Source organism: Cetorhinus maximus, chromosome 25 (assembly GCF_964194155.1).
Source record: "Cetorhinus maximus chromosome 25, sCetMax3.hap1.1, whole genome shotgun sequence".
NCBI lineage: Eukaryota > Metazoa > Chordata > Chondrichthyes > Lamniformes > Cetorhinidae > Cetorhinus > Cetorhinus maximus.
Genome location: NC_135903.1, coordinates 15,297,214 through 15,369,302, shown reverse-complemented (window position 1 = coordinate 15,369,302; position 72,089 = coordinate 15,297,214). Strand labels below are relative to the sequence as shown.

The 72,089-nt window shown below is 44.1% G+C and overlaps 1 protein-coding gene across 1 annotated transcript; it reads right to left on the bottom strand.

Annotated features, from left to right (window-relative positions):
• Positions 1–25,970: 25,970 nt before the first annotated feature.
• Positions 25,971–26,357, bottom strand: LOC144667693 (histone H2B type 1-A-like). Its single transcript, XM_078529146.1, has one exon. It carries the CDS (start codon positions 26,355–26,357, stop codon positions 25,971–25,973), a length of 387 nt encoding a protein of 128 aa, XP_078385272.1.
• Positions 26,358–72,089: the final 45,732 nt, after the last annotated feature.

Here is a 72,089-nt window from a genome sequence, read left to right as displayed (position 1 = left end):
AGCTCCAGATAATTCATTATGTTGCAATCCTTTCTACAGTCACAATGATAAGCACCAAACTTTGTGTTTGAAGCTGCAGGTACAATGTGCCTGAGGAACCCTGTCTGTTCACCAGGAAACCATATTGGGTAAGGGACAGTCTAACAGAAGATCATCCCATTTCAAATCAGGATTCTGCACTTCATCTTAAAGCTGAGACTATCTTGGATAAATGTGAGCAATTTGATGTAGTTACATACATTCTGTGTGAAATCCCTTGTTTTGCTGAACTGCCAATCATTGCTGAACCCAAAACTGGACAGCGGGAGTGATGCTTACAAAAGTGACAACATTGGAGATTAATTGGCACACCCTGGAAGCAGACACAAATCATGGTTTAGATTCAAGGGGCATTTGACTATTGGTGCTTTGGCTCTGTGGCATCTTACCAGAAACTCATGGGATAGATTGTTATCTTCATTGTGTTATGCTCTTTGGGCAGACCCGGGGTCATGGGGGAAGATCTGGTTTGGGACCAATAACGTTTTGATTAAAGTAGGCCAAGGTTTGAGATTTAAGATAGTTGCTAATGGAATAAAGCTACGACATTCCATGGGTTTGGAACAAACAAAAAATAAACTTTACTATACAAGTTCAGAAAGACAAAACAATTTACAATATCTAACCTATACTCTAATATTCTGGGTAGGTATAAGGTACATGTGAATGAACAGGCTGTGGTTGATACCCCCACACTACAGAATAAATGCCAACTGTGACCAAACCCAATTCTGTGGATTTCTCATCAACCCACCCAGACGTTTGTCACATTGTGAGCCAAACAATCTCACTGAACCTTTGTCTTTCTCACGAAGGTTTTCAGTCTTCACCTTCGAAGATCTCACCTTGGAATTCTCTCGAAAACTTGCTCCAACTCAGGCGGCTTCAATGACAGCCTACCTCACAAGGTTTCATTCTCGCATCCAAGATTACATTCCCCTGGATTCCCAAGTGTACATTCAAACACCAGCTCACAAGCACAATTCCAGCTCTTCATCCATGCCAAGCAGAGCACAACTGCTCCAAAGGGGTACTTCTGCCCCAACAGCCCACAGCACAGAGTCACAAACCTTCGGCCGCCTTCATGGATCTTCCGGGCTTCTGTTGAGCCCACTTCACCTGAAGTTTGCTAACTGTAGCCCTTTTCATGCTTTTTAACTTAACTGGCCCTCTTCCTGTCCCTGTATTTGACCCTTACCTTTGGGACATTTCCTGGCTGACTATAAAACTGACTCAAATTGACTGTTCGAGAAGAGCTGTTCACTGACCCTTAAACTGATCGGATGACCTATCAAAACACTCCAAGAGGGTTCCACCTTGTTACTAGGCAGGAACAAATATAACAAGCATTAAGTGTTGCAATATCCACAGACTGCTAACTTACATAACACACAGAGTGAATGGATTTCATAATAACTGGATGGACTTAGAGTGGAGAGCATACCCTTTGCTGAACCCAAACCAATTTCTGCAGGAGTGCCTAAAGCTGGAGTTAGGCCTTTCATTTATGAGACCCAATGCTTGTTCTCGGTGGCCACTCAGGAGGACCAATAATATAGGCAAAAATTAGGTCTGGGCTGTTGTGTGCCAATATTGTCCAACATTGTCCTGATTTCAATTGAATAATAAACAGAATAATAAAGGGTTGGGATCATCCCCATCAGATTACCAGCCAAGCAGTGAAAACAAAAATCTACCTCACAACGTCTGAACTTCACAACCACCAGCCCTCCCACCCCACCACTCTTCTTACAGTATGCTGATGATTCCTATTGGATGGCCAATAGGTAGAGGACTGCACTATTTGCAACTCTTTAATGCACAAAGATGGGTCAAAGTCATGGAGTTCACCTCATTTATATTATACTGTCTGTGTCTTAGGGACCATGTAATATCAAAATAAAAAATGCCTATAGATCCATTCAAACTGTAAATGTATTGGTTTCACACCACATTTAAAGTGCAGTTATAGTGTAAATGGGCCTTGAATCTGGAATCAGCTGTTGCTAGAGTGGAGGAACGAGTCTCTCTCGAGGATATAGCCTCACTCTAAGTTAACACCTTGACACCGAATTTGCACAGCACAAATTTAATAGGGGCATGGAGCAGAAACAGCTTCACTCCAGCAAAGTACTGGTTAAGAAAAGGAAACTTACATGCACAAGGCTGGACTGAATGTACCTCAGTGTTTTTGATCTGCACATGCTAGAATGGTAACATGCTCAAGGCACTTTTTCCTGTGAACAAAAGCCATTGTCTACTTTTGTTATCAAGATTACTGGCGGTAAATTCCAAAATTAGACAATCAATTATAAACCAGGCAACTGGCCATCCCATTTTGCAATGCATTTGCAGCAGACTTACATGGAATTTGAACTCCATTTCCACTCCAACATATAAATGAAACTGTAGCTGTCACTATCTCAAGTATACTCAATGCACACAAATGAATCGCGAGAACAAGGGAGCATATAGCTCTACTGCAACATTGCCCTGATATCTGCATGGATGTTGGATAATTTGAGCAGAGTAGAATCTATGTAGGTGTGAATGCCCCCTCATGTAATACCTTCATTCACTCCATAGAGTCCCAGTGTATTTGTCAAAGATTAGTCTGCAGACTTCCAGTGTTTTGGATCCAGAATAAATGCCTCATTTGATGAGAACACTTGTAGAATTCTTTTTTCAGTTCATAGAGTTCCTCGCACAGTGACTTGACACAAAGCCATAAACTTTCTGTGTGAAGTTCTGCTAAGTTCATGGGCTGAGTATACATGTACAGGAAACACTGGTACATTCCTTGTGTCAAGATATCTTCGCTGGGTGTAAACACTCTGTCATTTTTATTGCACCAAGTTGATGTGGGGAGAAAAATCCACAGCAACATCTGTAACATATGTAAACACTCGAGACACTTCAGACACTGTATACACAGTATCTGTGTGTTGCATCTACCAACTTGAAATCTGTACTTCCGTCAGTTGCCTTGACAGGAACCTGAATAGAGGACATGTAATCCATTAACTTCTGCAAAAAAAGATGCATCAATGTCATTTATTTTGTATAGTCTCCAGCTAGATCTGCACTCCAGATATATAAGAAGGTCCATAAGGGCTGCACATCTGTGCAGTACTGAGGGAGCGCTGCATTGTCAGAGGTGGCATTTTTCAGCTGAGATGTTAAACCGAGGTCCTGTCTGCTCTCTTCATTCAAAGAAAAGCAAGGGAGTTCTTCCTGGTGTCCGGGCCAATATCCCTCAATCTACATTCCTAAAACAAAATACCTGGTCATTGGACTCCCCACTGTGAGTAAAAATGGTTGACACATTTCTATAAATTTCAACACTGTAAAAGTACTTCATTGGCTGTAAACAACTTTTGGGGCTTCATGAGGTTATGCAAGGTGCTTTATCAATGCAACTTCTTTCTTTATTCTTTATTAATCTTACATTAATAAAGTTATTCTTAACATCTCTGACAATATAATGCTAACTGACTCATGGCAATGATGCAACTATCCGCAAAATGAGGTTCAGGGCCATTTGAGCTGACTCACACATCCCATCCATGCTTACATCCATTACAGCCTTTAATTAGGATCATGCATAGGTCACTTCTCAAATGATTGTCTTGATGCCTTTTGGATTTTGTATATTTCTGGAAATTCAGGCATGAGTCTACCTCTGCTGTCCTGGACAGTTCAAAGCTTCTGCCCCCTGAGGAAGGATGTCCCAGAAGCGATCGCCACTGCTGGGACTACAGCTGGTCCCCGAGTAGGAAGGCCGCTGGAGGCCGGAATTCAAGGTATGTGGGGCAGCCTTGCTCAGGTCAGTAAGCCAGGCCCCAGTGAGAGGTTTAGGGGGGCTGATCAGGAGGCCTAGGGGGTTGAACGTGGTGGGGTGGGGTTGTTCAAGCTGGGGCGGCCCTTTCTGGGGCACAAGTTACCTGCACACCTGCACAGGAAGAACTGCACCCAACCAAGTCCACAGTCAGGCTGCCAGAGAATGGTGTGAGCACCCCCTGTCACTGGTATTTTACCAGCAATGGCAGGAGAACGTCCTTAAGTGGCCATTAATTGTCCAGTTAAGGGTTTCAATTGGTCCAATGGCAGGTAGGCCACCGACTCCTGCCGTGACCAGCAGGTTAGCTAGGCAATAGGCACAGCACATGCCCCCCACCATCCCACCCCAATTTTATGCCCACTTATTGTCATCCCACTCCCAGGGGCATACAATTCTGGCCACACAAACACACATACAATGACAATCACAGGTTTGTTGCAGTGTAATTACTGCCAGATTCCCTGCAGCCAGTGCAAACACTAGAGTAAGTTGACTAGATTGACTAAACCAGGCACCAGGTACACCCCAATAAAAACTCATGAACCAGTGCCCCAACCCTTATCCCTGAAGCCAATATAAAAGCACTACAGGACTCATGAGAAATAGCATGATTTTCCATAATGTCTGAAAAACATGCTGACTTAAAAATGTCGGTTCTTGTAAATTAAACTATATTTCATTTATTTTTCACTTTTCACCCTAGGACCATAATAAGGGGAAATGTAATATTGCTTAGTGATTGACAATTAATCAGATAAGATATAATTATAGCATTGCTGGAATTCCCTTTAACTGCTGTGAGGGGCTCAGGTGACCTCCTAAACTACAAAAGTATTCCTCCAGCAGTTTGCAATGATAAACCCCTGCGATCCAGTCAAATCTCATCTATTTCCAGCGAGACTCAATCACATTAACCCATTTCCATGTGTTTCTATTGTAAAAGATAAACCCAGCCCCACTCATTCCAATGGTGTTTCAATCAGTCTCATTGCGTTTTGACAAAATCTGGGCCTGAGTCAGTGACTGTGTGCAATTGCATGCTGTCACTCAGCATTATGTGCTATTCATAATATGCAACAACTTGCGAGATATTTTATATCATTCTACTCATCATCAAAAGGCTTGCATTCTGCTGTTTTTTTTCCCTATTGAATTAAGCAAATGTAAGTTACCAATCCTGGGACATGTTCTGAGGCCATTGATTATTGATCATTTAACTGGCAGGGAACTATAACATATCATTATGTACTAAGACTTCAAGCTCCTATCATCTCGTGGAAAGCAAATGTATTTTCCTCTAATTTTCTCTCTTTCTTTCATGAGGGCATTGATGGGGTGTTTCACAAACTCCAGCAATCCTCTGGTGGGCTATACAAGCCTAGGTGGGTTACTTGATGGTGGAGGAATCCCAGTTTTGTGCGATCAAGACCTCACCAAATGTCTGCTCATCTGACAACAACAACTTGCATTTATAGAGCACATTGAACATAGCAAAAACATCCCAAGACACTTTACAGGATTCTCCCTCGGAGGGTTGTGAGTCTTTGGAACTTGCTCCCTCAAAGGGCAGTGAAAGTAGAAAGTAGAAAGTAAGGCAGAGCTCGATAGATTCTTGATAAGCAAGGGGGTGAAAGATTATTGGGAGTTGGTGGGAACGTGGGGTTGAGGTTACAATCAGATCAGGCATGATCTGAATGAATGGTGGAGCAGGCTCGAGGGGCCAAGTGGCCTGCTTGTGCTCCTAATTCATATGTTTGTATGATCATCATCAAACAAGCTTTAATGCCGAGCCACACAAAAAGGTATTTGGACATGTGACCAAAATCTTGGTCAGGGAGGTACATCTTAAGGAGTGTCTTAAAGGTGGATGTGGTAAAGTGAGGTACCCTGTCCCTTTAAGAGAATGCACGTGTACTGACCATGTGACAGCACTGATGAATCACTGTACAGCGTGGGCAACTGGGAACTGTAAGTCTAGTTCTGGAGGTTTCTGAGTGAGCATGTATGATCTGGTGCTCTGCCCTATGTCTCAATAAACCATCACAGTTTATTCTTACATCAGTCTCTGCCCGTTATTGAATGCAAGCAGCAATTGATGAGAACATAGGAAGGCGTGCAGTTAGACTGCGGTTGACCAACAAACTCATTTACCCAAGACATAAAAGTGGAGAAAGAGGCTGGTAAGCAGAGAGGTTTAAGGAGAGAATTCCAGGGCTTATAGGATCTAGAGAGCTGAAGGTACAAATGGCATTAGTGGGCTACAGAAATCAGGGATGTTCAAAAGACCAAAATTAGAGGAGAGCAGAGTTCTCAGAGGGGTGTGGGGCTGGAAGAGGTTACAGAGTTAGGAAGGGATTAGGCCCTGGAAGGATTTGAAAACAAGAATGAGAATTTTAAAACTCAGGTATTGCCATAGCACAAGCCAATGCAGGTCAGAAACACAGAGGTGATGGGTGAATGGGACTTCATTTGAATTAGGATATGGGCAGCAGAGTCTTAGATGAGCCAAAGTTTATGGAGGGTGCAAGACGGGAAGCTGGAACAGTTGAGTCTGGGCATGAAGAGCATGAACAAGGGTTTCAGCAGCAGAGATAGGGGTGAAGGTGAGCAATATTATGGAGGCAGAAATAGGTGATTCTGCTGATGGAGAGGATAAGAAGTCAGCAGCTCAACTCAGGGTCAAGTAAGATGCCGGGATTGCAAACAGTCAGGTTCAGCCTTATACAATGGCCAGGGAGGAGGATGCGATTGATAGCAGGGAACAGAGTTTGGCTGGGGGATTGAAGACAATGCCTTTATATATTTTCCAGCTGGGACCACTGGACCGAGGACCGGGAATCTTGGATGATTTCTCCCCCATCGCTTTCTAGACCAGGGAAGATGAAGCCAGTCAAAGCACTCAATCCCATCGAGCTCACCCAAGACCAGCTGACCCATAGGAAACCTCTGGAGTAGTTTTGTGACTTAAGCTTCTCAACTCACCTCAGCACTTTCAGCAAGAAGAGGGAACAATTTATTCTAAATGAGTACATACTATTCCCCAAGTAATTCATCTGTCTAATGATGGTTAAAAAATCATAGAGACCAGGAAGGTTCAATTATTAGTCTATGCTGACTGATCTTAACCTGGCCAATGGCACAGATGCTACAATGAGCCTCAGTCCCTTTAGATCAAGTAGAAGAAAATAGTGCAGTGTCCTACTCCTGATTACAACTCAAAAGCCTGGTTGGAACTGTGTAGTAACTAGATATAATGTCCCTCCCTCCTGTCAATCACTCACCATGTGATGCAATTACAGGGGGGCTTTGACCAATAAGCTTATTGTATGGATAATCCTGTGGGTGGGGCTTCCGATAGAGAGACCGTGTCTGATGTGCAATCACCTCTACGTGTTTCCTAAATAAAGTTTAGCCTTTTCTTCACCAAGGCTGTTGCTCCATCAAGTTATTACAAACTGTGCACATGCATGATTATGGGATGGGGGCTGTGGTGTTATTGGCTCTTAACACAACATACCAAACACTATTATTGATTGGTAATCTAAACAAAGGATTCTTAATTAGAGAACAGGATTACCTGCTGATCAATACTGCTCCAACTCTACACACATGTTAACTTGCATCACTTCCTGTGATGACATGTACCAAACTATTTCCATATTCAACAGTATGTTAAACTACATGCACTATAAAGCAATATATCCAAACTCTTTCGAGTTATCAACAGTCACAGATTGCAACTCTTGAGAGTACAATCACAGTTCTTGGTTTTTCCAGGAGTGGGACATGAACCCACAACCCTCTGATTCAAAGGCAAGGGTGCTATGAACTGAGCCACAGCTGACACCTCACAGGAACAGGAAGTGGCCTGGCTATAACACTCTCCCATCCCTCACAGTTAAACAGAATGGTGACACTCAGGCCACTCAGGCTGGGCAGTAAATTAATTCATAGTCCCTGGGTTTGTGAGGGGAAGGAGGTGATGCATCCTGGGTGGGATCCCATTCCAACAGATCTCTGCCCCTTTCGCTCAACAGAGAGAAATTCTGCCAACACCCACCAGAATTCCTGCCAGTCTGACCATCTCCTCTCCCTCATGGAATGTATCCTTACGTAGTACAGATGCACCTGGCAGAGGTGAGGCCTACTAATTATAGTTAATCACAAAGTGATGGATTGGCAGCAGAAAAGTGGCAATTTTAAGATGGACACATTTTCGAATCAAGTTCTGAATAGATCCAGAAGGCCGGTCATGACAAATGGCCAGAGATCTTTTTCTCCTAAATCTGAGGTTCCAGAGCAAAACTTGAGGAATTTCAATCCTGATCTGAACTGAAGAGGACTGAATAGGCGAGACTTTAGCTTTTACCTGAGGCTTTTACCTTTACCTTTTAGCTGAGGCCGAAAATCCAACTCTGACTGACATTTCCAAAGGAGAAGCAATAGTGAGACCTGAATCCATGTGTAGCGGGGAAATCTGAGGAAACAGGTTTTATTGGCTTTTGAGAAACAAGGCCTATTTGAAAAAAGCAAGGGAATCCGACACCAAAAAAGTACCATCTTTCAGGCATATTACAAAATGACTTTCATATAGTTTGCAATGATTCAAACTTTAAAAAGTAGAGGTAGAAATTACTGCAAAGGTGAAGTTAAAGCATCAAATGCTGGATTTGCACATGCAACCTTCGAAAGAAAGACAGATTTAAATTTCAAATATGGTCTTTCAACTTTAGAATGGGCCTTTGAGAAAGAAAATGATTCAGAGACAGAGCTCCAACCATCATATATTAATAGATAAAATATATTTTTAAAAACCTCAATATATAATAGTTATATGTACTTCAATGAGCGGGATATAGGACAGCCTGATAGATGCTAACTTGTGTCAGTATGATTTGTTCTCATCAAACATAATTTTGCTTTATATCCTTAGCTTGGGCTACAGACGTAATTACTGATCCTGTTATTATAAATCAGGCTTTTGGAATGACTTTGATTACTAACACTGGATTCATGATTTGTATTCAAATTAGTGTTATCAATTTTGTGGCCATCATATTGAGCACTAAGCAGGGCCTCTGGCTGCTGACTATCCACTGCAGCAATGAGTCGCAACTCAGTACAAGAGACATTTATCTACAAAAGAACAGCTTAGGGGAAGAAATTGAAATGTTCACCCGATCAACATTTTTATTCCAAATTTCTCCAGCATCCCTCTTTCTTCTCTCAGTCGCCTCCGCTCTCTGCTTCGTGTGTTTTAACCCCCTTAAAGTTTGTTTCAGTGCGATAACCCGTCCACACGACTTGAGTGACAAAAATGATCTCAGACCCCTGGCTCTTGCACAACTGGGCAGTAAATTAATTCAAATTCACCAGAAAGGTATTTTCTTCCCCCCCCACCCACCCCCAACTCCCCCCAGTCATTTGGTTTCGCCCGGATCCCTTGAGTAATAGAATTTTTTTGCAGTTCAAAAGCTGAGGTGAGTCAATGGATTGAGACAGTCACAAACAGTATGAAATTAGATTTTCAACATCAAGAGTGGGGGAAATGTGGCTATTAATATTCAATGAATTTCAAATACAATCCATGACCGCAGTGTATTTGTGTCTGGTTGCGGCTTCTCATTCAGTTTGAAACTATTTGCTTTTTTTAACAGTACATGTTTAAATTCAGCAGGTTGTGGGGTGTGGCGGTGGTGGGGGCAGGGAAGGGGTGGTGGTGGGTGCGTGTATTATGGGAGGAAATCCATAGTTTTCTCCTCTCTGCTCCTGTGCATTATTCACAGGATGACAACAGCTCTCTGGTACCTCCCTCAAGTAGCCGTTCTCTTTGGCTTAGCCTGGAGAAAGGGGCAATTTTCAGCTTCTTTTGCCTTTGCCCTGATCTGGTGGGGCAAATATATTTCAATTCATCCATGGGATGTGAGCGTCACTAACTAGGCCAGGTTTTGTTACCCATCCTTATTCCCTTGAGAAGGTGGTGGTGAACTGCCTTCTTGAACTGCTGCTGCGCATGTGGTGTGGGTACACCCACAGGGCTGTCAGGAAGGGAGTTACAGAACTTTGACCCAATGACAGTGAAGGAATGGCGACATGATTCCAATTCAAAATGGTGTGTGGTTTGGAAGGGAACTTGCAGTCGCTGGTGTTTTCATGCAACTGTGCCCTTGTCTTTCTAAATGGCAGAGGTCATGAGTTTGGAAGATTTTGTCGAAGGAGCCTCAGTGAATTGCTGCAGTGCATCTTGTATATGGTACATACTGCTGCCATTGTGTGATGGTGATAGAGAGAGTGATGTTTAATGTAGTGGAGGGTGCCAATCATGTGGGCTGCTTTGTCCTGGCTTCTAACAAGCTTCTTGAGTGTTGTTGGAGCTGCACTCATCCAAGCAATTGGAGAGTATTCCATTACATTCTTAACTTGTGCCTTGTAGTTGGTGGACAGGCTTTGGGGAGTCAGGAGTTGAGTTACTCACTGCAGAGTTCTCTGACCTATTCTTGTAGCCACAGTATTTCTATGGTTAATTTAGTTACGTTTCTGGTGAATGGTAACCTCCCCCCTCCTCCAGGATGTTGATTTTGGGGGATTTAGTGATGGTGATGTCATTGAATATCAAGGGGAGATGTTTAGGTTGTCTCTTGTTGGAGATGGTCATGGAGATGGACACTTGTGTGGCATGATGCTCCTTTTCACTTATCTTCCCAAGTCTGAGTGTTGTCCAGGTCTTGCTGCATATCATATTACTGCTTTAGTATCTGAAGAGCTGCAGGTAGTGCTAAACATTGTGCAATCATTAGCGAACATTCCCACTTCTGACCTAATGGAGGGAAGGCCATTGATGAAGCAGCTGAAGATAGTTGGGCCTAGGTTACTACCCTGAGGAACTCCTGCAGTAATGCTCTAGGACTGAGATGATTGACCTCCAACAATCTCAACCATCTTCCTTTGTGCTAGGTATGACTCCAACCAGCAGAGAGTTTCCCCCCTGATTCCCAATTTCACTAGGGCTCCTTAATGCCACACTTTGTCAAATGCTGCCTTGGTGTCAAGAGTAGTCACTCTCACCTCACCTCTTGAGTTCAGCTCTTTTGTCCATGTTTGGACCAAGGCTGTAATGAGATCAGGTGCTGAGTGTGCCTGGTAGAACCCAAGCTCAGCAGCGATGAGCAGGTTATTGCTGTGTAAGTGCCTCTGGATAGCATTATCGATGAGACCGTCTATCACTTTGCTGATGATCGAGAGTAGACTGATGGGGCAGTAATTGGTTGGGCTGGATTTGCCCTGATTCTTCTGGATAGGACACACCTGGGCAATTTTCTGCCTTGTCAGATAGAGGCCTGCGTTGTAGATATAATGGAACAGCGTGGCTAGGGACGTGGCAAGTTCTGGAGCACAAGTCTATGGTACTACTGCTGGGATGTTGTCAGGGCCCATAGCCTTTGCAGTATCCAGTGCCTTCAGCCAATTTCTTGATATCGAGTGAATCGAACTGGCTGAAGACTGGCATCTGTGATGATATGGACTTCAGGAGCAGGCTAAGATAAATCATCCTTTGGCATTTCTGACTGAAGATGATTGCAAATGCTTCAGCCTTGCCTTTTCTACTTTTACATTGAGCTCCCACATCATTGAGAATGGGGATATTTGTGGAGCCCCCTCCTCTGTTTAGTTGTTCAATTGTTGACTACCATTCACGACTGGATGTGGAAGGACTGGCAGAGCCTAGATCTGATCCATTGGTTGTGGGGTCACTTAACTCTGCCTATTACATGCTGCATCTGTTGTTTGGCATGTATGTACCATAGATGTCAGAGTGTAAGTCAACCTTTGGAGTTTCAAAAAATCCCCCCAAAAATGGTGGTCACCTTATATTCGCTGAGTGTGGGTGGTCACCATTTTGAAATGTTATCAGCATCTGTGTCTTAAACCCTCACGGATCTTAGCAACATAGTTATGAAAGTTTCGGTAAGTAAAACATGCATTTGTGCAGTGGCAAATTGAGGCTGAAAAGGGGTGGGGCGGGGTGGTCAACTTATACACCGAATATCTGCAAAAACATGGCTTTTGGGGCTGGTAAAATGGGGTCATCTTACACAGCAACTACAGTAGTCCTATGTTGTAGTTTCACCAGGTTGGCACCTCATTTTTAGGTATACCTGGTGCTTCTCCTGGTATGCTCTCCAGTACTCCTCACTGAACAAGGGTAGATCCCCTGGCTTGATGGTAAAGGTACAGTGAGGGATATGCCAGGCCATAAAGCTACCAATTCTGGTTGAACACAATTCTGCTGTTGCTGATGGCCCACACCACCTCATGGGTGCCTAGCTTTGAGTTGCTAGATCTGTTCCGAATTTATCCCATTTAGTATGGTGGTAGTGCCACACAACACCTGCTTGTCTTAGGAACCTCCCAATTTACATTCCATTGAGAAAATCTTGGGGTACACTTTTGGAAATGGATAACTAACTGGTTGACTGAGAGGATGCAAATGTTACATTGTTTAGGAAGCAGGATCAACGCAGAACAAGATGACTAAATGGGAACCAGAGGGATTGGGTTTTGAGGGCCAATGCTGGAATTCTGATGGTTATTGAGTGATTTGGATTTAGGGACGATCAAGAAGCTTTCAAAATTTTCTGGGAAGGGTACCCAATTGGAAGGGAACAAACTTACCAATTGCAGAAGGGTGCCAGCTATCACTCAGTGGTCACACTCCAACCTCTGGACCTGTTGGGTTCAGGTTCCACCCCAAAGACTTGAATACTGAATCTGGGCTGCCACTCCAGTGCAGTACTGTGGACGTACTGCACCGTCAGAGGTGCCCTCTTTCAGATGTGATGTGAAACCAAAGTTCCATCTTCCCCCTCAGATGAAGTAAAAGATCCTTAGGTATTATATCAAAAAACAGCAGGGAAATTCTCCTGGTCTCATTTATCCCCCCCACCAACATCACTAAACCAGATTACTTACTTATTTACCTCATTGCAGTTTGGGAAACCTTGCTGCCCATAATTGGACCTCTTCAATTAGAGAAAAGTAATTTGAAACATTCTGTAGTTGCGAAAATCCTTATATAACAGCAAGAATTTATTTTCTTTCTATCATTTTGTTGCTTCTTATCACTAGCCAATGGCTCATTCTGGTGATCAGTGGCTGTCCAGATAGAGCTGTTGGTGCTAACATGGGTCACACATAATATAGAAACAGCCTTACTGAGCCAGGATCAGCTTGGCTTAGTGTCACACTGAATGGTACATTTAGCCACAGGGACACTGCACTGCTAATTCCTTCATCACATGATCTCAAATACTTCATGCTGCCATAGATAAAGACATTTCACAGACAGGCATCAAACGCTTACAAGGAATTATAATTCCTTTTTAACATCCCTTGGGATGTTTTGCTGTACTTTTATAGCATATTCATTTAATGAGAGCTGATAATGGTAAGTTTTTGTCTTCAGTACTCCCAGCACAGTGTTTTGTGTGCTGGGAATCAGCCGATATACTTGTTAACCCATTGATTGTGTCACTTCATGAGTGCAGGTTAATTCACCTCCTCCACTCTCACAGGGTCAGTGACTCCACCCAGCTATTTCTCCTCAATTAGTCCATCGCCACCCATGATTTCATCAAAAGCAAACAGCAAAAATAAAAATAGACAGATAAAAGTATTACATTTAACCATAACTCTTTGTAAAAATTTTATTTTCCCCACAGGGTTACCTGTTTCTTCAAGGGGTTAAGTGAATACACAGATTACTATGTTGTCTATGCATAAGATATACATTTGACTTAGCCCAAAGGACTGGATCAATGTTCACTCCCATGTGATGCAGCATCTAACCCAGTCAGACAAGAAGTGACTGATTTGACACCTAATACGCTGGCAGGCAGGCCTGAGTGACAGGAAGCCCTCAGGCTTTTGCGTATAATCAAAGCCGACACTATTACACTGCAGGATGGCCATGAATTTTTATCGGCAATTATTTCACCAATAGCGGATCTCATGTCAGGCTGGATGGACACCAGGCTCTGGGCTGGATTTTACTGCCACGAATCAGGCAGGCCGCCCCTCTCCGCCACTCCGCGCGAATATGAAATAGGACGTGACGGCTGCGGATTGGCGTCACAACGTCACCACTCCAGCCTGTGACATAATGGAGGGCGAGTGGGCCGCAGAGGTCGGCAGACCAGCTGCCATTCGGAAATGATCAATGAACAAGCTGCTGAGCTTGTTAACGACCCAATCGCCCACAGTTTCTCAATGCCCGCTGAACTTTTCACATATCGGACGGGAAAAAATTTGGGAGTGTTTTACAGCAGCTAGCAACTGTGATGGGGCGGCAAAAAAGGCCTGTCCCTAGGACGATGGCTGAATGGAGCAGCAGATTCTGCTGCTGAAGGTTGCAGCATCTGTATGTCTTTTACAATCTTTTTTTTTAGCTTTTTTGAACCTTCAATACAAAATACTGGTTCTGAGAGGAGGGGGCCTTAAAATTTGTAGCCACGGCAGCATTACCCCCCTCTGCTGCATGACATCCAGCCTACATTCCTGATTGGGTGCAGAATTCCTTTTGCACCTCTAATTGGCCCCCTTCCCACTGGACACCCACTAATTGGCCACCCAATGCTTGATTTGACGAGCTGAGATGGCCGGGTTGGGTGGGTGGGGGAATGGGGTGCAGGAGTGGATGGGCCTCTCAATTTCTGTTCTGTCTCCCCCGGCCCACCAAAGAAATGTTAAATCCACCCCATGCCTCATTCTACCAGTGTCTGTCAGATTCTGGCAGAACATCAAGGGGTCCAACAGGCAGGCTGAGAGTAAGTGACACTCGCTCAGTGGCACCAGCTGAGTCCCAAGGTGACTTTAGTAAGAGTTGAATGGTGCCTGTTATCAATTATTCCAGCAAGTAGTCCACATTGTGTACACATTGTATATCTATCACACGTGTGTGAGATGAGCATCAAAATAGAGCCCAAAATCTGAATTTATCCAAAATTTAGGGTTAAGATTGGACTTCCTGAAATCTGATTCGTCACTTGAGGAGTTCAGATTCTGGATATTTCCAATGTCATCAATGTCAAAATTCTACATTAAAACAGAAGCTTCTGGAAGTGCCCACTAGTCCTGGAGAAATTTGAAGAGTGCTAAAGACAAGTTAAAGTTTGGGAAGAGGCCTCAGGGCTGGATTTTCCTTGGGGCTGCACTGCATCAGGCAGTGAGGAGAGATATCCAGCCACTCGTCATGTCTGCACTGACCCTGCCAATTTCTCATGATGAGGATCATTCACTTATTGAGGGTGGGTGCTGGGGCCATTTATGGCAGTGTTGGAGCATCCAGCTCAGGTAGGTATTGCAGCATTTTGCCATTTCAGAGTGGCTGACCGCTTAAATGTTAAATCCCCTTCCCGAGCAATCATGGATGCTTACCCATTTTTGGTTGGGCATACTAGTCCCAGTATTTATGGGAGACAGTGGAGTGGTGATTGTAGCGCCTAGAAGTGCCAAATTCCAGGCCGGTTTGAGGGGCTGGCTGACTTCTTTGAAGGGAGGCCTATGCTGGTAGCTTGCGGCTAGACAATGAGGGATGGAAGGAGGAAGAGGCCAGAGAGGCCATGGGGAAATCAAAAAATCTTGGGGGAGATAGCAAAGGCAGGTGGAAGATTGGATAGGCTGAGAGGAGATCATGGATGCAAGATAGTGAGTCCAGTGGTGGGGAGAGAAGCAGGTAGCTCAAGGGGCTGGAGGGATTGGAAAGCACTCCTGTTCCTCTTGGCCCACAAGCAGTGCTGGAAAAGCACTTACCTGTTGGATCCAGCAATTCTTCCCTCCCTTTAGCTACCAGATTCCCAAACACCAAAATGACTGGCCCACAGCACATGCCTGACATGGCTCAGTTGATAGCACTCTTTCCCCTGCGTCAGAAAGTTGAGAGTTCAAGTTCCACTCCAAGACTTTAGCACAAATATCAAGGCTGACAGTCTAGTGCAGTCCTGAGGGAATCCTGTCTTTCAGATAAGATGTTAAATCGAGGCCCTGCCTGCCTTCTCAAGTGGACATAAGAGATCCTGTAGCACTATTTCAAAGAAGAGAGTAATCGCCAGTGTCCTAATTAATATTCATCCTTCAATTAACATTTCCAGAGCTGATTATCTGGCCATTATCATATTACTGTTTCTGGAACCTTGCTGAGTGCAAATTGGTTGCTGCATTTCCCATATTATAACAGCGACTACACTTCAAAAGAACATCATTGCCTGCAAAACACTTCGGGACGTCCTGTGGTTGTGAAAGGCGTTATATAAATGCAAGATTTTTTATTCATTCATGGGATAGGGTCATCACTAGCTCTGCATTTTTAAGAGTCAACCACATTGCTGTGGGTCTGGTGTCATATGTAGGCCAGAGTGAGGATGGCAGATTTCCTTCTCTAAAGGGCATTAGTGAACCAGATGCATTTTTACAACAATCATTAGACTTTTAATTCCAAATATTTATTGAATTCCACCATCTACCATGGTGGGATTTGAACCCAGGTCCCCAGAACAATAGCCTAGTGATAATACCACTACACCACTGCAAATTTAAAACTGTGATGCAATTTGAGACAAGCAGCTTGATTAAAGTGTTTAAATAACAGACCTAGCTCTGGAGAGCAGGTTGGTCAGGCCAAACCCAAACCCACCTCCAGTAAATCCAAAGTGAACAAATTGGAGAAGGGTTGGGGTATAATTTCCAATTTTTTAAACATTTTAAACCCTGCCCTTTCACCAATGTCTTCCCATCTTGAGTGTTTAAAATTCCACTCATTATTCCCTGACCTCAAATTTGTAGTTAACCTCCCCCGCAAAGTGGCATCAAATGCTAAGTTCTGGGACAACAGTACCCCACCAGGTCCTCCTTCCAGTTCATCAGTCTAACTGTAGGGGACACTCAGGCTGTCTTTGTCAGAGGCAGTCTCTCTCTACCTGAAACAGAAACCTGCCCTGTTCAAACCCCTGTATTTTTTGCACTTATTTCAGATTTTCAGAATATTTTTTCCATCTTTAACAACAACTTGCATTGATGAAGCATCTTTAACACAGTAAAACTCCCAAAGTCACTTCACAGGAACATTATCAGACAGAAATTGACACTGGCTGGGATTTTCCGTGTCCCTTGGTGTCAGGCATGTTCGGTGGCGTGAGCGGACAACATGAACGTGAAACCAGTTTGCGATTGGCCGCTTAGCCCGCTGATGGCGGGCCACATTTCCCGCCATCGGATATCAGTGACCTCATTGTAATACATCTGCATATCGTTTTTAGGCCTGCCTGCTGGAATCATCCCCACGCCGCTGGATCGTCCATCTACGTCGGCGAGAAAGCACACTGACGTGTTTCACAGCAACACATAAAAGGTGTGCACTTGGCAGGCTGCACTTTGCGGGGAACTCGGAGGTTAGCACACAGCAACGATGTGCAGCGCTCACCAGGGTCGCCTGTTGGACTTCAAGCTTGAGGCGCATTGTTGGGGGGCGGGGGGATGGGGGGCGGTGGGATCAACCATGTGGTTGAATTTAGCGCATAAGCATTCGGGGTAGGGTGGGCGAGTTAAGCGGCCACGCATTAGGAACACCTTATATAAAGTGACCATTCCTCTGCAGCTGAGGCAGGTCAGGTGCAGCCACATCGATATGATTGGAGTCGGGCCTCTAGCTTCTCTGCCCACTCAAGCAACACAGAGGCATCAAAGTGCCACCAAGTGCTCCAGAGCTTTTCACCACACCCCAGCACCGACAGCAAAGTCATGAGCATTTTAGTGGACTGCAGAACAGTTATACAACTGCACACATTGTATAATCTCCTCACTAAATCTGGCCATGGAGCAGACACTGGAGGCGCTCACAGCCCGTTGCAATATCAGCATCCCAGTTTGGACCAGTCTCCCCATGGTTCAAGTTAACAGTGCAGCCTTGCAGTGAGGGTTAGGAGAATGCCTGCACCTGAGCTGAGAGCACAGCATGCAGACCAATGGGCGAAGCTAGCGCCAATCGGTCAGGAGGAGTGGGGCAGTGGTGGGTGGGGTCTCCGATACCCATGTAGTGCATTAATAGCTGGCCATCCAAGTGGTGGCCAGCACTCTCCGGGAAGGGTTAAGGGGCCTTCAGACTTAAATGGAACAGGTTCTTAGTACACCTATGCTAACGCACATATCTCTCTCTTTCATCCTGCAGGAGGAGTATGTCAGGAGCATAGAGCCTGGTAAACTAGCTGTCTGCCTGATGGCCTACAGAGAGCAAAAACGATGGAGGAGAGAGCGCCTGAGGCACCTGACTGTGCAGAGGGAAGGTCAGCAGCCTCTGGAAGAAGGGGGGCTAGGGCTCCCACACACGCTGCTGATTGGTGCCTAGAGACACGCAGGGTCTATAGTCGCCAACTTTCATTCCTGCAGATGACCGAGAACCAGTGGCACAGAAGACTATGCATTTCTAGGGAACTGGTCAGTCACATCTGCCAGCTACTGAAGGATTAGGCACCATGGGCACATGGAGGGCATCAACTGCCAGTGGCTGTGAAAGTGACAGCGGCGCTCAATTTCTACACCAGTGGCTCCTTTAAGGGCACCACTGTTGACCTCTGTGCAATATCTCAAGCCTCTACCCACAAATGCATCCATGAGGTCACAGATGCCATCTTTGTGAGGGCACACAACTTTGTGCATTTCGCTCAGGGCCAAGACTGCCAGGATGTAAGAGCAATTGGATTCGCCCAGATCTCGGGTTTCCCACGGGTGCAGGGTGCAATCGACTGATGTGGCGCTCAGATCTCCGTCACAACACATGGTCAACTACATAAACCGCAAGGGATTCCATTCACTGAACATGCAGCTGGTGTGCGACCACCAGAAACGCATCCTGCAGGTATGCGCACAGTTTCCAGTGAGTGTGCACGAATCCTATATTCTCAGTCGGTCACAGATGCCTGCATCTTCCAGGGTCCACAGAAGCTGCAGGGTTGGCTCCGCAGGAATAAGGGCTACCCACAGAGGCCATGGCTGATGACACCCATGCGGTGGCCTCAGACTGCAGCAGAGCGAAGGTATAACGAGGCTCATGCTGCAACTCGCACCCCTCCTAACCCGCACTGCAAGGCTGCACTGTTAGTTTGAACCATGGGGTAGCTGGAGTGAGATCGAGCTGCCCAGCACCCCTCTCTCATACACACTGTTGAAGACCAACTATGACATCAGCAATGGAGTTGAGCCCACGCAGCAGTGCAGGAGCAACACCCTGGACCAAGTTCTCCCTGGTAGTCACCATCCTATCAGTGTTGACCTCAGTGCGTTGACGCTATCACCTCAAGACCGAAGGCGGACGGACTCCTCTAACGTGCCTTGCAATCTGAGGAGTGCAGCAGACATCCCTTCCTGATGTTCCTGAGTTTGCCTTTGCAGCTCCAGCAACTGCGACATGACTGAGTCCGAAGGCTCCTCATCTAACTCGGACTCAGCAAATTTCTGGCCGCCAGCAGTCCTCCACTTGGGAGGTCCCTGCTGCCCCCTGATGTGGATCGGACAGTGCAATGTGCTCACCAGATTGTGATCCTGTGGCTATTCTAAAGCTAGGTCCCACTGAGGTGTCTGTCTCAGTGCTGGTGGAGGGTGTGAGTAAGCACTGTGACGGGATTTCAAGGAGGGTGCTTCTAGATTGTTCTTCAGGGCTTTCCTCAGGGCTTGATTGGTGGCCCTGGGTCATGGACTCCATCAGCAGTTTCCCAGATGTGCCTGTGGAAGGAAGGGGAGATAATTAGTGCATGGCAGTGGCCTGTGAAACAGGACATATCACTCACAACATGGTTGTCTGATGCATGTTGCGTTGCTGGACCCTCACTTGGCACAGCACCACCGATCTCACAGTCAGCACAGGACCTGTCCAGATCATCGCCAGTCACCTGGATGGCTCTGTTTTTAAAGTCGTGAGGATCTTGATTTCAGGCATTCCTCCACTGGTCTGCAACCTCTCCCTCTTGTCGAGTGCCAGCTTGTCTTGCATGAATAGTGATGGAGAGGGCATAAGCAGGACATTGGCCATGCCAGATGATAAGTACACCTGGCACGTGTGGGTGGTGAGTGGTCCCATGGACAGAATGAGGACAATGGCAATGAGTGTGAGAGAGTGAATGGTGATGTTCCTTGAACCAGCAGTGAGTGAGATCCCTGTGGATGTGTGATGGGTTTGTGAGCACGTGAGTTGAGAGTGATGAGAAGAGTGACTTACCCTGGCCGAACGAAGGAGATCATTCATCCTCTTCCGGCACTGGGTGGCTGTCCCCTTTTGAAGGGCATTGGCACTGACCACCGCTGCCACTGCCTCCCAAGCCTGGTTGGTCACGCCGCTGCCCATCCTGCGGCCAGAGCGGGTGTAGAGGATATCCTGGCAGGCCTCCATGGCATCCAAAAGGCACTCAAGCGACGGGTCAATAAACTTGCGGGCTGCAGTCTTTTTGCCTTTCGTGGACATCTTCCCTGCAGCAGCCGTGGGCTGGAAACACTGAGATGTGATGCACACAGCTGGGCTTCAAATATGGCGTCCGGCGTGATGAAGCGCCAAGGTTATGGCGGGCCGGCAAGTGATAGCCTGGCCGCCATCGAAACAGCATGTTTCCTGGGAATGCTTAAATAATATGGCGGGTGTTGGTCCATAAGGTGTGAACATCCGCCATCACGGCTGGCAGGTAAAATGTTGTCTTTCCCGCCTGCTACTGTACTTGGTGCAAACTGGGGACAATTCTGCCCACTGACTCAAAAGGAGATTTTTGAGTCTTCCTGAGATGAGAAGGAAGAAAGGTTGAATGGAATGGGCTTATACTCTCTGAAGTTTGGATGAGAGGTGATCTTATTGAAACATATAAGATTCCGAGAGGGCTTGATAGAATAGATGCTGTGAGGCTCCTTCTCCTGGATGGAGAGCCTAGCCCCATGGGGGTATAGTCTCAGAATAAGGGGTTGGCCATTTCACAATGGGAATGAAGAGAAATTTCTTCAATCAGAGGGTTGTGAACCTTTGGAATTCTCGACCCTAGAGGGCAGTAGCGCTCAGCCATTGAGTATATTCAAGGCTGAGATCAATGGATCTTTGGACTAAAGAAGCCAAGGGGTATGGGGTTTAGGCAGGAAAGTGCAATTGAGGTTGAGAATCAGCTATGATTTTATCAAATTTCGGAGCAGGCTTGAGCGGACTTATGACCCACTCCTGCTTCTATATCTTCTGTCCTTATATTAGAACAGGTGACCAAAGCTTGGTCAAATATATAGGTCTTAAAGAGCATCTTAAAGGAGGAGAGAGAGGTTAAGCGGTATAGAAAGGGAATTCCAGAACTTAGACCTATATGTCTCACAGCACAACTGTCAATGGTGGGTGAAGGAACTGGGGGATGTGCGAGAGGCCAGAGTTGGACGAATGTGATGGAAAATATCTTTAAGGGATATCAGCATGACATCACCAGAAGGGAAATGTGTCATGTGATCCAGTCTCAGTTTCACTTTTGCTTTGAGCAGAGTGCACACACAGCTCTGATGTCTTCAAGCTTTATACCTATGTATAACTGTTCTCATGCGCCTAGTCTTAATAAATGAACCCACAAAGTGTTTACCCAATCCCTTATGAGCAATTGGTGCCTTGTGTCTTATACAGAAAATAAGCCCAAGGTATTATATCATTATAATAACACAACATGATGATCAGCAGTGGTGAGACAGCATGGCCAGGATTTTCCGGTCCTACCCATGGCTAGGATTTCACGGGGCCACCGAAAATCAATGGACTTTTGGCTGGCTTTCCAAATTTTCTGTTCCTGCCTGTGGCAGGTCCAGCTATGGGCAAACCAGAAAAACACAGCCCAAGGTTAAATACAGGCACAACAAGGTGAACAACCTTAGATTGTGCTACATGGCATGAGAAGACCCTTGACATATTGGTCAAGCTGCAACAAAGTTGCAGCATTGGAGAGTGTTGAGGACACAGTGTCATGACTGCAAAGAAAAGCTTTAAAGACCCAGTGGAGAGCTAGTGCTCAGTGAGGAGTTGGTACGCAGACGGATGTCCCATGGTGAAATTGCAGCATCTAGCCTGTCGGTTCTGTGAGTGGGACAGCGCGTCAAGAGGACTAACACCGGGTTAGCTTAGTTAGGAAAGGTGAGTGACCACGGCGTGGGTCAGATTGAGAGAGAGTGAAGGAGAGTCAAACAAAAAAAACAAAAAATCCATAATAAAAATCGGACCAGAGTAGGTTTCAATTACAACGGGTGGCTTCGGGAGTTGCTGAACAATGAATTGAATAATTAAAAAGCAAAGACACCGTTACTCCGAGGTGCGTTCTTGCCAGAACTCGTCTTTGTGGGCGGAGTTTTGGAAAAGCATGTGATATCAGCTACAGCGACACCCACCCCAGGTACTAGAGAAGAAGGAATATCAAAGGGATATTGTCAGAATGCCCATAAAATTCCCCAGTTTGAATTGGGATGCATCTGAATTCAAAGTGTTTAAAAAGCTTACAGAGCTATGGTTTCTTCATTCATGTGTGTCTGAATCAGACAAGCAAGCTATAAAAATTTGCCTAGGAATTGGGAATGAAGGTCTACACAGGCTGAACAAGTTTGGATTAACAGAAAAGGAATTAAAGGAAGATGGTTGTGGTTGTTGGAGTTCAGTCATCTCAGTTCCAGGATATCACTGCTGTAGTTCCTCAGGGTAGTGTCCTAGGCCCAACCATCTTCAGCTGCTTCATCAAAGACCTTCCTTCCATCATAAGGTTAGAAGTGGGGATGTTCGCTGATTGCACAATGTTCAGCACCATTCGCAACTCCTCAGATACTAAAGCAGTCCATGTCCAAATGCAGCAAGACTTGAACAATATCCAGGCTTGGGCTGACAAGTGGCAAATAACAGTCGTTCTACACTAGTGCCAGGCAATGACCATCTCCAGCAAGAGAGAGTCTAACCATCGCCCCTTGACAATTAATGGCATTACCATTGCTGAAATCTTGCACTATCAACATCCAGGGGACTACCATTCACCAGAAACTGAACTGGACTAGCCATATAAATATTGTGGCTACAAGAGCAGGTCAGAGATTTGGAATCTTGCATTGAGTAACTCACCTCCTGACTCCCCAAAGCCTGTCCACACAAGGCAAAAATCACGAATGTGATGGAATACTCTTCACTTGCCTCAATGAGTGCAGCTCCAACAAGACTCAAGAAGCTTGACACCATCCAGGACAAAGCAGCCCGTTTGATTGTCACTCCATCCACAAACATTCACTCCCTCCACCACTGACACATAATGGCAGCAGTGTGTACCATCTACAAGATGCATGGCAGGAACTCACCAAGGCTTTTTAGACAGCACCTTCCAAACCCATCACCACTACCATCTAGAAGGACAAGGACAGCAGACACATGGGAACACCATCACCCGGAATTTCCCCTCCAAGCTACTCACCATCCTGACATGGAAATATATCACCATTCCTTCACTATTGCTGGGTTAAAATCCTGGAACTTCCTCCCGAACAGCACTGTGGGTGTACCTACACCACAGGGACTGCTCACCACCACCTTCTCAAGGGCAATTATGGATGGGCAATAAATGCTGGCCTAGCCAGTGACGCTCACATCCCATGAATGAATCAAAAAATACCCAAAAGATATGGGGACTGCATTGGAAGACCGGTTCAAAATCAATTTAAACTTCCGTATTTATTGACCAGAATTCATGTCGTTTCGACAACAGCCTACAGAATCCATAGACCATTTCGTCAGCAGATGCAGAGTGATTTTTCAAATGCAGAGCTAGCAGACAGCATTTCCAAATTGGTGATTGCATTCACTTCCATGGAAGCATCCACTTACAAGACAAATTGAAGTCTGAATTCATCAGAATGGAGAAAGACAGAATGATTAGAAGAGTACAAGAGCACACAGGTTGGTGCAGCTCAATCACATGTGTCATAAAGAAGGACGGATCATTGACAGTATAGCCTTGATCCACAGAATTTAAATGCAACTTTGAAATGTTGCCCTTATAAAATACTCACATTAGAAGAATCAAATCTAAGACTTGCAACTGCAAAGTTTTTCTTGAAGCTTGATGTCAGGTATGGTCACTGGTCAGTACATCTCACAGAGAAGTCCCAAGAGCTTACTACATTTTGTACCTCATTCGGATGATACTGTTTCTAACTACTTCCTTTCAGGCTATCTGTTAGCCAGGATCTCTTTCAAGCTCACATGGACCACATTACGTGCAGTGTGCCAGAATGCATCTGTATCGCAGATGATACAGTGGTTGTGGGAAGAACAAAATAAGAACATGACCATAATCTGCGTTTATTGATGCAAGCAGTACATAATGAAGGATTGGTGTTCAACAGTCTGAAATGTGACATCAATGTGCACCAGGTCAATTTCTTCGGTTCTATTTACTCCAGGGCTGGCATATTCCCAATCCAAGTAAAATAGAGGACATTAAGACCATGCCAACTGCTCAAGATAAGGATGATCTTTGAAGATGTCTCGGTCTCTTTAATTTCTCGTCTCCATACATTCCCAATTGTGCTCAAAAATCTTCATCGCTAAGGGATTTGTTGAGAAAGGATGTGCCTTTCCTATGGCATGGAGACCTCCAATACCTCTTCAAAGCACTGAAACAGTCATTATCAGAAGCATTGACATTCCAATTTTACGATCCTGGGGAGACAACTGCCCTGGAGATAGATGCCTCGCAAAAAGGTCTGGGAGCATGCATACTACAAAAAGAAAAACCTATGGCACATGACAGAAACTGTGGAAAACCACAATTGAAGGATAGCCCGATTCAATTCAGCATATCCACAAACATGTGAGACCATTTGGCCTTATCGGGATGAGCTAGGCATCTCGTGGGGAGTCATTTTTTAATGCAGGCAGGTCATCATACTGAAATCTTTGCAACCTGGTATTCTTCAACAACTTCATCATTCACACATGGGCATAAACCAGTGGAGAAGACTTGCAGGAGGGCAGTCTATTGGCTGAGTATGGACAATGACATTGAAGTCATCGTCAAGAAGTATGAGGCACGTCAATAGCATATGCCAAATCAGCACAAAGCACCATTGATTCCGTGTGAAGTTCCTGCCCATCCTTTGTCCAAAATCACATTCAACCTCTTTCATGTCCATGGCACAGACTTAATTGTCATCATCGACTACTGTACCAAGTACCCCATTAATCGACAATTGCACACTACACAAAGCACAATTGTTGCACACATTCTAAATACTATTTTCAGTTTATCTGATGTGCCTAGGGCTATCGGCTGGGATTTTCCGGCCCCGTTGCGGGTGGCACCTGCTGCGGGTGAGGCAGCGCCCCAGCCAGAAGACCATTGACTTGCGGTGGGACCGGAAGATCGCAGCGGCAGGCGGGTGCAGAAAATCTCGCCAATCATTACAGATAATAGTCTACAATTTATTGGTAAGCCATTTCAGGATATGTGCGAGAAGTGGTATATCGATCACACTACTTCTTCTCCCCATAACCCTAGATCTAATGGCCTAGCTGAATGAATGATTTGTACAGTGAAACCTTTAATTATCAAATGTAGACAGACCAAGTAAGATCTACACGTTGCGATGTTAAATCTGAGAGAAACACCTTTAAGTGAAACTATTCCATCACCGGAAGAGCTCATGTTTGGCAGACCAATGCATACTAATTTTCCTACTCTTACCCATTCTACTCTCTCAGAAGCTAAACAGCAATTTTTAAAACTACAGAAGAAGATGACCAACACACATGATAGAAATGCAGGTACAGAATTGCCAAATTTACCGTTGGGACAACAAGTTAACATTTAGGATCCCGCAGAAGGTACCTGGCAACCAGCTGAGGTGACAAGGATTTGTTTAGAACCAAGGTCCTATGAAGTAATTACACACAGAGATGTGACGGTGAGGCATAACCGAGGGCAAATCAGATCCATTCTAGCTCCTCAACCACCGTACAGTCCTATTGCATCAAGGACAAGATCCAAATGCAACCATAATCTTTAAAATGGTCAACCTAAATGGAGTTGGTATACTTGGTGACTGCTTTGGTGCTTTCAGAGATGGCGTGTTTGGCCAGTTCCTCTAGCAGCATGAGGCGGTCAGCACTCTGGATCTCTCTGGCCGAGATGGTGTGGCACTTGTTGTAGTGATTGAGGTGGGAGGCCTTGGAGGCGATGCACTCGAAAATGTTGACAATGAAGGAGTTCATGACACTCATGGCCTTGGATGAGATCCTGGTGAAAGGATGGACCTGGGTCAACACCCTGTACGTGTAAGTGGAATAGCTCTGCTTGCAAGATTTCCTCCGCTTCTTGGGTGGCTTCTTGGTGACTTCAGTCAGCAACTGCTTCAATGCCTTGTGGGATGCACTGCCCTTAGCCGCAGCCACTACCTCAGGCATTCCACTCAACTTGGACTAACTAGAACCAGGAGGCCTACCCTTACTTCAAAAAAAGATTTAAATGATTTATGTAGTTCCCAGGTGAAAAGAAGCTAAAAACAGCTTGTAAACAAGGGAGTTCCTTGGTAGGAGTGCTAGTTAGGAAAAAAAAGCCATTTTCTCGATTAGAGATATAAATGAGTCATGTGGGTCACAGAGTCAAAGGGGTTATTTTTGAAGGTAAGAAATAATGAATATAAATTTCTGCTTGGAACATCCCAGGTATGCCACCTTGCCATGGAATTAGGTTACAGAGAACAGCCCTTATGTGTGGGTTTTATTATAATGCTTTGCTGACAGAGATAAGGGCCTGAATCTTCCTATTTCCAACCTTGATTAGACAAAAAAAATGCACACTTACCTTCCTCCGATTTTTCAGCAAGATGCAAGATCCTGCAGAATTCTGGTAGCTCAAGAAACCTTGGAGGGAGCCAATAGAGAGAATCCATGCAAAATCCACACCCCTTTTTATAGCACTAGTTGCTGTATTATGGTAAGTAAAGAGTTTAAATGTCCTAAATCTTCTTTGAAAAGTTATGAAGGGAAGGTAAGTATGTGAGTTGAGTGGGTAAAGGGATAGGGTTGCTGGGGGTAGGATGGTTAGAGGTAGGGTGGGTAAGGGGGTAAGGTGCTTAAGGTAGATCAGTGGGTAAGGTGTATAAAGTAAGTGGTTAAGGGAGTAGGGCTTGGACAAGGGTAGGGTGGGTAAGATAAGTAGGGTACGTGGATGGGTAAGATAGTGAGGTCAAGTTGTGGGAAATTGGGTGGTGGGGACTAGTCAGGTCAAGTTGGGGGTGGTTGGGAGGGTCAGTGGGGAGTCGGGTGGTCAGGTCAAGTCAAGTCAGGTTGAGAGAGTTGTTGGGTTGGGGGGAAGCTGGGGGAGTAGTCAGGGTGTTGGGGGAATCAGGGGTTGGAGGGTGAGTTGGGGGAGGGGTCAGAGTTAGTGATTGCGGGGAAGTGGAGTCAGTTGTATAGTTACCCGGGTTACACTGGGGTTTTCATGCCTAACATTTCCTGGATAACTATCCAGGTAAGTTAGAACCGTCCATAGTCTCTCTCTCTCTAACTCAGAGTTGGAGACTTTTTTGGAGGGTGCCGGGGAGCAGAGGAGTTGCCCTTCCCGGGCAATTCCCATGGAGTCATTGCATTGGGATGCCCAAGAGCTACCGTAATATATCCTGGGGGGCATGTCCGGTGTCCGACTATCTGGAGACCGGTAGATCTGGGCCAAGGAGTTCAACTCGGAGAAGTCAGAATGTTTTGGACTTGGAGCTGGAAACAACCAAATTCGTGTGGAAGCCTTGAGTTCAGAAGGCAAGGGAAAAAAAGTTGCCAAGAGATGTGGAACAGCTGTGGATCAGGAGAACAGAGCTATTAGAAAACATGGGTGTTTCTAATTTTCAGTTTAATTCATGGAGCAGAAATTGCGAGTGAAGGCTTGACCTGAAAAGGCTCAGCTGTGGAAAAGTTTGGAGTTGGTCCCAAGAAAGGGGGGGTCATAGTAGAAAATGGAAGGTTCAGTTGAGGATTTTAGATTGAAGCATATGTGGTTATGTTTTCCTGTGCTACCCAATGTAAAGTATAAATAATCAGCTAAGACAGTGTTTAGTGGTGTTTAGTCGTGTTTGCTTTACTTGATTCTTGACAGGATGCCAGCTAATGCCAGGCTTGGGTGTGGATGTGATGCTCCTGTACATGAGCAAGACTGCACTATTTGCTGGTTGGACTTGCACTTAAAGAACAATGACATGGTACATGTCCTGGGTGGGGTAGGGTGCAGAGAGGATGTAGGGGGGTTAGTGCTTGCTGAGAACCAGGAAGCTGCAGTCAACATGTCAGCCCCTTCAGGACAAAAAAAGTGCAGAGAATGCTGGTGACCTTTTGTGCCAATTAAAAATGGCCATAGTTTACACTGCTGTTGAATAAAAGAGCAAACTGATCGAAACTGAGATCCTGGATCAGCGCCTGGCTGAGGAGAAGCATGGGTCTGTTTTGGGACAATGACGCATGATTCCAATCAACATTACTGCATTCTAAAGCACAAAGGAAACAAGCATTCCCTAGACTAATACTGCAGAATCATATTTACCAAGTGAAGTTTTACAAGATCAAAACCTTCCTCTTTTTGTCCATGTCCTATAGCTTGGGGTGCTGCGTCTGTTCGTTTACATGTACTATATACTGATGCATTTCATTTTGAGTAATTTTAAGGGCTAAGCATTGATCAAAAATATCTTAGCTAACCCAGAGTGGCTTAGTATTGAGCCTACTCAAAGGCAATAAAATACATGACTTGAAGTACATTCTTCAGTTGTCTCAGGTTACTAATGCTGATGGACAATTAGGAAAATTACCATTTTCATGTTTCTGTGATCGCTCATGTCAGAGTGAATTACTCATGTCAGCTAATAATGCCAGAAATTACACTGAGACTACATGTTGTCTTAAACACAGTCAGACTCACACAGGTTGACAGCTAATTTTCCACAGCCCTGTCAGCTTTATCTTTTACAGTCTGGTCAACTAATGCATGTTTTGCTGCTGCCTCCTTCAGGAAGTGGATTATCGGAGGGGGATCATCAACGTTGTGGGATTATCCATAGTCGAGAACAAAGGGCTTTATTCGGTCTCACGAATTAGACTGTCTGCAATTTCATCCATCAGAACATGACAGCTAATCATCTAATGTACCTCCTACCACTCAAACTGCATGCCACGACCTGTCCCAATCAATTGGAGTTTGTTTGCAATTTGGGGGCATGGGTTTCCTGTGATTCCTTGAAGCATCTTGATTTCTCGCCTCGATTAACAACAGCTGCCAAAGCCTATATTAGGCAGCCCACAGCAGTTCAATCAGTATAGTGTGGAGTCTCCTCAGCTTGAGGGTCACGAAATTAGATTCCAGACTCAATTGGTATTCACAAACTTGTCTGTCTCAGTTATTGCCAGTTATTGATCGAGTTGCTGAGTTGTGCGTAGCATGCTGATGTTCAACCTAGTCCACGGGGATGCTATCAATGTTCATTAACAGAATTGTAGAAACCATAAAGATTAGTCTGTATGGATTTTCAAGCAACATATGCGATCTGTTGGAATGCTTTGAGGAGGATAACTAAATTAATTGACAAGGGAAATTCAGGGGTTAGAATCAACTTGAATTTTCAGGAGGCACTTGATGGAACTCCAAAGACAGTAGGATTCTGAAGAAGATTAAGGCTCAGGGAAATTAGCTAATTAGTAAAAACTGTCTTAGCCACAGAAAGCAGAGTGCACTGATAAATAAAGTTCTGACTAAGTAAAAAGCTTTCTTTGCTATCTGCTCTATATTAAATTTTCGCATATTTCTATCTCTGTGTAACAGCCGGACTTTAACTTTATGGATTACCATTCATTATTTTATGTACTTTGATGAGGTTACTTCTTATGGAATAATTTTTCTAAACTGAAACTTGTCTCTTACACTTGACAGAAATTTTGGCAAATGCGGAGTCAATTTTCTTTCCTTGCACCTCATTTTCCTCTAGTTTTGCCGGCAGAATGCCGATTGGAGGGATATGCCAAAGAAACAAGCTTTACACCTTCGTTCCTCACCCATTTCAGCTCAGGGATTAGAGAGGAGCAGCCTTGTGAGTCAGTCTCTTACCTTAATTTCAGGGATGCCACGTCAGAGCTCAGCTCATGGTTTTGGATGGCAGCCAGTTGGCCTCCACACATCCGTCGTCATTCCTGTAGGCCTCATAGGCTGCAGCAGCAGCTAAATTTCCTGCCCCACTTCCAGCTGCTGGGTCCTGTCAGGGGCCAGGCCTGGGCTGCTTGTGTGCAGGCCAGGAAAGTGACTCCTCCCAACAAATTTGTGTATATGAAGGCATGTCCTGCATCTGTGCAAAAGGGAGGTGGGAGAGCAATTTTTTTTTTGTGGTTTGCTGAACGAACTTTGAGGATAGTATCAACAGTAATGATTATGTACTGGAATAATTTTAAGAGCGTTTGACTGTAAAATACCTGTGAATAGATCATCGGTGAGTCAACGTTTAATATTTCAAAAAGCTAAAAGCTACTGCGGATGCTGGAAATCCAAAACAAAAACAGAATTACCTGGAAAAACTCAGCAGGTCTGGCAGCATCGGTGGAGAAGAAAACAGTTGACGTTTCGAGTCCTCATGACCCTTCAGCATAAGGGTCATAAGGACTCGAAACGTCAATTGTTTTCTTCTCCACCGATGCTGCCAGACCTGCTGAGTTTTTCCAGATAATTCTGTTTTTGTTTAATATTTCATGTGGGATTGAGCACCTAACTTTCAAAAGGAACTGATAATTTGATGAGATTGTTGAGACTAAGGGCTCCAAATTATGAAGAGAAATAACTTGGACCTTGCTTTCGCTGGAGAAAAGATTGAACAGAGACATGATCCAAGCATTAAAATGTAGCAAGAAGTAGATAATATAAATTCAAGATAATATTTAACTTGGACCATAAGCAAGGAACTAAAGGACAGAAGTATAAAGTTAACAAGCCTCAAGCAAGACTTGAGATTAGAAGGAATTGTTTTATCTTTGATGCATGGAATATTGGAAATGTTGAATAAATTTCTATCTTAGCAGTTAAGACTGGATCAGTTAGCCGCTCCAAGATGAATACCTGATTCGGAATAGGAATGAGGGTTATGAGGATAAGTACAGATCCTCAAATGCTGTTACGGAATGTGATGGTTCCTGACCTGCTGAGGCTATGGAAATATCCTGCCAAGGGAGGCAATTGGCCCAGCATGATGTAAAATTATATGTGAGTTCTGAAACATTCTCAATGTTATTTTACCGTTTGGGGAGGTGTTTTAGGCAGGGATGAGAAAAACTTTCCATACACAATTAGCATACAACAGAGTTCCAGTAAAAGACATGGTTGTTTTCACTCTACTCCAAGCTTGCCTATTCTGCATTGATGTATAATGCGAACCAGGTACTTGCATGTTGGGAAGGCATCCCTTAAAGCTGCAATGGCCATTACTTTCTTGTTGTCATTCAATTGCAAGCTATGGGAATTGCTTTCAATCCTCCCTCCTCACAGGGGTGTTGGTTCCTCCTTGGTGCAATTATGACAGTAACTGCTTATTATCTTGAACACTTGTTATTCTTGTCGGGAGGACAGTCTTTGATTTTGTGTTTAAGACACTTCCTAGTGTAAATTGACTGATTATAGTGCCTCTGAATTGGTGAGCAGAACAAATTGTTTGTCTCAGAATACACTGACCTGGCACTTACACCTGTGCAATGCGAATGGATGCAAAGAGGAAGAAAGCAGGAATCGAATGGTTTGTGCCATACCATGATATCAACCAAAGGAATTGAAGTTACACCATCGTATAGAAAGAGTAATCGCTGGTTTGAAATGTTTTTGAGGATGTAAACGATCATGAGGTTCAGATCATGTGGCAAATCACTGTTGAATGTTGGTTTTGACTGGCTGAGGAACAACTGCTGAGACGAAAACTTGTTTACTGGTAAACGTAACTATACAAAGATATACATGACCAGGTGTCACTCTGTCTAAGCCAGAAGTATTCTCTCTCTCCACTCTTGGTCCTGTGTCTCTAACATCATCATGAGGATGGTATGTTTCTCCAGTTCCACACATGAACCCTTTCACCCTGAACACCCTAATACTACATCTTCCTCCCACCCCCCCAATCTTTGTCCAAATATATTTTACATTTATATTTACATACTGCCCCATCTCCCCCCAAGTTTCTGACTTCATAGATTCAATCTGTTAGGAGGTTTCACAACCCTCCCTGATCGTGCTCTTGTCAGACTTGGAATATCAGTCGTCTGTCTTTGGACTTCTTTATTTTGATTTGGTTGGTCTTCGGTAAGAGTTACAGTATCTGCTACATTGTCAGTTTGTGACTCAACATCTGGCTCTTCCAAATGTATAATGGATGGCTCGCTTTGAGGAATGAGGGTAAGATTTCTCCTGTTCCTCCTTATTGTGCCTTCTGTAGTACGTATTAAATAAATCATTGTTGATCATCATCCCTTTGATCAATGACTCCTTCTCTGCCTCAGTATATTACCCATACTTTGTCTCCTTCCTTCAACCTGGGCAGGCTTCCAGTGCAGTACCTGTGGTTATAATTGGAAGCCGGCTGTCTTCTGTAGGTCTGCTGTCAGTCTTGAACTCCCTGATAATCTAGGACATCTCCCCTGGGGATCAATTTCTTGTGTAGGATGGGAAGCTGTGTTATAAATGTTCTGCCCATCAGCAGTTCAGACTGTGCCAATCCACATTGTAGTGGAGGAGATCTGTCATTGGAAAATCCTCATTCTTCGTTAAGAGGTTTTAATAGCGCGGACACCCCTTTCTGCCTTGCCGTTGGATTGGGGATGCCTCGGAGAACTGGTGAGTTGTAGGAATCCATAGTTCTTGGCGAAATGGGTGGAGTGGTCATTAGCGAATTGCAGGCTGTTGTCAGACACCATCTAGCCTGGATTGCTGTGCACTGAAAAGACTCCTTTCAATGCCCTAACAACCTACTCTGGTCAGATTGTGCCAACGCTTCACCTCGTTTCACCTGGAGAAGTGATCAATGATTATAAGGAAGGATTTCCCATTGTACGTAAATAGATCCATTCCCAGATGTTCCCATGGTCTAGTGGGGAACTGAGTGGGGATAAGGGGCTCCCTTTGATCTGATCTGTTCACTGCGCACACCTGGCACTATGAGATCATTTCTTCTATCAATCTTGATATTCCCGGCCACCACATAGCAGACTGGGCTCGTGTTCTTCATTTTTTAATGCCCATGTAGCCCCGGTGAATTCTTTCTAGAATCTCTGGTTAGAGTGAGACTGAAATCACCAACCTCTCATCGTACACCAGCAGATCATCAATTATGGCAAAGTGCTTCCTTTGTTCAAAGTATATTTTCATTAGTGTTCCACCGGAATTCTGTTGTGACCAACCTTGCTTGCAGTATTGATGAATGCGAATGCAGTCCTCATCCTACATCTGCTCCTGGCATATTTTGTTGTAGCTTTTTTGAGCTCGTTGGAAATTCTGCTGCCATGAACCGAGGATAGGACTCGATCTCGTTGATTCGGTTGATACTCTGTGGTGCAGGAGGATCGGCTGTGGCCCTGGTAATGTGTCCGCTGTAGTTTGTAACTTGCCCTGGACACACACTGTCTCATAGCAAAGCGCATTACTCATAGGCAGAATCGCTGGATTCTCGGGGGCTTTCTGGGGAGTTCCTTTTCACCCAGTAATGAGACTAATGATTTGGGGTCTGTCTCGATGTTCACTCTCGATTATGCCTTCGCTGCTCACAATGTGGGCTAAAAATTAAATGGACCTCTTGGAGAATTCACACTTATCATTAAGTGTCAGGCCTTCTTCTTGCAGGTGGTTCAAAACTGCTTTAAGCCTCCAGTTGTGTTCTTCAGCGGTTGCTCCATGGACAAGGATGGCATCCATGTGGCATATTACAGCTCTAAGGCCATGCAAGATGGTAGATGTTTTTCGCTGAAAAAACTCAGGTGCCAAGGATATACTAAATGGTAGATGATTAAAGCAAAACTTGCCAAATGGAGTAAAAAAGGTTGCTAATAATTTAGATTTTTCATCTAATGGCACCTGCCAAAAGCAGCTATTGGCATCCAGTTTTGAGAAAATTGTACTTTTGGATAGCTTGGTCAAGCTGTCGTCCATCGAGGACATTGGGTGAAATTCCCTCACTACAGCCTTGTTGAGTTGAGTCAAGTCCACACAGATGCGAAGCGATCCATTTGGTTTAGGAATTGGAACTATTTCAGAGCACCACTCTGTAGGCTTAGTGATGGGTCTGACCATCTTGGTCATCTCTTCAAGTTGCTGTTGGACCTGTTTCATGAGTGGAAGCAATGTCTTCCTTGGTGTGAAAAGACACATGGGTTTAGCATCTTTCCTCAGTGTTATGCTGTATTCAGTCTTCAATCTTCCTAGGCCAGTGAATCGTTTCGGAAAATCCTTTTCAAAGTCAGTCCCAGATCCTTGATGATTGATTTCCTCAACCTTTTGGATGAGATTGAAGTTGACACAGGCTTTCTGACTTAGAAGAGAGAACCCCTGATTTTGAAGGACATATAATGTTTCCTGTATCTGTTTGCTCTTGTATTGGAGTGTTGCTTGCAACATATCATTCACCTGTAGCTTGATCTGTCCTGGGCCACATTGGGTTGTGGTTGGCTTCAGGCGCCTGTCACTAGTAATGGTTCTTTGTCAGACAAGACTGTTATACCTGCTCCAATTTGAAATTAGTGATATGTCCATTGACACAAATATCTGCATTCCAGAATATGTATCTGGGGTTTTTGATCTCACCTAGGAAACCTTTTTTTCCTCTTCTTTTTGAGATTCTTCGATTTCATTGATGGTCTTGTGTGTGAAACTTCTCTTGTTATCCTCTGTGTATCTAGAGGTTTAAGCTCTGCACATCTTTCCAAAGTGTCCATACCTTTCAGAATGGAAGTATCCTGAAATGCTTGCAGGATGCTGTTCGTGCCTGTGAGGCTTTTTGGTGCCACAGCGCTGGCATGGCTTAATGGCGTCTTGAACTTTTGTTCCATAAGGTGTCCGCTTTCCTGGAGTATTTTTGACATTCTTTTGTTTAATAGGTTGCACTGTCATTGGGAGTTTACTGAGCCACAGTTTTTCTTCTCCCCTGAGTATGCCTCTATTTTGTTTATGGGCCCCTGTTTGTCTCACCAGCTGTATTGCCTTCTACAAAGTTAAGTCTTCTTTGGATTGCAGTAGGTCAGATAGGGTGTCATCAGTAATACCAACTACAATGTAGTCTCTCACTTTTTAAGATCAGATCAGATCAGATGTTTTAAGATCACCGTATTTGCAACTGTCAGCCAGTCAATATAGGTCATTGATAAAGACATATACTGATTCATGTGCTTTCTGGAACTTTTTGTTGAATTTGGCCCTTTCTAATATCTTGTTACTCTGTAAATTAAAATAATTATCAAAGGCTTTTAAGACTGCTTTGAATTTGTCTGATGTTTCATTAATGCCTTGTCTTGCTATAACATCATCCGCAATTGCTCCAAAAGAGTACAATAATGTATTGACTTGTTCAGCCCCAGACTTATTGTCCAATCCAGAAGAAATTCGGAATCTTAAAATCTTTTCCTCCATAGTGCTCAATTCTGTGTTTGATTTGGTCCTTCCATATGCCCAAATCCCTCAGGTAATATGAATTTGGAATCCATAGCTGCTTTAAGCTTGTAGGAGGTGTGCATTGATTTTTTTAAACTTCTGTTGCTGCAATGGAGCTTTCCCATGCAAACCAGCTTTTCGCAAATATGTGCTGCAGTTGCTGACCCTCCTTGGTATTTGTTCCTTAAACTTTGCTGAGTTTTTAAACTATTTGCTGGAAGTTGCTATTAAGCTCTGTTCACTGCTTTCCTCCTGCTGGGGAATTGTGTTTAAGCAGATGATTATTTTTTCACTGCTGCCGCGTGGTCGCCATGTGCAGTGGTGCTGACCTTGGACCCGGACTGCGGGGTGTATCAAAACCCGCGCACACTAGAAATGGAATTTGCCCAGCACTGCCTCCTTTTCGCGCCATTAAATTGAAGATTTTGAGCCTTTTACAAGGCACGCTCACCTTTCCTCAATCATTGCTGGGTGCTTTGACTCTGCTGCTGGACCAGGATTTTTCACAGACCACCACGTGCTGTGGTGCAGCCCTTAGTAATCTGAACAGTTGATTTTTCTGCCTGTCTCTGCCTCCACATCTTCTATGGAGCTCTTTTGTAGATTTTGATCTGTCTTACCAAAGTCTTCACTTTTGGTGCCTTTTATCAGGTCAGACTTGCAAATTTCTTTAAAGTTGATTTTCAAAGGTTTTGGAGTCCTTCACAGCTGCCACCATGTTGTATGTTGGTTGTGACTGGCTAAGGAACAACCGTTGAGAAGTGACCTGCTTCAGGACCTGGTTTCCACCAGGCCGAGGTAGTTTTATTTTATTTATTCATTCACGGGATGAGGGCGTCACTGGCTAGGCCAGCATTTATTGCCCATCCCTAATTGCCCTTAATATCAGAGATGTCAAGTGAGGATTGGAGTGAACTCATATGTAATTTCACCTGCGCACCCCACCCCCCCTCCACTCAACTACCCCGCTCCCCATCCCGCCCTCAGAGCAATCACTGTCTCAGCTCATATTAGAAGAACGGTCACATTCATGAGGGCCACCAACATGCCTGGTATCCAAGCAGGAGGTGGGGACTTTGGGGAGGGAGGAAACGGAGGGAGGAAATCAAAGTTACACAGTGTGTGCCTCCCTGAAGTCAACACCAATGGCAATGTCATAAAGTGACGAGTGCATGTGGATATGACAATAGAAGGAGTTTTACAACTTTGCATCATCGTATTATTTTAGTATTAGATAGTGCAATAGTTTACAAGCACTTTGCACTGGACATGTCACTGAGCAATGTCAATTTAGGAACACAAACCCACTAAGAGCAATAAGTGTCAGAATCCCTTTGTGTGTCTCACTATTGTTGCTCTCTTTTCCCATGGAGCAACGGAATCAAGGCTACAACAGGGCGCCTTTTTTCTCTGCTGTTCACACTGAGCTAAGTTTCATGCTATGCTAGATTGCCTTTCATGTGCCTCCTCCACAGAATATTATATATAATTAGGAGAGCATAATCGTATACTTACTTTTGAAAATGTGGTCCCTAAAACCACGCAGTGCACAGTACAAATGAGATAAAGTGTCTTACAAGTTTTGGTTTATTGTAAGGTAACTCACAACGCTGGAACGTATAGGGCAGAATATTAAGTTCAGCGGGCGGGCGCGCGCCCAAACTGGCCGAGCGTAAAATGACGCGTGATATTTCGTTTGGCGGGCATGTGCCAGAGTCAACAGCGCGCCCGCTGACAATTAAAAGGCCTGTTAGAGCCAGTAAAAATGAAATTAAATTCAAATTTACGCTGCCCGTCCAGCCATACGGTTGGAGGGCGGGCGAAAAGGCCAAGCAGCCTTTGCGCTTTTTAGGAAAACTCATCCACGGGCAGAATGCAGTTTCCTAAAGCAAATAAAAATCAAATAAAAATTTTACACTTGAATTAAAAACATGCCCCTGCTCATGTGACAGGGCCATGATTTATGACATTTTTATTTTCTGTATTTTTTTTTTCGAACAGCGCTTCATCTCCCTGAAGCAGCTCTGTGCACAGGCAGCACTCAGCGCTGCCACTCATCTTCCATGCTGGGCGGGCCTTAATTATGAAATCGCGGTGCGGTGCCGATCGCGGGCGGTGGTCAGCTTCCTGACCGCCCCTGCCCACCCCAGCCAAGCCCGCACGCCAAGGGCAAAATTCTGCCCATAATTGCCCTGGCTTTCCTCTCTATTTTACTTTGCAGTATATAGCACAGTTACCATTGTTACTTTATCCCCACTGTAACGGCCCATTATACATAGGGCTTCCAGTCCACCAGTCTGGTAGGCTGGCGATATGAATAGTGTAATTGGCCTCAGTCTTACTGGAATAGGAAAGGGAGAACAAGCCAGGATTCTCATTCCTGACATTATCCTCTGGCCCCGGTTAATAAATGCCTGTCAGTATTCAGGCAAGAACAGGATCAAGCTCAGCTCTGATGCCCCCTGCAGTCAAATAGCTAACAAAGCCCAATTGAGTGAGGTGCTGGAGAGTTGTCATACACCCCAACCCATTCATTCCCCGCTCAGAGCCTCAACAAGACTTCAGGAGCCAAAGAAAAGAAATTGGGAGGAAAAACATCAACTACTGGCAAAGCAAAGTTGCTTTTGTCACACTGTAACAGTTAAAGAAAAGACTGCTTTCCTTTTCAAGGTTAATTGTGTGGTGCCACTAGTTAAATGTCCCTTGCATTAAGAGAATGAAGAATTGATTATGTTTCCACCTCTTGATTTTCCTTCAGGACCCTTACATCTTATTGATTAAGGAAAATGCAAACAGCAGGATTAGCGAACAATCCAGCTGAGGCACTGCATCAACACAGAAACACATTGAGAACGGAAGATGATTAATTGTGGAAGGAAGAACCTTCACATGGCCAGGCTTAAATCAGATGAGATAAAGAATCATTGGAGCATCCTGGACTGTGTCAAAAATAAAGTTCTGAAGATTCTGGGTGGCATTGTGTAGAATAAAGAGCCTTTCAAATCTGCGACCTTGGTTTGAAAGCAGATTCAGATTGAAGTGAAAGTCCCCACTTTCTGACTGCTCCCTTGTCTCAATCCAATGCCTAATCGATATCAATACATCAGAACATTGTCTCACGTTATCCCCTCTGAAATAGCATGCCAATGGAGAACTTAAGAGTGGATCCGATGATCGTGACTATAATGGATGGGCCTAATTTGACTCCATGGAGTTGTTATCTGACAGGATCCATTGGCAAAGCGATAATATCCTGTTTTATTTAAGTGAGGACATCTTGAGGATCTTACAATGGTACTGGGCATAACACTTGATTCCACCACACGCAATGACCAGGCATGCCAACCATCTGCACTTTATGCAGTCAGGTCAGTGGTTCAGACTCAATGTTCAGCTTTTCCACATTTGTGAATAAAAATCAGCGCTGCTCCTGACTCCAACCCTCACTGCTGTTCCTCACTCCTTCCTATCAGCTGCTGGTGCTTTAATCAGTGACCCACACGATCGACAGGGAGTTCAGGACTTGAAATGATTCCCTTCATTGATACTTCATAACTTGTAACTTGCTTTTGGGTGTCTGGAGGTCATGAAAGATGCAAGTCTTTCTTCTCTTAATTTTTTCCATTTTCCCTTCCACAGCATATGAAAATCAACCAATCAAAAACAGCAGCATTAAAATGAGAATAGGAAGAAATTGGAAGTGTTAACAAGGTAATGGGAGGGGAGGAGGGAAAGGTGTGACTCCTTGAATAGTGGGCGAAATGAAATGAAGAATTTTAGCGTGAACTGGGAGGAATGGAAGAGGAGGATTAGCATGGACAGGGAGGAGAGGAAGAAGAGTGTTCAATTCCAGAAAGCCGGGTGGTGAAGGATAGAATTGGAGCCAATTTGTACATACCTTTATAAGCTATCATTTACAAAGGTACACATTACAAACATGCACTTCATAAGCCAACAACCACAATTTCAGTCTGTTCCTATTTATAGGGCTGGATTATATTAACTGGTAAGAAGTATCATCACCGGGATTAAAAGTGGGACCCGACCCCTTGCCAGGCGGCAGCAGGACCCTGGTGTGGCATTTTACTGGCAGTGCACCTCCCAGAGCTGTCTGTCCAATCAGAGGGTTGGCAGTGCTGCAGTCTTGGCAGTTTCTCCGTTAGCAATGGTCACTGCTAAAGTTGCAGGAAGAAGGAAAGGGCACCTCACTGCCGAGGTACCCTCGAAAACAGGGTATGTTTGTTCCCACCTTGCTGGCAGGCAGGTGGCATCATTGCCATGAGGGACGCCATTGCCAATGTGGAGTTTATCTGGCAGTCTCCCAATGCTGCAGCAATCCCTCCTAATGCCAGTAAAGTGCCAACAGGGGCAGGAGATGGCCCTTAGTTGGGCACTTATTGAAATAATTCTAGGCAGCCACACCACTGAGGTACTGGCAGCTGGAAATTTGCCATGGCAGTTGGAAGACATCAGGCTCCCCTTCCAAGGCCTTCTGCCGCCATTTTAGCAGCCCCCATTGAGTCTGTCTTTATAAGGCGGGTAGAATCTAGCCCATAAGTACACAAGTGAATCCTCAGTGATGCTCACCAACTACATACAATTAAACACAACAAAGGGCAGGATTTTCCCCTCATCGGGCGGGCGTGGTGGGCAGGCCTGGGAACCAGTTAATGGCCAGCCAGACTGAAACGCATGCGGAGAGCCTCAGCGCTGCCGGGGTGGGGGTGGGAGGAGCGCGAGTGCTGAAGTTTGCGCATGTGCAGTGGGTACGCTCACTGAAAGCGCCCTGAAGGCGCAGAGCTGCCTCAGGGAGCTGAAGATTTTTAAAATGAAAAATGAAGAATCAACAAATAATATAAACATGTCCCCACATGTGACTTAGTCACATGAAGAGGGATATGTTTAAAATGAATTTAAACATTTTTATTGTTTTTTTACTCACTGTTGGAAACCTCATACCGCCCGTGGATGAAGTTTCGTAAAAACTGTAAAGGCTGTCAGACGTATTCACCCGCCCGCCAACCGTAAGGCTGGATGGGCAGTGAAAAATTCAACTCAATTACCTGCTTAAGGGCCTTAATAAGCCTCGATATTGTTGGCGGGCGTGCTGCCGACTCTCGCGCGTGCCCGCCGACCGAAATATCGTGTGAGTGCGCAATGACGTCGGGACACTCGCCCGACGTTGTCAACGTGCTACTTCACGCTCGGGCATGTTGGGCGGCCGCCCACGCTGAGCTGAAAATCCTAGCCAAAGAATACCAATGTGAGCTTGGAGGAGTGAAAAGTACCAGCATGGACTGGGAGAGAATTGGATGCAAGCGCGACTTGAACTAGGTAGGGGCAAGATGGAGGAATGTGAGTCTGATCTGGGAGGCAGCTAGAAGAAATTTGGCTCCAAACCAAACTGTTTAGTACAACTTAACAATCACTTTAATGGAATGACCAATACTAATACATGTCCACAAAAGCTCAGAATTTTTCTGCAAGCAATTGAGGGAAGAATAATCTTCCATATATGAAAAGTGTTACATTATTGGGTGAACCTACAGTTTAATTTATGGCAAATTTGTGCCCAACTGTATTTTCATTGTAATGACATATCATAGATCTATAGTAAAATGGTTCTTGTTCATGGTTGCGTAGTTGTTGTCTCTGCTGGAAAATGAACATCCATGGTTGTTGAATAAAAACTAGTTGGATGTAGCATCTGTTATGTTTTTGAGCATTTTTACTCCAGACATATTTGTGACCTCCATATTTTGGAACACACTTGTAGCCATGCCTCACTCCCTACACCCTCAAGAGAATTTATACTTGCCCTGCTAACCTCAGCATACATACCACAAGGTCCAATAACAGCACTGAGATAAATGATCAGTTATAATCTGTTTTTGATTGTGTTAATTGAGGAATGTTGCAGGAGAGCTAACAGTGCCAGGGGATCTTTAACTCTACCAGAACAGACAGGATTCAGCAAAATGGATATTCGTGTTGATCAGCAAATGACCTATTGACTTAATTTATGTTGACTGTACCATAACCAAAAAGGAACCAGGGGCTCCATCATTCTCTCACCCATTCATTCTGCTACTTTTCTCCCTCACTCCTTAACTTTTGAATTCACTCCCTCATGCTCTGTTATTGTCTCTCTCACTTATTTATGCTCTTGCCTGTAAGAAAATATTGCCAACGACTGTCAGCTAAGGTAGATAAACTGCCAGAAATATCAGGACTGGAGCTGTCTAAAACCTGATCTATTCGTCTGCTGTATCTGCTCATTAAGGTGAGGGATGACAGCGGTATGGTACATTTCTTTCCACTTTGCAACAAGTCACAACATCAGACACTTCCAGGTCAGGTATGGTAGCGTTAAATACAGAGAACAACTCCCACACTGATAATGCACCTGCATTCGGAAGAGAAATAAGATGCTGGTGCATCATTTCCATTAACCGACAGTATGGGAAATATGTTTCAGGCAGCCATTCTGTGTGAGCTTTCAACATAAGCAATGACAACAACAATAGCTTGCATTTATATAGCGCCTTTAGCATAATAGAACATCCCAAAGGACCTCTAACAAAAAAAAAACAAGGGATTGATTTCCAGATAGTAACTGTGCCCCCCTAATATTCTCTCCCTCCAGAAGGAAAAACCAGTTCAAAATTGTCAAATCCCAGTAAAAATCAGTAATACAGGCACCAGTAATACTGGAGTTCCATTTTAAGCTATAGAAGGCCAGTTCAGACAAGCTTCATTGGTACCCTTCCAAGTTTTACTGGTTTTGCCTTTTGAAACTGTGGCTCATGCAATCCCGCAGTTTGATGAGGGAGCCTGATCCTCACCTAGGCCACACATGTGAACTTCCCGCCAGGATCGCTCAGCAGTGATCAGACGCCGGAATGCTGGCTGTTTTCTTTTCTCTCCTTCGCCAAAATCCTGATGGAGATCAGTTAACTAAGCAATGGCCAGAGATTGAATTTAAGTACTTCCTTGTTTACATCCCTCAGTTACTCACTAAATAAACTCACTGAGTTAGCAACAGAGCCCAATTTTAAAACTTTATTTTTTGAATATTGATTTTTTTTATTTCTCCATTTTCTCTTCTTTTGTCCGTATTGAAGTCACCACATACCCCTCATGAAAACGATACGAGTCTGGAGAACAAGCTCCTTCAGGCACAGTGTTATATATTTTATATCTCAGAACTATACAGAGATGATGCTATAATTTCTATGATGATACAGTGATGTAAAATGTCTACTCCATGCTTGAGCTTGAGCTTCCAGAGCTTTCTACAGCTTTGTTTACTTTTCTCTGAGTCCACATGCAGGATTAACCAATCAACACAGTGACCATCAATACTAAACAGACTCACATAATCAAACATAGAACAATTAAACACTACATACAAAAATGTCACAACAGAATCAGGCCACTGGATCCATCCAGTCCAAGCCAGTGTTTTCCTCCAGAAAAGGAAGCTCATCTAATTTCACTGGCCTGCTATATTCTTATCTTTTCCAAGTTTCTATCATTCTGTCTTTCAGATGATACTTTAAACTAAGTCTGTCTACTTTTAGGTGGCTTGACAGATTCAATTACTTTGAAAAAAAATGTGAGAAGTTCTCCCCATATCCTGACTAATATTTATCCTTCAACCTACATCGACAAAATAGATTATCGAGTCATTATTTCATTTCTGTTTTGGGTTATCTGGTTTGTGACCTATAGGACTATGGATCAAGTGTCAGTGGGCAACATTTAGGTGACAGTGATCACTGTATCATAAGGTTTAGGATGACAGTGGAAAATTACATTGGTCAATCCAGAGTAAGAATAATCAACTGGCAGAGAGCGGACTTCAATGGGACAAGAACGGAGCTGGGCCGGGTAGACTGGAACCAAAGGTTGGTGGGAAAAACAGTAGCTGAACAATGGGCTACCTTCAAAGAGGAGATGGTTTGGGCACAGTCAAGGTACGTTCCCTCAAAAGGGAAGGGTAGGACAAACAAATCCAGAGCTCCCTGGATGACAAAGGAGATAGAAATTAAGTTAAAGAAGAAAAAGTGTGTTTATGACAGGTGTCAGGTCGCAAATACAATTGAAAACCAAGCTGAATACAGAACATTCAGAAGGGACGTGAAAAAGCAAATATGAGCATCAAAGAGAGATTATGAAAAAAGACTGACAGCCAACATAAAAGGAAATCCCAAAGTATTCTTAAGCACATCAAGAGTAAAAAGGTGGTAAAAGGAAGAGTAGGGCCAATTAGGGACCAAAAGGGGGGTTTACACATAGAGGCAAGAGGCATGGCTGAGGTGTTAAATGAATACTTTGCATCTGTCTTTACTTACGAGGTAGATGCTGCCCAGGCCATGTTGACAGAGGAGGAAACTCAGTCACTAGAAAGGTTTAAAATTGGTAAGGAGGAGGTATTGGATGAGCTGTCAGTATTTAAAGTTGATAAGGCACTGGGACCGGATGAGATGCATTCAAGAATATTAAAGGAAGTGAGAGTGGAAATTGCAGAGGCACTGGCAATAATCTTTCAATGCTCCCTGGATTCAGGAGAGGTGCCAGAGGACTGGAGAATTGCAAACATTACGCCCTTGTTCAAAAAAGGTTGTAAAGATCTGCCCTGCAATTATAGACCAGTCAGTTTAACCTCGATGTTGGGGAAACTTCTAGAAACAATTATTCGGGATAGAATTAATAGTCACATAGAAGAGCACGGGCAGAATTTTCTGCCTGTCGGGCAGGCGGGCCCGACCCAATCACCGGCGGGCGGGGAGCCGATCCCCGCTGGAGAAGCGGGCCCCTCCGCCATTTTACGTGGGCGGGCCGATTAAGGCCCGCCCAGCGTGACGTCCGGCGGGAAGCGCTATGCGCTTCCTGTCCGGGCGGGGGGGATTCCCTAAAAGCGAGAGTGCGCTTTTTCACGCATGCGCATGAAGGAGCGCACATCTCCCTGAGGCTAAGTGCTGCCTCAGGGAGATCGCCTGGACTTTGAAAAATATTAAAAATAGAAAAAAAATAATTCCCTTACATGTCCTCCTCATGTGACAATGTCACATAAGTTGGGACATATTCATAATTTACACAATAACCTTATTAAAGTTTTTAAAACCCTACATGAAACCTCATCCCACTGCTGGATGAGGTTTCGTGTTTTCTCTATTTGCCGCCGGGGCTCCTGGCCTGCCCGCCAACCTTAAGGTTGGACGGGCAGGTCCTTTAATTGTTTAAATGATCCTGTCAATGGCCTCAGTTGGCCATTGACAGGTTGGCGGGCTCGCAGCTGATTTTGCTGCGCCCCTGCCTTCCTGAAAATTTAAATGGAGCGGGGTGACATTGGAGTTTGCGCCCGACATCATCCCGCATCATTTTACGCATCGGCGAGTGGGCCCCGCCCCCTGCTCGATGGCGGCAAAATTCTGCCCCATGGATTTGTTAAAGGAAAATCACGTCTAACTAACTTGCTGGAGTTTTTTGAAGGGGTAACAGAGATGGTTGATGAGGGAAAGGCCACTGATGTGGTGTATATGGACTTCCAACAGGCGTTCAATGCAGTGCCACACAAAAGACTTATGAGGAAAGTTATAGGTCATGGAATAGAAGGAACAGTAGCAACGAGGATACAAAATTGGCTGAGTGATAAAAAACAGAGAGTAATGGTTAATGGCTATTTTTTGGGCTGGAAGAACGTTTGTAGTGGAGTTCCCCAGGGGTTGTTATTGGGACCCTTGCTTTACCTGATATGTATCTTGGTGTGCAGGGGACAATTTCAAAGTTTGCAGATGACACAAAATTTGGGAGAGTTGTAAACTGTGAGGAGGACAGTGTAGAACTTCAAAAGGACATCGACACACTGGTGGAGTGGGCAGATAGGTGGCAGATGAAGTTCAATGTGGAGAAGTGTAAGGTGATACACTTTGGTACAAAGAGCATGGTGGGACAGTATAAAATAAAGGATAGCATTCTAAAGGATGTGCAGGAGCAGAGAGACCTGCGTGTATAGGTACATAAGTCATTGAAGGTGGCAGGACAGGCAGAGAGAACTGTTTCTAAAGCATACAGTATTATAGGCGTCATTAATAGGGGCATAGAGTACAAGAGCACGGAGGTTATGATGAACTTATATAAGACACTGGTTAGACCTCAGCTGGAGTATTGTGTACATTTCTGGGTGCCACACTATAGGAATGATGTGAACGCATTGGAGAGGGTGAAGATGAGGTTTACGAGAATGGCTCCAGGGATGAGACACTTCAGTTATGATGAAAGATTGGAGAAGTTGGGACTCTTTTCCTTGGAAAGGAGAAGGCTAAGGGGAGACTTGATAGAAGTTTTCAAAATCATGAGGGGTCTGGACAGGTAGATAGGGAGAAACTGTTCTCGTTTGAACCAGAGGGCACAGTTTTAAAGTGTTTGCAAACGAAGCAAATGCGAGGTGAGAAAAAGCTTTTTCACACAGCCAGTAGTTAGGATTTGGAATGCACTGGCTGGAAGTGTGGTGGAGGCAGCTTCAACTGAGGCATTCAAGAGGGCATTAGATGATTATTTAAATAGAAACAATGTGCAGGGTTATGGGGAAAAGGCAGGAGATTAGCACTAAGTTAAAGTGCTCAGACAGCCAGTGCAGACATGATGGGCCAAATGGCCTTCTTCTACACTATAACAATTCTGTGATTCTGTGAAGTGCAGGAATATGAGATTAGGCTGGGTTACCCTTCATCGACCAGTAGGGATATGATGGACCGAATGGGCTCCTTTTGTGTCATAAATCTTCTACGATTGATTCTATAATTCTACCTTGCTGTGCACCAATTAGCTGCCACATTTTCCCACATTACAAAATTGAACGTGCTTCAAAAGCACTTCATTGACTATAAAGTGCCTTGGGATGTTCTTGTAATTGTGAAGGATGCTGTAAGAATGAAGCTTTGTTCTTTCTTTAATAAGAGTATTAATGGACTTTGTGCAAGAGATCTCCACATTCTAACCACCGTTTTTAAACATTCCTTATAAATAGTCACTTGGTAGTACAGAATTTGAGTATTGCTGAAAAAAGAGACATGCTATCAAAGCTTTTTGGCTTTCCCTCATCAGGACAGAATTGCAAGAATACCAAATTTCAAAGGGAACAACAATTTATACTACATGAGACGAGGGTGCTGATTGGTTTCCAATCACAGTTTCGGTCTTAGTTTCCTTAGCAACTGGAAGGATCAGTTTACTATCTTAGTTTCCCTTTTCAGTTAGGGTCTGTCTCAAAAAATAGGTGCTTTGAAACCATGAATTCCATCAAAATCTTTAGCCAACAAACACGTGTAGGTTTGAGCCCTTGCGTGGTGGACAGCAGCTGCCAGGAACACAAGGCCAGTGGCATTGTGAGCAGCTTAAATAATTATACAATATCCACATCCATTGCCATCATCCTTCTAAGCAACCTCTGGGCATACAGTAACCACAAATGAGTACTGGATGTGTGAAGCATTAGCCCTCAACGCAATCACAGGGAAACAAACCCTGGATGTACAATTGTGTTGCTCCTACCCAACTGATGTGTTACGTCTTCCAGCAGCTGCTAGGATTGGTCTCAATGCCCTTCATTACAGAGAGGAAAATAAACTAGAGCTGTTAAGCAGTGGAAATGGTTTTGTGCAAACATCAGCTGAGACAGAATTGGTTATGATGCCATCCTGTGGCCAAATAGATGCCAGCATTCAGCATCAAGATGAATATAGCTTCTCAGGCATGAAGGGGTCTGGATAGCAATGGGTTTCTGATGAACCATATCCCAGCAAAACAACAATGCCTTCAGGAAAGGAGAAGAGGAAATTGGCAAAAGGGTAAATCAAACAAAAATGACAATTGATATTAATCATGTTAACAAAACCCAGCTAAAGTACAGTCGGAAAAATTAAAGTCAATAAATCATACTGGTCTCGTTAAAAAAGAAATCCATTAATCCTTGCTAGCCTTGAGCTGTGTTTGAACCATGTTTAGTTCAGAATGACCTTAAATTAATTTGTTACTCATATTGTAGCTCGGTCCTTATTCTGGCTGACATTCTGTTCCCGGTCTGATGCTTGGGCTGTAAAATTTTAAAGGTGGGCTTTAGTAGACTCGTGACAGCATTTTCAAATATAATCGATGAAACGTTAGAGCATTGACGGCATCACAGACCCATTTTGTTCATGGATCTCACCATTTGCCATTGGTGCCTCTCGGCTGTGCCACCGAAGGTGCATGTTGGTTCTGTGCATCTGCAAGTTTTGCAAAGCCTACAGCAAACCTTTCCAGGCACCTTTAGGTCTACAAAAAGTGATAGCAAAGAGCAAAAATAAATTGGAGAGCATGGTGGATGTTACATCTCTGCTCCCTCAAGATCCCAAAGAATCAAAGCAGGGAGCAGTGCTTGAAGGGGAGCTGGGCCAATGATAGAGTTACAATAGCACAGCACCCATTCTCAACCCACATACTATTCAGGTAAGGCTCCCCATGCAGAGAGCTGTATTTACCTCCAAGGGTGAAATACCTGTTGGTTGAGACAGTCAAATTCTGAGAGTCTGCATTCACAGTTAATACCAGCTCATAGTCTACTGCTGCATAGCTCCTATCTAATCTGCATTCAAGGAGTGGGAGGTCTCCTCTGAGCTAAGATCACAGCTAATGACTCTATTATGTTTGCTTTTGAGAATTTGCTGTAAATTCACAAAAAAAAATGCAGATTTACAGCTGTGTAAATGGAATTAAAAGGGGGTAAAGTCCACAATCAATGCTAGAGGCGCCTCTGATCTCTCTTATCTTAGGTCAAAGCTTTATTTGTTCTCAGGCATTATTTTCAGTTGTGGGCAATGCGCTGGAAATGTTTATGACAGTATGCTCACAGTATATAACCTGTTTTACCAGAAATCTGTCTGGATAGAGTGGTGTCCCTTCCTTATAACCTCAAAGGTTAGATCCTGTGGAGGATGTGTACACTGGGATTTTAAATTGATTTCAGCTGACCTGAATGGGTTTCTGTTATGGCTAATTAAGGACTTGTTTGTGGGGGAAAAAAGAATCGAGTTTAACATATGGATGTACCACAAATATTAGTATTTCTGAAAATAAAGTTGGGGGTGGTGGGGCAACACAAGACACAGCTGGACAATTGGGCACACTAGATTTTCCCTCAGGTCATGCTCTTACTGGTAAGTCTAGGTAAGATAAAGTTAAAGTTTTCATCATTTACATTGCAGTCACCACAGGCTGCACTGATAAGAGTGCATTGATGGACAGATGGTAGGGGGATGTCATAAGGGTCAGGGTTATCTTACTATCTCCGCATCAGGGTCATAGGACAATGAAGCCTGCTGGGTCGGAGATTCTCAATTCAAGATGGACAACTGGAAACTGTTGTCAGTGCAACTTTAGTTAGGGTGCCAATAGCAGATCACTTCTTGAATTTTTCCTTCCAGTTTTGCAGCCTGTAAATATACTTGCACAGCTGAAGCTGATCCCAAAAACAGCAGGCTCCACAAACCGAAATAAAGGTCAGACATGAAAACAAAAAGCAGAAACGAAAAGATGCAGATCGCAGCTGCACAATGGGATCTGGTTAGCTTTAACAAATTCTGTGTTTAATGTATTTTATAGCTAGAGAGAACACAACTATCCCTGACTGCATTATGTCAATATTTCTACAACCACCAGCCTTTGTACTCAGATATATTCCACTTAACTGTACCACGATGAGAGACATGGACACACTCCGAAATGTCAAATGGAAATAATCAAGCAACTGGCTAGAGACCTGCTCCAAACATAGACCGTGGCTGTTCATCTTCTAACCTCCAGAACTTTGAGGGTGAAATATAACAAGATCCTCGTCTTCAACTCTCAGGCAGACTAGGATAAGTAAAATTAAAAGCTCCGAGCCGGGAAGAGAATTTTCACCAGAGTACACATGTTAATCTTTTCAGAAAATGGATCTGGATGTGCAGCACAATTTGAATTGGCCTCATTTTCCTGACATATACTCCTCTGGGTAACTCCATGCTCGAAGTTGAGGTGTTTGTTGCTTGCTATGATATTAATTAGTCAGGTTTAGCACCTTCGAAATACATAATTCAGCAAAATTCCGACTACCACCTTCAGAATTGGATTTGTGTCAGATTAAATGAAGCACAAAAAAACCATTCTACAGGTGTCCTGAGACTCAATTTTCATCTCAGAAAATTAAATGCAGCTTCTGTTGATCAATAAATGTTAAACCAACTTACCCTAATATAGTGACTGAATTCTCAGTACATTTCCTTTGCTGCGTATGCATTTCTGGTTAAGTGTACATTTTTAAACTGTAAAAATAAGCCTCTTGATTTATAGAGGGGACATCTCCTGTTAATTGTGTTATAAGAGTGATTTTCTGTTAAGGTTATCACTTTGCTGTTCAGTGCTGGCCTCGTCTCACTCGTGTACGTACCAGTTGACTGGCTATTTATCCATCTACTGGGATCATGCTCATGGAAATACAAAGACAGCTCAAATAGTTTAAGCCACATTGAATTTTCTATCAGAGGTTTCCTAGCATTTGTGTGTGGAGCGTCCCCTGCAAATAATGACACACTTCTAGGCATTCCGTCTTCTAACTCATGAAAGATAGTGTCAAAGGGAAAACAGCGTTATCATCCGCGTGCAGCAACAGAATTAACATTGTAGAAAGTCAACAAGTATCAGCAAATTCAGAAATCTGATAATAGACAAGAATCTCTGCATCTCTGGGCTGGCTTGCTGATTCTTAGAGGTTGAAAATCTCTACTTTACATCCAGTCTTTATGGGAACCGAGAGAAAAGTTAGAGGTACTACTGGCAATACAATAATTCCCTCGTGTGTCTTAAAACATTAAGAAAGTATTTCCCCATCTGCTTTTTAAGAGATATGTTAATTCCAATTGGTTTACAGGTTTTGCCTGCAATGGAGAATTTACCATTTTGGGTCTGTCCTCATATTCAGAGATTCTTTGGTGACCTTTGCTCCAGAGGCACTCCCCATGTATTCTTTGAAGGAGACCATTCATTTCAAATCCCTGAATTGGGCCAGAGGCCAATTCAGACGACCGAAGAAATCTAATCACCATTTTAGAGATGCTGCATATTCAGCTGGCACTAGTTTGTGCTGGTTTTGGCATTTTCAAATCAGTCACCAGGTCACTACAAAGCACTCCTAGGGCTCATTCAAATAAGCACAATAACATGCAAGCAGACTGCCACCAGCTTTCACTTTAGCTCAGTGGTAGCACCATCTCCACTGAGTCAGAAAGTCCCAAGGACTTAAGCTCATAATCTAGGGCTGACGGCGCAGTACTAAGGGAATGTCAGAGGCACTGGTCTTTCGGATAAGACCTTAAACCAAGGCCCCATCTGCCCTCTTAGGTCCATATAAATGATCCCATGGCACAATTTGAAGAAGAGCAGGGAAGTTATCCTTGGTGCCCTGGCCAACATTTATCCCTCAACCAATACCACTAAAATAGACTACCTGATCATTATCACATTGCTGTTTGTGGGAGCTTGCTGTGTGCAAATTGGCTGCTGTGTTTATAACAGGATCTGCATTTCAAAAAGCACTTTATTGGGTGTAAAGTACTTTGGGACATCCTGGCGTCATGAAAAAGTGCTATATAAATGCAAGTTATTTCTTTCTTTTACTTCATTACTGCACATGTGCTGTTTTAGGCATGTAACCTCCATGAGCTGCTGGGCAACTCTGCCTAATGTGCATACATAGACTCTCTTCCCAAGTGTACTTCACAGAATCTGGTCCCTGTGATCCAATAAGATACATGTCGATCCATATTTTTAAGATTCTGCAGTCGCACCAGGTTCCTTCAAGTCTGCCTCCTGTACTGGATGAACTGCAGCCAGCAGAGATGAACTGCAAAATGCATCTTTACACTAGTGTTGCTAACTCTGGTTAGATGTATTCCTGACCTCCCATCTCTAATGGCCCTACATAGTCAAACAGCCTTTTCCCCTCATTTCAAATTTTTCTACAACTACCGAACAAAAGTCTTCAAAGAATATGAAAAAACATAATTTTTAAATGCCCTTTGCTTATTTTCCTTGGTCTTGCTTGTATCAGTGTCCAGGACGTGCACTATTAATCTCCTGAGACTCCGGAGCAACACTGGTGGGTTGACAACTTTACCTTACACGGTGAACAATCCAGATAGTGAGGACACAAGGGGCTGGAGTTTACACTCTCCGCTAGTGGGGTTGAAGTCAGTGGGGCATGGGGGGCATGTAAAATCCAGCAGGCAGCACCTGCCCACTGCAGACCTGCCTGTCCCTGGTCCCACCACAATTTTACCAGCACCAGGAATGACGTCGGGCAGCCTGCCTGCTAGTGGACATATTGAGGCCTTTACATGGGCAATTGATGCCCAATTAAGGGCCTCATCTGCTGCTCGGCTGCCAGCTGGAATTTAACTGGTAGAGGGAGAGGCCCATGCCAAGCACCCAGCCCAGCAAATTTCCCTGCGTGGGTTAATGGCAGACAGGCATTTCCCTCCTGAACAGGCCCCCTGGCCTCTTTGAAGGGCCCTGCAAAGTTTTATTCCCCCCCCGCTCGGCTTCCTTTCCCCCTATGGCATCTGAACACCCATTCCTCACCTGCCTAGCTGGTGCCAGACAGAAAACACTTACCACTTACCAAGTTCCAGTCCACCACTGATTCTCTCCTCAAGCCCCAAGTGCAGTACCAGCAGTAGCCAGCGCTGCCAGTGGCCCTACCAGTACTGGAAGGCTGCTGGCCTCTGTTTGACCGGCAGCTCTCTGGGGCAATACGTCCTGTCCCTGAGGGGCGGAAGTCCGCCTCCTCTCTATTAATGGCCAATCAGGTGTTAAATGGCTGCGGGGAAGCTGTTCCTCCCGGGCGAGCCCTGCCCCCCAATTCCCCCACCCCACAAACTTTTAGCCATGGGGTGGGGAGACCATGGTGCCCCATAAAATCCAACCCAGGGCTACTTAATGTAGAAGGGTGAAATACTGCAGATGCTGGAAATCTGAAATAAAAGCAGAAAATGCTAGATATACTCAGCAGGTCAGTCAGCATCTGTGGAAAAAGTGAAAAGCCAGAATTTTCATGTCAGCGTGCGGGGCCAGCCCCCACATACCGATGCATAAAGTGGCTTGCGGTGATGTCAGGAATGCATCCCGATGTCACCGCGCGTCATTCAGGTCTTTTGTTTGGCAAGTATGTGCCAGAGGCGGCTGCGCACCTGCCGAACTGTCAAAGGCCTGTAAAGGCCACTAAAAAACCAATTAAAGCAATTATCAATGCTGCCCCTCCAATCTTAAGGTTGAAGGGCAGGCGAAAAGCCCAGGCAGCCTTCGTGCTTTTCAGGAAATCTCATCCACGGGCGGGATGAGGTTTCCTGAAGGTTTTATTAAATAAATTTTTTTTTCACAATTCATGAACATGTCCCAGCTCATGTGACACTGTCGCATGAGGGGACATGTCTAAATAATTTTAATCTTTCTTTATTCAAAACTTTCGATATGAACTTAATCTCCCTGAGGCAGCTCCGTGCCTTGGGGAGATTGCTGTGCTCTTTCACGCGCATACGCGAAACAGTGCAGGCCCCGACTCTCCCTCCTCCCCCCACCTGCACAGGTAGGGCTGAGCGCTACCAGCTGCGCATTACGCTAGGCGGGCCTTAAATTGGCCCGCCCACATAAAATGGTGGCGCGCAGCCAATCACGGGCGGTGATCAGCTCCGCATCCACTCCCGACTGGCCCTCCTGCCCAACAGGCAGAAAATTCTGCTCATAGAGTTAAGAACCAAGATCTTTCATCTGAACTGGAAAAGATTTGAAAATGTAACAGATTTTAAGCAAGTACAGGGGCAGGGAAAAGAGGGAATGTGGGGCAGGGGGTGCAGCTGCTGGCATGGTCTTGGGGAAAGAACTAAAGAGATAGTCTATGATAGGATAGAAACTAGGAGAGATTAAATAACAAAAGAGATGAAAATGCAAGGCAAAAGAAGATAGTAATAGAACAAGTAAAGAAAAATAAGAAGGGCCTGTTGTGTATTCACCAGTTTATTGATGTCTCAGAGCAATGCAGAGATAAAACCAGTTTCTAAGTCTATAACAGGTTTATTTAAAGCACTTTAAAATATCTCAGCAATCACAAGATTTCTACACGAATGTTCATAGCTCAGTCTCCTTAGGTCTTTCTCTGGAAGCTTCCATCTGCTTTAGCTATGAGAGGCACCACCCAGGCTCGAGCAATCAAGCATAGTGCATAGAATACCAGACTAACATAATCAAAAACAGATCAATTAAACTATTATACATGATAGGGCCTAGGAAAGGTTTAAATTGGAATAGCAGAATCATCACCAATAGCTGTCATTCAGGAAAATGGGGGCAGAGGTTATGGTTTGAAATTGTTAAATTCAATGTTAAATCCAGCAGGTTGTAAAATAGGTAATTGAAGATGAGGAGTTCTTCTTCAAGCTTACGTTAAGCTTCATTGGAACAGTGAAGGAAACACAGGGGTCAGATGGGGGTGGGGCAGAGATTAAAAATGGGAGGTGCGAGGAAGCTTGGCATCACTTTGAAATTTGTCTGAACGTGTTTTCTGCCCAATTTGCTCAAGTTCCCATTGTCTGCAGCTATGTGATTCTTCTCTCTGCTGGAGAATATAATTGGGATACTAATTCTACCTAACAACCCACACAAAAGGGTTGTTGGGGGTGATTTAGGAGAGATCTCGGGTGTTGTGGAGGGAACCCTCGCTTCAGAATGCTGAAAGGAGAGAGGAGGGAGCAATGTATTTGCTGGTGGAATAATGCTGGATGTGGAGGAAATGGCAGAAAATGATCCATTGAATGAGGAGACTGGTTGGGTGAAAGATAATGTCACCATCCATACCAGGGCTTGGAAAAAGTCATTATTTTCCTCAGCCATGGATTCCCCTCCAGTGTAGTTGACAGAGCCCTCCACCATGTCTGTTCCATTTCCCAAACTTCTGCCTTCACCCTTTCTTGCCCCTCCTCGTATCACCAAAGCGTTCCCTCTGTCCTCACCCTCCACTTCACCAACCCCCACATTCAATGATCAGAACAAAGAATTCTCATAAAAAGGCAACCGCTGGTGTGTCAATAAACTATTATTACCATAAAGAGCTGAACAAGAAATCTGGTTAAAATGGAATTGAGCACTCCGCTGACAGGTGAGTAATAGAAGCAAAATGCAGCATGGAAGACTGAAGTATTGAGTCAGCTGGGAGGGTGGTTGGGTTGCTAAACTTTGCCTTAATTCAAGCCTCTGGGTTGAGCTGAGGAAGAGAGGGTGGCAAGACAATAAGGAAAAAAGACTTCCTACCTTATCATGTCTCCGAGAAATATCTTGAAGCGTATTGCATCAAAAGATGTGATTGAAGGTATGAAATGGAACCGTGCCTAGAAAAATGCACCAAGAAACATGGCAGCTTAGAACCAGAAAAACAGAATATGGGCTAAGATTTCAGTAGTGCCAATCACAGTCCGATTGCCACTGCTTTTTACTTACCTTAGTCGGGAGCTGCACATTTCTTGCCCAGGTGACCAACCCGGGCCTGCTGAGAAATACGCAGCACAACAGTTCCAGAGCCCTTCCAGTGCAGTGCAGCAGCATCGGGGGGAGTGAAGTTGAGCCCCCATTTTATGGCACTAGCTGCCGTAAAGCAGGTAAAGTTTAAAGGATGCCGCCACTTTAAGAAAACAAGGAGAAGGTAAGTGTGTGAGGTAAATGGACGAGGGGTTAGGGTGGTCAGGGAGTCGGGTTGTTGGCGGGGGTGGTGGGGGGGGTGGTGGAGGTGCATGTCGAATGGACAAGGGAAGGGGTGTCAGGTGGGTAGTCGGAGTTGGGGGTGTCGGGAGGTTATGGGAGGTTGGATCGTCAGAGGGAGAGGATTGGGTGGTCAGATGGGTAGTCAGGGGGTTCGGGGAGGTTGGTAGGGTAGTCAGGGGGTGGGGTGTATTCAGGGGGTTGGGAGGGTAGTCACTTGCCTGTCCAACGGTATGGTTGGTGGGCGGGGAAATCGGCCAGGCAAGCTTTGCATTTTTGAGGAAACCTCATCCAAGGGTGGGGTGAGGTTTCCGATATTAATTTAAAAAACAATAAAAATGTTTGGGCAGGATTTTTATAATCTATATGTTTGGGTGAGTGAGTCAATGTGTGGACATTTTTTTCTGCATTTTTAAATCCTTATTTGATGGCTTTAAATTCTTCACTCCCTGAGGCAGCTCTCTGCCTTCAGGGGGCTTTCATTGCGCGCTCCCCCACGCCCGCGCTGACTTCACTGCTCACCCTCCTCCCAACCCCACCCCGGCAGCGCTGAGCCTTTCAGCACACCTTTCACCCTGGCTGGCCGTTAATTGGCCAGCCAGCGTGAAATCGCAGTTGGCGGACCAATCGCGGGCAGCGGGCCGTTTCCCGGCAGCTCCAGGACACGCCCACCACACCCACCCGACGGCCTCAAAATTCTGGCCTAAGTGTATTTGTGTGGGTGGTTGGATAAATTAATATCCCCAGTTGCAATCTCCAGCAGAAAGAAATATCATAGCTTCTTAAATTGGAAAGTTGTTTGAGATGGCAGATTCCGTGATATGATGAATTCTACATGATTTGTGGAAGAAGGACACTTGCATTAATATAACGCCTTCCAACTTCTGAGCCTTCCAAAGGGCTTTACAGCCATGTAATGTAGGACACCTGGCAGCCAATCTGTGCACAGCAAGGTTCCACAAACAGCAATGTGATGATGACCACATAATCTCTTTTGTCCTTAAGTGGTGTTGGTTGAGGGATAAATATTGGCCAGGACACCGAGAAGAATGCCACTGCTGTTCTTCAAATAGTGTCATGGGAATTGATCAAATGCCTTGTTCTAGTTTAATGCCTGTTGATTAAAATGGAATGGCTAAGAAATGCAGGACAGCGGTAATGGAAATGTGACAGCTTGGTGTGTATTTCTGTTGTGTCTGAAGAGCGCAGCATGAACACCCAGAGTAAATCTCCTCAGAGTTTAGGCAGACGGGAAGGAACTTGCTTTATTTGAATTGCAATTAAGTGATAAAATATTAATGAAGGAGATAAAAGCTGTTAATTCAGAGCACTTACTTCAAACTGGCACAAGCTGTGAAGATGCTGTTGATTTACTGAGTTGAGGTTAATGCTCAGCATCCTCACATCATAAACCTGTTGCCCTAATGACTCATCTATAAAAAAAAGTCTAGTCAATAGATGGATGGAAAGGGATCTGGCATTCCTATAATGAAATGAAGTGGGCAGCGCCTATATATTATGTTTATGTCAAAAAGCTTTTATCCTGTACCAACAGACACGTTACATTTTTTAAGTAACTTTTCCTGTGCACATGGAAGTCATTATTCACATTTCAGAGTAATTACTGGGACCACTTATAAAATGGGAACAATGTGATTATTAATCAGTCAATAATCGTTAAAGTAATTATTATTATAAATTGATAGTGACTCAAGACGGAGAAAGTAGAAACCTAAGCGGCTTCATTTCATAGAAAATGACACAGGCATTCTGACTCAGGTTACTAATTGTATGCGTATCTCATTAAGTTTCTGTATGAAACTCTCCCGGCTCTTAAACAGGAACTTGGATTTCAAGCACCATCAACATAATTGCCGTTTAGGTCTGTGGTTTTCCGTTTCATGGACAATCTCACTCAGTGCACTCATACAGACAACCATTCTTTGTTTCTCAATGAGTGCAGAGATATAAATAAGAGCAGAAACCCAAACTCTGTAGGTTTCCCCACCCCACTCCCATGCCCCCGTGTTGGGTGGAATGTGTGCCTAAAATCCATATGTACAAAAAGACTATGAGGCCCATTAATGCACACCCTATCCATTTGACAATGCAGCCTGATTCACTGTCCTCTCCAGTGAGAGATCTGGAAGAAGTCAAAGAACAGAAAACAAAACCTACAGCTAGTTTTAGGAAAAGCCATGGGAAATTCCTTACAGACTCTACGGGGGTCATGTTAACCTAAGACGCCAGGGAAGAAGTGCACAGGATCAGGTGAAATCCCACTTTTCTACTATGTCCAATTTTACTCCCCTCTAACTTCAATGGCGAGCAAAAGCAGGCAGGTATTAAAAAAACATTGTGCCCAATTGATGAGGATGCTTCCAGGGATGTGGAACGTAACTCAGGGACATAGAAAGATTGGAGAAGTAGGGACTACTCTCCTTGGAGAAGAGAAGGTTGAGAGGAGATTTCACAAAGGTATTCAAAATCATCTGGGGTCTGGACTGAGTAGGTAAGGAGAACTGCTCCCATTGGTGGCAAGATCGAGAACCAGAGGGCACAGGTTTAAGGTAATTGGCAAAAGGAGCAATTGGATCATTATCTGAAAAAGAAACAGTTGGAGGGCTACCGTGAAAAGGCAGGGGAGTGGCACTAGGTGAATTGCTCCTTCAGAGGGCCAGCACAGACACGTTGGGCCAAATGGCCTCCTCCTGCTGTAAATATTCCATGCTTCGATGACTCCAGTCAGATTTCCACTAGACGGAGTAGGCTAAAATTACCCCCTTTCAGGCAGTAAGGCAAGAACGGGAGTAACAATTGTCATACCCGCTACATGCATGAAGATATTAAATACTTTTTAAGCCAAATTTTAATAAGTAATTAAACACAAGAAAGCTTTTTTTTCATTCGTTCATGGGATGTTGGCATGGTTGGCGAGGCCAGCATTCACTACCCATCCCTATTTGCCCTTGTTCAGGGGGCCATTTTTTTAAGAGTCAACCGCATTGCTGTGGGCCTGGAGTCACATGTAGGCCAGACCAGGTAAGGACAACAGATTTCCCTCCCTAAAGGACATTGGTGAACCAGATGGGTTTTTACAACAATCAGCAATGGTTTCATAGTCATCATCAGACTTTTAATTCCAGATTTTGCTGTGGTGGGATTCAAACCCGGGTCCCCAGAGCATTACCCTGGATCTCTGGAATACTAGTCAGTGACAATACCACCATGCCACCATCTCCCCACAGTTGCAAAAAGATGGCTGCTCATGGGTCACCTGTCTTCTTTTGTGGATAGAAACACTCCCCTGTCTTCAGAGGACATAGGAACTGTCCAGTCTGTTGATGCCCCAATGTATTCTCCTGGGAAAGGCATTCAAAAGGTTAATTTAAATTGAATGGGTCATTCAATTCCAAAAAAAAAATCTCTGGCTATCTCAGAACTCTCAAGATGAGAAAATGCAACCCGCTATCTTTTTTGGAAGAAGGACTTTGAACTCGTAATTGGCCACATGATTAAGACAGCCATGTTTGTTATCTGTCCTTTAAAAAAGTAACAGCAGAAGCCGTTCAGATCAGAAACATCAGAAACACCTTGAGAGATACCATCCACAAAGCCATGGAATCGGCTGTACATAGCCAAGCTGAAACAACTATACTTTGAAATTGGGAGAAGTCTTCTTCCCCAGCCTGTTCCAACTTCAAGTTCACCTGAGAGCTGACCTCCTAGCAATTCAAACTATAAGAAGCTTCACAGATTACTGAGAATTCTCTGCTTTACAAGACCTCAACCCCACCTAAAGTATCAATTCATCTAAGGAGCTACAGGCCTTCTATGAAAGTCTGAAATAATATCAGGTGGTTACTGCATTGTTTTCTACTTTGTCTGTATTTAATTTTTGTGTGTATGATAGTGTGTGTGTGAGTCATCATGTTTTAACCTCTGGGGCAGATGTGTGTTAATAAATAATCCTCTTTGCTTTAAATTTACCAAAAGCTTAATGCTTGAAATGATTTAAATTGGGACAAACCACTCTGAGGGTAAGAAACCACACTGACTTCACATATAAAATACTTTGACATGGACATTAAGAAAACACATAAACACTTTCCGTGATACAACCCAAACGTATCTACCAGTAGGTTGGAGCTCATGCATCACCTCCAAAATGTTTTTGACCACTCTACAACATTCCCAAATCATGATCTCCTTGTTCCAGTACAGCTTCCCCTGTTAAATCAAGTTTCTTCCTTTGTGCGCATTGATTAGGAGGGAGCACATTAGCTATCTAACAGTTAATAGATTTGAAATAGTGGCCGTGGTCTGGCCACATCATCACTGCTAACGCACCAAAAATAATAGATCATCATTAACAGTATGAAAACGTTACCCATTATGCCTACTCTGTACATTTCACACCTTGCTACAGCTCAAATTTCACAGAAGGCATTCAGCAAATCACATCTGTGTCAATGCAAAACAATAATAAAATGAGTATTGCTGAAAAATGACATTTTGTTGAAGCTATTCATCTTGCACTCATCAGGACAAACGCAAGAATACCAATGTTAGAGGAAGCAACAACTTTATAGTGTATGAGAAGAGAATGCTGGTTGGTTGGCAAATGGACTCTGATTGGTAGAGGCTGAGTTCTCTTAAACTGTAGCCTGAATGTAATGAACACATTCCAATCTGATAAATTCCTCAAAAACAAAAAATAATGGTGGTGAGTTTGATTGGGCAGTGGGAGGGGTGGTGGGGGGTGGGGGGTGGGGGGGGAAGTAGGTTGTGGGGGTAGCTCATACAACTCGACCAGAAACTGAACTGGATAGAATTACAAATACTGTGGCTACAAGAGCAGTCCAGAAGCTGGGAATCCTATTGAAAATAACTCACCTCCCGACCCCTCAAAGCCCGTCTACCATTTGCAAGGCACAAGTCAGGAGTGCGATGGAATACTCTTCACTTGCCTGGATGAGTGCAGCTCCAACGACACTCAAGAAGCTCAGCACCATCCAGGACAAAGCAGCCCCGCTGGATTGGCACCACATCCACCATGTTAAACATTCACTTTGACCCAGCACAGCGGCAGCAGCATGTACCATCTTCAAAATACTCTGCAACAACTTACTAATGGCCCTTCAACAGCACCTCCCAAACCTGTGACCTCTACTACCTTGAAGGACAAAGGCAGCAGATGCATGGAAACACCACCACCTGCAAATTCCCCTCCAAGTCACTCACCATCCTGACTTGGAAATATATCGCCGTTCCTTCACTGTCACTGTGTCAAAAGCCTGGAACTCCCTCCCTAACAGCACAGTGGGTGTACCTACACCACATAGACTGCAACGGTTTAAGTAGGCGGATCACCATCACCTTCTCAAGGGCAATTAGGGATGGGCAATAAATGTTGGCCTGAACAAACAACAAAACTTCAGCAGAAATCCCGTTACGCAGATAAATAGAATTTGCACGAGAGATACGGGTGGTGGTGCAGAAGAAGCCCCAAGAAATTCCTGGGAGCAGAATTAAAATCCACCCAATGTTTCAGGTCTATGACCTATCATCAGGAGCAAGGTCACACATCTGGAACATTGGGCTAAAATTTCCTGGTCCTGCCCACTGTGAAAATCATGACAGGGTGGGATGGAAAATTTGACAGACCAGCCAAAGGTCTGTTGATTTCTGGCAGGAATTTCCAGTCCCATGGTGGCGGGTCCGGAAAATCCCGCCTGCTGAGTCTTTTTCTCTCTCCACAGATGCTACTAAACCTGCTGAGTATTTCTAACAATTTATGTTTTGCATTTCAGATCTCCAGCATCCACAGTGTTTTTCTTTTGCTTATAAAACATCGGACTTGCGTGTGCAGTGCCACCGGGGACACACAGAACACATTAAAAGTTTTGAGCCTGTTGCACTTCAAAGTTTCAAAAGTGTATTAAAAATAGGAGAGAGACTTTGGTCCAAATCTTTCTGGAAAAATAACAAGTTCGCAACACATGCCACGATTACTGAAAAAATTGGCCAGAAAAATCAGGAAATTGAGAGATACTCAATGGGTTGCAAATCTTCAGAATTTGTTGGTTAACTTACAACCCTCCATGGCCAGGATTTTACAGCCCCATCGCAGCGTGTCTCTCCCCCCTGGCGGATGCAGTGATCTATTTCAATCTCCATTCAGTTCGGCAGGACTGTAATATCCCACCGGGCGAGAGGGGCTGTAAAATCCTGGCCCATCTTTTGTTTCAAACAGAGGGATTCTCACCCTTAGCCTCCCTCTTATTTTGAAGGACATACTGGATTTTAACTCTAATTGCCTTTAACCTCTCTACGGAAAGTTATTTCTGCTCATGAAAAGGGTATAAACCTTTGTAATAATGTGATCATTGTTAATGCAAAGCCATCCAACCTCTCTGGCCCAGAATGGGAACAGTTCAAACTGCTCAATCTCATTTCTGTTTATAATAAATTGGTGCTTGAGATTTTAAAAATATCAAAATATAAATTTGAATTTTTTCTTACTTCTCCTTTCTGTTTTTCTCTCTCTCTATTAATCCAAATCTTTCTTTCTTTCTCTCTCCTAATTTACCTTTTAGTACCTGAGTTGGCTCTAGTACAATACTGGGTGCTCCTCAGTGACAACCTGAAATTACTGAGCACATTCCAATTTGCGAACTTGCCTAACCAGCAAAAATACACAACAGTGATGAATTTGCGCTTTCTTCCATGCTGGCCCTATAACGTCAACAGAAACCCGGCTTATGTACATAATGTTACCATGGTCCTCCAGTGTTCCTCTCCTTTCTCAGTTCTTAATTCTCTTTGATTAAGGAGATACACAGTTGGTCCCACTAATAATTCAGCTCCTAAATACCACAGTTGCACTTGTTAGCAACTTGCAATTCCAGCAAATCACGGCGCAAAATATTTTCTGGCTAAAAAGTTCAGTGAAAGCTCCAGCTAATAGCAATATCTGGTCCATTGTTACCTATAGCTTCTTTTGCATTTGTGGTCATCCCACAGAGAAATGTATGCAGTGTCAAAACATAGCTGCTGCTTGGCCTCAGGAATTGCTATGACCAATTAGCCTGCAATTTCCCTCACAATGTGCCTATTTATATCACTTAACCTTGTGCCCTTATAGATACACAACAGTTAGACACAGTTCCATGACAGGAGCAGAACAATGCCTTATGGATGTCCAGGCATGGTGCTCCTATCCTTTAGAATGGTGTATTCTGACTTGCCTTGAACCAGAGGATATACACTCAGCGATTGAACTTCCCCTCTGCTGGAAGGAAAATACTTACCGTGAACGAGCTAGGGTCATATTGCCCGGCATCATTGAAGGCTTCTTACTTTTTGAAAGACACCAGGCAAATTTGTGCATTACTTTAAAAGCAATCACCACTTTTCTATGTTTGACTCCTGACCTTTCCACCATCTACAAGGCACAAGTCAGGAGTGTGATGGAATACTCTCCACTTGCCTGGATGAATGCAGCTCCAACAACATTCAAGAAACTTGCCACCATCCAGGACAATGCAGCCCGCTTGATTGGCATCCCATCCACCACCTTCAACATTCATTCTCTCCATCACTGATGTACAGTGGCAGCAGTGTGTACCACCTACAAGAAGCACTGCAGCAAGTCTCCTTTGACAGCACTTTCCAAATGAGTGACCTCTACCACCTTGAAGGACGTGAGCAGCAGATGCATGGAAACACCACCACCTGCAATTTCCCCTCAAAGGCACACGCCATTCTGACTTGGATCAAATCACCATTCTTTCGCTGTCGCTGGGTCAAAACCCTGGAACTCCCTTCCTAAATGCACCAGGGGTGTATCTACACTACATGGACTGCAGTGGTTCAAGAAGGTGGCTCACCAGCACCTTCTCAAGGGCAGTTAGAGTCGGGCAGTAAATGCTGGCCTAGCCAGCGATCCTCACATCCCATGAACAAAAAAATTAAAAAGAGATTTTGGAAAACACAGCCTCTTTAAAATTGGCTGCTATAAGAGAGCTGGAGAACCTGGGGAAGTGTGCATGTCTGCTTTTGTGAATGGTGTGTGTGACGTATATATATGTGAAGTGTGTCTGTGGTCATGTGTACCTGGAGAGATAACAAAGTGGGCCTATTTTTTCCAATGTTATCAGGATCTTTGCGGGGAGAGGTAAACCATAGAGGAGAAAAAAAATACCAATGGTGTTGTTGTAAATAATAATGCATCACCTAATGTTGCAGAATAAGAAGGCAGCCTGCTTCTATATGAGTCAAAGTGAGAAGAGCACCACAGGTCAACTGAGATGCAGGTGGGTGGCTTGAGGAAATCATCCAATCGCCCTCCTCATGATGTTTACTAAATGGCTCTTACAGGGAAATGTACATATACTCATCAGATCGGCCATGATCTAATTGAATGGCAGAACAGGAACCGAGGGGCTGAATAGCCTCCTCCTGTTCGAATATTTGCAGCTCCAAAACAAAAGGTTAAAGACCTCCCCCCCACCGTCTCTCCCCCCCCCCCCCCTCCCCCCCCCGCCCCCCACCCCACCACCACCACCAAGAAATTGTGACTGGACTTGGCTGCGATGCTCCCTGCTGCTATCGCTGTCGGGTTTCACAAGTGAGGAATGGACAGGTGGGTGAGATGCCAGAGGACTGCTGGAGCTGAACCCACACACACACACACACACAAAACGCACACACACACACACACACACATGCGCACACACACACATGCACACACACACACACACACACCGAGGAACCGGAAGAGAAAAAAAAAATAGTTACTGGAAAAAGAATGATTGAAACCAGACTGATGCAGGATAGATTTGCATTCCATCAAATGCACCCTTGCAGTTCCAAATATAAATTTAATGCAGTCGTCCTTGAAGAAATCTTAAGACAAAAATAACAGTTTTAGGAAGATTTAGGAATTCTAAGCCCAAGCTAATGGTGCATGTGAGTTTTTCAGTTCTCAAAGTGGTGAATGTTACACTTGCGCGCTGCTTGCTGTTTGGCCTCTCACCATCTGAGCTTGTGTTTGCATAAGGCTTGTCAAATCCCATAACTGTGAAATACTGTATCTGGCCGGATGTTTCAGTTATGGCATCTGACAAGCTTTATACAAACATATGCACAGAATGAGCATGTCTACTGATCTTAATTCACTCTTTCCTGCCTCGCTCATAGTAGAGAAGCTCTCCCAGTCTCAAGACAGCGCCTCCCAATGGTAAATCACGGGCTCAGCAACTCAGCCAAGTGTGCAGTCGTGAGAATGAATAAGAACCTGATTGTTTTATTGTGCACTGCACAGTCAAATTAAACTTTGTGGCTACACTTTTATTTTACGTTTACACTGAACATGCACATATTTCTAGCGTCCTATATTTTACCACAAAGCTGATCTCTCAACAGATCAGCCATGCGCTAAACGAATGGAGAGTGGAACAAACTTGAGTGGCTGAATGGTTGGCTCCTTCTCATACGTTCCTCCCAACAAAAGAGTTATGAAAAAGGAGTTACCCACCATCTGCCTCTCTCACCCTCCAACTGAATCTCTATCTTTCTGTTTGTTTTCTCCTCTTCGTCTCACACACTCTATCTCTTCATACACCTGCCATAACTTAGTTTATAACCCAAAATGGCTCCGCTTATCACTTTTTATTTGTTTAAAATTTTCTTTTTCTTCCGGATTTTATGGAATACTCCAGCTTTCCACTGCAATGTCTCTTCCATTCTGTAGTAATTATGGTTTTATTTAGTGTGTAATGCACCTTTAAGAATAATGCTTGTTAAGGAAGATCACATGATCTGTAGTAACCAATAGAAGAGTAGCACTAGCCACCTCAGCAGACAGTGTGACGATAGAGTTGGAGTTGAAAGCACATGTGCAGTTGATGCTGAGTATATTGTAAATAAACTTAATGTTTTCACCCAAGAAGTGTATGTAGATCAACTCTATCATCAATAATAGCAACTCGGCCACCCTTACAACAAACTGGCGATGAGGATAAAACAGGATTGAACAGAAGAAATCAAGCTAGAAAGAAATCGGCCTCACCCAGTAATTGTAAGTAGCAAGCTCCGTTAGACCCAAAGAAGTAATCCCCTCTCAAAATGCCACAATTTTGGAGAATTGATCTGTTTGAACCAGACACAGATGATTGGTCTCATTACATAGAATGCCTTACATTCTTTTTTCAAGCGAACGAGATTAAGTGGGAAGAGAAGAGGCGAGCGATCCTCTTGAGTACTTGTGGGAGCAAAACCTACAGTCTGATTCAAAGTTTGATGGCACCCAATGCTCTAGATTTGAAGAGTTTTAATGAGTTGGTGGACCTCGTGAAGGACCATTTTCAACAAAAGCCTCAGTCAAGATGCAAAGGTTCAGGTTTAATTTATGAAATAGAGCCCTGGGTGAGACAACTGCATGATACTTGGCAAATTTGAAGCAGCTAACGGAATGCTGTGAGTTTGGTATGACTCTAAATGACATGCTCAGAGATCATTTAGTATGTGCTGTGAAAGAGGACGGTATTCAGAAAAGATTATTGTCTGAAGTGAATCTGGATTTAAAGAAGGCGCTAGAGATAGCGCTGGCCTTGGAAAGCACAGTAAGAGATTCAAAAGCAATACAGGGTGTGCAAAATGGTGCTGCCCTCCTTATTGGGTGGAAAATCCCAGCTGAAAAGAGCACGAAAATGCAAGACTCTGCCAAGAAGTGGAAAACAGCCCCTGCTAGCCAAAGAATAAAGGAAAATAACTTAGCAATGAAATCGAAGAGTAATTTTAATAAACAAGCAATCTTTTAGCGATTGGCAGTTTAAAAAAATTTAACGCTATTATTGTCACAGAAATGGGCATATAATGAGGCAATGCAAGGAAAGATTCAAGAAGACTTGTAAACAAAAGAAGAAGTCCAATGAAATCTACAATGTAGGAGAGCCTGAAACAACAAATTGAGACATTTACTTGTTGTTTAATCTGAAAGTTGGAAAGACAGAACCAATATTTGTCACAGTGAAAGTAAATGGCAAACCTGTTAGAATGGAAGTGGACATGGGAGCTTCCACTACAAAAATTGGGGAACATACCTTCATATATTTGAATAATGGTGAACATTAATTAAGTTTAAAAGAAACAGCTGCCAAGCTCAAAACATAAACGGGTGAAGCCATTCAAGTAAAAGGCATAAGCAGAGCAACTGTCCATTATGGAAGCCAACCGGCAAAGCTACCAGTGTTGTTATTAAGAGGCAGAGGACCAAGCCTTCTAGGGCGAAATTGGCTATGGGAAATCAACCTTGATTCGCCACTGAGATTCCAAAAGGAAGCTGGAAGCATTCCTGTTTTGGAAAAGGAGTGTGTAAGGACTCAACAACCTGAAGAAATGTAGGCTGCCTTAAGCCAAAACCTGGAAGAACAGCAAAAGAAACTCAAAGAGACCCTGCCTGATGACAGAGTTCGAGACAAGGTGACCAACCTTCGCAGGGAAAAAGAAAACCTGTTGAAAGACCTTCACACACGACAAGATTCCCTCAGGTCAGAGTTGTACCTCTGGATAAGTATGAAGAGAAACAGAAAGAATTCATCACTCCTCTGAACAAACTGAAGAATGAGTTGGCAGAGAAGACACAGCAATGCACAATTTTCCAGAAGGCAGCAAACAAATACAAAAAAAAAGTCGGAAGAGCTGAAGAATCAGCTAAATGAAACCAAAGAAGCTTTGGAAGCAAAGGTCACAGAATTTTCCAAGATGTAGACAGATAATGAAATCTTGGGAGACTCAGCCCAGACAAGTTGAGCTGGCACCTGGGAGAAGTCTGGCCAATAGTGAAGTCAAAAAGGAGGCCGAGATTGAAGTCTGCACTAGAAAGAAGATACAGAAATACTAATGGGGCTTTAATTCTGGCAGCACTTCAGTACATAGGCCCGGTTAGCAAATCGCAAACGCCAATGCCCTTAGTCGTTTGCCTTTACAAGAAAATGTTGAGCATGTTCCAGTTCCACAGGAACTTGTTTTATTGTTAAATTTCTTAGATTCCTCGCCGGTATGTGCTCGACAGATCAGAGACCGGACAAATCAGGACCCAGTCCTATCTCAAGTATGAGAACAAGTGCTACAGGGTTGGTCAAGGAGCCCGTATCTGATTAAATGAAACCGTACTTCAACAGTAGACATGAAATAACCAGCCAGGATGGCATCTTATTGTGGGGAGCATGAGTGATAGTTCCTCCAAAGGGAAGGGAGCCACTTTTAATTGAACTACACAGCGCACATCCAGGAATTTCCCGAATGAAGACCATAGCACGCAGCTATCTTTGGTGGCCTGGGATGAATGGCAAAATAGAGAGTTTAGTGAAACACTGTGCAAAGTCAGCAACTGCAAAGGTTGCCAGTGACAGCTCCATTATACCCATGGGAGTGGCCAGTTAGACCCTGGGTGCAGTTACACATTGACTACGTTGGACCTTTCCTGGGAACAAAGTTTCTGCTCATTGTCGATGCCCATTCAAAATGGTTGGATGTATATAAGGTGAAGTCACCAATGTCGGCTGCTACAATTGAGAAACTACGTCAAAGTTTTGCCATTCATGGACTACCAGAAGTAGTCGTTTCCGATAACAGCATGGCATTTTTGTATGCTGAGTTTCAACGGTTTATCAACCTCAATGGTATCACTCATGTAAAAACTGCACCAAACCACCCTTCACAAATGGACTGGCCGAATGGGCAGTTCAAAGGTTCAAGACAGGCATGAAAAAGCCATCTGGCAATTCCTTGACAACCAAGCTAGTAGGCTTTCTTTTTCATTACAGGATTACCCCTCATACAACAACAGGTGTCACAACAGGTGTTATTGTTGAAATGCTGACTCAGGATGAGATTGAGCCTAATAATGCCGAATTTAGAGGGAAAGGTGGAAAGGAGTCAGGGAAGCCAGAAAATGGGACACGACTGGCATAGTTGCGAGAGGAAATTTACCATGGGAGAGCTGGTATACGTGAAGGACTTTGGAGAAGGACCAATATGGTTATCGGGTGAAATAAATGCAGTGGCTGGACCTCTATCTTACCACATGGAGGTGGAAGGCCGGATCATTCATAAACAGGTTGACCATTTAAGGAAGAGAGAGACAAATCACCAAGATTTGGTTCCACCAGTGATCATGACCGGGTCTGCGTTTCCTGTTGCGGATACTCAACCCAGGATAGACATGTCCAATGTTCCTGTAAGAGTTGAGGATACAGAGCTGCAAGTGCCCATCAAAGCACCTGATGTTCAAGCAACTCCGGAAAAGGAGGTTCCTGAGAAAGAATCTGAAGTTGTGGAGCTGCAACATTCCACACGTACCAGGAAACCATCTGAAAGACTGAACTTGTAAATTCCTCACCCAGTGTAAATATTATGTTGTCCTGAAAAATATGTACTTGTAAATATAATATGTATAGCCGAGTTAAAGGGAGAGGAATGTAGTAATTATGGTTTTATTTAGTGTAAAGTAATGTAATGTACCTTTAAGAATAATCCTTGTTAATGAAGATCACATGATCTGTAGTAACCAATAGGAGAGTAGCACGGGCTAACTCAGCAGTCAGTGTAGAGGTAGAGTTGGAGCTGAAAGCACACGTCTAGTTGCTGCTGAGTATATTTGTAAATAAACTTAATGTTTTCACCCAAGAAGTGTATGTAGATCAACTCTATCATCAATAGTAGCAACTCAGCCACCCTTCCAACATATTCCTGTTCAACCTCTTCCCACTGGCCAGTATGTTTTACATTCCCCTTTCCAGGTTGCTTCATCTGCTTTGTTTCAAAATCAAAGTACATCATCTGGGACTTGAGGTGGGAGTTGAAAAGTAAATCTGAGAAAAAGGTCAGTGAAGCCTAAAGCGTAAAGGAGATGGGAACAGGTCTGAGAAAAGTCAGATGCCTGATACTGTGGAGGACTGAAGACACATATATTCTGAATGTTCAGCCATCTCATACAAGCAAAAATGAAAATTTGTCAGTATAGCCTGTCATTGTGAATATCCAATAAGATGTGATATTAAACGGCCAGTTCTCATTGTATATCCCTGTACCTCACTTTGTGTAGCAAGCATTTCTCTGTTCTGAAATACTCTAGTATTTCCTGTGGTCTGTCAGTTGTTTCTTATTTGGAGATTTGCTGCAAACAATGTTTGGGCCTGGGAGGGTCAGTCAGAGACTCAGCCTGGGAGGGACAGTCAGAGACTCGGCCTGGGAGGGTCAGTCAGAGTTTGGGCCTGGGAGGGACAGTCGGAGATTCGGCCTGGGAGGGACAGTCAGAGTTTTGGCCTGGGAGGGACAGTCGGAGATTCGGCCTGGGAGGGACAGTCGGAGATTCGGCCTGGGAGGGACAGTCAGAGATTCGGCCTGGGAGGGACAGTCAGAGTTTCGGCCTGGGAGGGACAGTCGGAGATTCGGCCTGGGAGGGTCAGTCGGAGATTCGGCCTGGGAGGGACAGTCAGAGTTTGGGCCTGGGAGGGACAGTCGGAGATTCGGCCTGGGAGGGACAGTCAGAGTTTTGGCCTGGGAGGGACAGTCGGAGATTCGGCCTGGGAAGGACAGTCGGAGATTCGGCCTGGGAGGGGCAGTCGGAGATTCGGCCTGGGAGGGGCAGTCGGAGACAAGGGGCGGAATCTCCCAGTAACATTTGTGCAATGGAAAGGGCTAAACCAGACCCAAGATAAAAAGTCTTGGAGAAGACAATTTTTGGTTTGCAGGAGACTTACAGGATTAAGAAAGCAATCAAAAGTACAAGTTGATAAGTTTTTATTCTTCTTTTGTTTATTTGCTGGTGAAGTACTCCACAACCAACATCTAGATCAATACTCGACAACATTTAATGTGATATTAAAAGGTTTTGACAGGTTTTAAACTCCAAGTTGTGGACAGCGCAAACCTTGGAAGAAGATCTACTGCCCCCCCAATAAAGTGCTGGGGGCAACAACAAGAGACCCCAGAGAGAGGGCAACTCTCAATAAAGCGCTGAGAGTAACAAATGACTCCAGGGAGAGGGCAAAAAAGACACCAGGGAGAGGGAAATAAAAGACCCCTGATAGAGGGCAACAAAAAGACCAGAGAGCAAGGGCAAAAAAATGCTCCAGAGTGAGGGCGATAGACAACCCAAAGACAGGGAGCCAAAAGACCCCAGAGCGAGGGAGACAAGTGCCTATGAATGAAAGAAAGATATCTGAGGGAACTCAAAAGAAGCAAAACAGGTAAAAAGCAAACAAAGTTGTTCTACAACAAAAAGTTTGTATCAGAGCTAAACTGAAAGATTTGAAGCGCAAGATTCAAGCTGAGTATATACCTTTGAAAATGCATGATAAGCTGAATTTTTCAGAGAATCAAGTTGTTTGAGATCTGAATAAATAGATTTCAGAGATGGCACAAAGGTACCAGGATGAGATAATGATCCTTAATTCCACAGTTGGCAAATCAAAGCAGGAGTTGGGAAAGCTCAGCCAGGCTAAAGAGGGAATGCAGAGGCGTGGTGACCCTGAAAGATTCCTTGAAGAATCAATATGTAGCCATTGACATACATGAGGAGCTAACAAAGATGTTGAATATTACTTCAGAAAAAGCTGCATTGGAAATACCAGTAGCAACAAAATGATGCATTGAAGCCCAGAGTGAGTTGGCAAGAGATCAACATGAAAATAATCAGTTGAAAGAACAACTGATTGTCCTTCAAGATTAAATGCAAAAGGAATGGGTAACCATTCAGCAACATGAAGAAATGAAGACTGTCTTAAACAGCAGAATGGAAGCATAACAGAAGAAACTCGAGAAGACTATGCTGAATTATGGGAAAACTCAAGGTGAAGCAAGCGAGCTCCGCAAAGAAAGGGAAAACCTGTTGACAGACCTTCACACGCTATAAGAATTCCATAGGACAAAGTTTATTCCTCTAGAAAATTACAAAGAGGAGGAAAATGAACTTAAAGTCACTCTGAACAAACTGAAGTACCACTTGGCAGAGAAGACTCAGCAATATTCAATATTCCAGGAGGAAGCCAAAAACTACAAGAAACAGACTGAAGAGCTGAAGAAGCAGTTAAATGGAAAGGAGGAGGCTTTGAAAGGGAAACCATAGAACTTTCCCAGCTGCAAACGGATAACGAAGCCATGAGGAGCACAATTACAGTATTGAAACAAGTTAAGACTTCGCCGGAGACAGACCTGGCCAACAGTGAAACCACAATGAAGGTCAAGGACAAAGTTCTGTTGCAGACAGAGAAAGAAAAGACAGAAATAAGATCGGAAAATATAAATCTGACACTGAAGTTCAAGGAACTAGTGGAAGAAATAGCATTGAATGTCTCAGACGCGGTGAGAACTATTGAACTGAATGAAAAGATTCATAAGCTTGCAAAACGGTTTGAAGATCAAACAGCAAACAAATGTTTGGCTGAGATTGTGAAACAAATGGAAATGAAGGTTCCATTTATGAAATGTCAACATCCAGCAAGAACACGGTGGACACCACGGAAAAAGAAAATTTGAGTTCACTCTAGGAATGAATGGAGTGCACACTCCCCTTGGAAGAAATGGGACAAACCCACAGTGTCCAAAAAAAGCAGACGAGCTGTTAATAAAAAAAAAATGCAGCTTGAAGGAGCGCA

Excerpts from the sequence above, each read along its gene's own strand:
- LOC144667693 (XM_078529146.1), bottom strand. The coding sequence starts at position 26,357 with ATGCCTGAGGTAGTGGCTGCGGCTAAGGGCAGTGCATCCCACAAGGCA.